At 43.4% G+C, this 72,089-nt stretch overlaps 1 protein-coding gene across 1 annotated transcript; it reads right to left on the bottom strand.

Annotated features, from left to right (window-relative positions):
* Window positions 1-6,794: 6,794 nt before the first annotated feature.
* gc2 (guanylyl cyclase 2) lies at window positions 6,795-44,158 on the bottom strand (the record flags this gene model as incomplete). The annotated part of the gene is made up of 24 exons (XM_083640038.1): window positions 43,958-44,158; window positions 42,550-42,678; window positions 42,190-42,369; window positions 32,961-33,075; window positions 31,372-31,673; window positions 29,573-29,704; window positions 27,748-27,851; window positions 27,123-27,241; window positions 24,595-24,891; window positions 23,829-23,913; window positions 23,297-23,393; window positions 21,923-22,036; window positions 21,211-21,291; window positions 16,091-16,267; window positions 15,281-15,437; window positions 14,701-14,859; window positions 13,937-14,085; window positions 12,491-12,654; window positions 12,077-12,269; window positions 9,931-10,105; window positions 9,509-9,607; window positions 8,258-8,352; window positions 7,759-7,844; window positions 6,795-6,879 (listed from the first exon to the last, which is right to left on the bottom strand). The coding sequence occupies exons 1-24, from the start codon at window positions 44,132-44,134 to the stop codon at window positions 6,795-6,797; spliced, it is 3,471 nt and encodes a 1,156-aa protein (XP_083496164.1). The 5' UTR covers window positions 44,135-44,158.
* Window positions 44,159-72,089: the final 27,931 nt, after the last annotated feature.

The following is a 72,089-nucleotide window of genomic DNA, read 5'->3' on the forward strand; positions in this document are numbered from 1 at the left end:
CCAGGAAATATGCATCAACACAATTTTCAACAAGCTGGGGAGGAAAATTAGTTTGGCTCTACCGGGATTCCACTCATTCACAGGCTGTGATACAACTTCGCAGTTCCAGGGAAAAGGCAAAAAGACAGCCTGGGCTGCATGGAAATCATTTCCAGAAGTGACAAATGCCTTCACTGCTATGATGGTTAATCCTTTTGAAGCACTTAGCCAGGAATCAAACAGTTTTGCAGTGCTAGAAAGATACAGTACACCTGTGTTCTGTATGACAAGACAACTGACATTGAAAATGTCATTGAGCTAAGGAAAAATGTCTCTCAATGGAAAACATTCCTCCCACACAGGCTGCGCTGCTACAACATTCAAATCGAGCAGTTTACCAATCTGGCATTTGGTCCAGAAGCCTGAAAGCTATGCAATGTCTACCATCTCCTGAAAGACATGGATGGATTAAAGTTGCTGATTCTTGGACACCTTTATGGACACTCTTGACAGAGGCTGCCAAAGTTTGTAGAGAACTCCTCAAGTGTGGCTGCAAAGCTGAGCCTCTCTGTTCGAGAAAGTGTAGATGCCGGGATGCTGGGTTACCTTGCACAGCATTATGCCAATGTGCTGGTAATTGCGAAATGGCACAGACATGAATAGTTACCAAACACTAATCACAAAAAACAGTAATAATCAAGAAGAAAATAAATAAGACAGAGTGCAAAACAAAAAAGAAAATGCAGAGGGTAAAATAAGAATATGCAGAGTAAGATAAGATGCAGAGTAAAATAAATAAGAATATGCATAGAGTTAGTAAAATGAAGAAGATTCAAAGAATAAAGTATATAAAAAAGAATGCAGAAAGTAAAAATAAGATGATGTAGACTAGAGTGTAGGTTAAATGTAAACTGAAGGCCACGAGACTCCTTAACATACACAAATAGTGTAGTAGCCGTACTGTACTGTAGCTGCTACCATTACGTATGTCTAATGTTTAATTGTATGTTTAATAAGGTATATGCTATAGTTATTTGATTTGACTTTGATTTGATTTTTGATTTGATATTTGATTTGATATTTGATTTGATATTTGATATTTGTACTATGTTGTAAACGGAGTCCACAGCACAAGAATTTCACACGTGATACTTGTACCATGGAGTGACAATAAAAATCTTGAATCTTGAATCTTGAAGGCAGACTGCAAAATAAGCCAGGAATGCATACAGCAGTTTTCAACTGTTTAAAAAGCCATTTAAATTTTCTTCAACATGGCCCCTTCCTAAAAAGTTGAATAAACAAGCAAACAAAGAAAAAAGAAAATAATAATAACCCCTTCTATGATATAAAAAGGAGCACTCAATGTACGTACCAAATAATACGCTTTATGACGTCCCTTTTACAGTATGTCATCTTTTGTGTCAACTGCGGCCATTTAGAATTTAGCCAAAAACTCACTTCCTGTTTAAAACTTTTTGGCCACCCCTTGTAGGATGTGTTAAGATCACCCACGAGACATTTGTATAACATTTTATGCCTTTATGAGATTCTTTAGGCTTTTTGAGTCAATCGCCAACACTGTAGGCGGACCATTTTCAATTGTGTCAATAATTTACTTCCTGTATAAGATTTGTTTGGGCACCCCTTCTAGGCTATCTCAAGATGACCCAAGGGACATGTGTTCCAAATTCTATGCTTTTTGGAGATTATTTTGGTGTCTTTTGAGTCAACGGTCAACAGTTTAGGTGGCCATTTTGAATTTTGTCAATAACTCACTTCCTGTTTAAGATTTTTTTGGGCACCCCTTCTAGGATGTTTTAGGATGACCCAAGGGACATATGTGTCAAATCTTATGCCTTTATGAGATTATTTAGCCTTTTTGAGTCAATCGCCAACACTGTAGGTGGCCATTTTCAATTTTGCCAATAATTCACTTCCTGTTTAATATTTTTCGGGCACCCCTTCTAGGATGTCTTAGGATGACCCAAAGGACATGTGTTCCAAATTTTATGCTTTTTGGAGATTATTTTGGTGTCTTTTGAGTCAACGGTCAACAGTTTAGGTGGCCATTTTGAATTTTGTACATAACTCACTTCCTGTTTAAGATTTTTTTGGGCACCCCTTCTAGGATGTTTTAGGATGACCTAAGGGACATATGTGCCAAATTTCATGCTTGTATCCACCGCGTAACGATTTTTCCCTTAATTCCCCCTACTACTAAGAACCAACATGGCGGCGAGATTTCCGGTTAAGCCTACAAAAATACGTCATCTGCAAGGGGCAGGGCCTCATGACCTGACTGGACTCTGGTGCAATTTATTTATTAATTCATTGCATTACATGCGTGGACTTTTTACTGTACTATCGGACTTTTTTTAATAATATAATTTTTATTGGCACTTTTTATCCGATGTCGTTTTTATGCTCTTATCCATTTTTAAGATAACACTGGTTTTAACCCCTGTGTGCACTTTATTCCTCTCTCCTAATGTGTCTTGTCTTTTTAATCTGTGTTTTTATATGTTTTTATCAGACTGTATGAGCTGTGTGGACACCCGAATTTCCCCAAGGGGATCCATGAAGTATCTATCTATCTATCTATCTATCTATCTATCTATCTATCTATCTATCTATCTATCTATCTATCTATCTATCTATCTATCTATCTATCTATCTATCCCTGATTTACTCTATAGTCGTCCTCTCTCTCTCTCAAAGGGAGAGAGAGGGGGAGAGAGATAGAAGGAGAGAGAGAGAGATAGAGAGAGAGAGAGAGAGAGAGAGCTGTCTGTAGAGATTAGCTGGGCTTCTCTGCTGCTGACTGGCAGTTCCTGTGGATCCCCGCAATGCTGACTCACCATTTCCCAGCCTCCATAGGTCCACACAGGACTTCATCTCATCCACCCAAGCCGTTAAGACGCACACACACACACACACACACACACACACACACACACACACACACACACACACACACACACACACACAAGCTCCTGGCCTCCACCTGTCATACGGAAGCTTAGCAGAGAACTTCATAAGCTCAGAAAATATTAGGATTAGGATATCATTATTGATTTCAGCCATATAAGGACAATACTGGTGTCCTTTACAATTCCAGCTCATCTACATAATATAGTTTACATTTCTGTAAAGCAGTGACTTGTCACATTCCCACGTGGAGACTCTGAGTTTGATCTTTGTCTCACTAAGTCCACAAGTCTTTCTCTGAGCGCAGGCCCCAAAGGAGAAAGTTTAGCTCTTGTCTTTGGCCTGAGCTTCATGTTTCTATGCTTCAGGCTTCTATGCTTCAGGTTTCTATTCCCACCGTGCAGACCAACCAGGAAGTCAGACTGCAGCCCACGTAGTGTAAGAATCCAGCACTTCCAGTGGGGTTCAAAGGTCACAGTTTAACAATGTGATCAATCTGTGATGGAGCTTGCCTCCAAATGTACGGGTTCCGTTCAGTGCCCCGCCTAGCTGAGAAAAACCTTTGTCGAACTTCCAAAGGTGCCCAGGCTCGTATCCGCAGCGCAAAACCCATTCAACTTCCTGATGGACAGGGTTCATAGGTCACACTCATCCTTGCGATGCGATAGGTGGGTCAGTGGTGTGACATCATCAGCCTGCCCCCGTCGTTGGCCGTGGTGATCTGAGTGAGCACGCGGAGGCGAGTGATTTTCTTCACCGACTTGTGAAGGATCTTCTTGAAGTCCTTCTGCTGCTCAGCTGGTGCGATGCTGGGACAGTGGCCACTGGAGGGAGTAAAGAAAGAGCGAGGAGGAGAACGGTTGGAGAAGGAGAAGAGAGATGATTAATGCAACATGGAAAAGCAAAACAGACACTGCCATAAAAAACAAAGGATTAAACTAACTAAGAAGGAAGTCAACACTTTAAACACATACGTTTACGTAATAAAGACAGTGCAATGCAACATAGAGACCCTAACTACACTAGCAACAACATCTGGGACTCACTCAAAATGTTATTATATTGGCGGGGTGATCAGGGACCATGTTGGAAATACATGTTTTACACTTTTACATGTCTATCCCTTGGATTTTGTCTGTTATATCCATAAAATCAATCAATCAATCAATCAATCAATCAATCAATCAATCAATCAATCAATCAATCACTCAAAGGTAAAGGTAAAGTCCCACTGATTGTCACACACCTGAATGTGCGAAATTTGTTCTCCGCATTTGACCCATCCCCTGGGGGAGCGGTGAGCGGCAGCAGTGCCGCGCTCGGGAATCATATGGTGATCTAACCCCCCAATTCCAACCCTTCCAATCAATCAATCAATCATCTATGTATCTATCATAATTAAAGATTCAAATCAAATCGGTTTCAGCCATGTGGCCTAAGTGGGACCAAAACAAAGATGGACATGTAATCAAAACCAAGATGACCCCTAACCACCATCGCTATAGAATTGACAGAGGAAACAGTGGACAGCAGTCTGGATACGTAACAGCCTAGATCTGGATACGTAACAGTCTGGATACGTAACAGCCTAGATCTGGATACGTAACAGTCTGGATACGTAACAGCCTAGATCTGGATACGTAACAGTCTGGATACGTAACAGCCTAGATTTGGATACGTAACAGTCTGGATACGTAACAGCCTAGATCTGGATACGTAACAGTCTGGATACGTAACAGCCTAGATTTGGATACGTAACAGTCTGGATACGTAACAGCCTAGATTTGGATACGTAACAGTCTGGATACGTAACAGCCTAGATCTGGATACGTAACAGTCTGGATACGTAACAGCCTAGATTTGGATACGTAACAGTCTGGATACGTAACAGCCTAGATCTGGATACGTAACAGTCTGGATACGTAACAGCCTAGATCTGGATACGTAACAGTCTGGATACGTAACAGTCTGGATACGTAACAGATCTGGTGGAATGGGAGCTGGTGATTTTGGTTAGCATTTGAGAGTAGAGGAATGATGGGAGCAACACACTCATCGTTTACTGTCATCACCTGTGTTCGTTCAGGTCTTCCTTTCTCCGTTTCATTAGTGGTACAGTAAATATGGCTGACGTTTCAAGTCAGGTCTGATCCATGTGACCAAAGCATCACTCTTTTGTAACCAACTCTACTGCGGAGTGTTGCACCTGTTCATCCCTATGGACCTGCTGCTACACATCATGTTCAGAACTTGCAAAGTAGAAGAACTGAGTTTTGCCAGTGAACAATTCAAAAGGGTGGATCAATGTGAATGATTGAAAAAGTAAGTCTCTCACATCCCTCGCCCGAGCGGCCTCAAGTACTTGAGTCCGAACGCGACCCGAATGCGATCCACTCAAAACATGGGAAGAAATCTTCACCTGGTACGCTGTAGTCTCGGCTCCCAGACGTTTGGTGAGCTACGCCACCAAACGGATTAAGACTGAGGGCTGAGTCTAGGTACGCTGTGGCAAGAAGTGGCTGGTCGAGGACGGGTCCTGTGATGGTTCCTGCTGTTTGAGCTTATACAAAACAGATATGTTAGATTTAGTTATTAAATTCTACTCTGAATGTCTCAGAAATGGAACGCGACTCAAATCAAATGAGTTTCCAGATGTTCAAAGTGAGTTTCAACAAAAAAAATGTTTTGAGTGTCTAATTCTCACACATATCTGTTTTGTTTATTTGTTTATTTGTTTATCGAATCCCCATTAGCTGACGCATAGATGACAGCTAGTCTTCCTGGGCTCCAAGACAACAATACTCATTACATGACAGACAAGCAATGAAATAAAATACAAAAACAAAACAAAAAACACTAACAAATAAGAATACAAGAAAATGAAAGAATAAAAAGCACATCTAAAACCAAGACAGACAATATAGCATGGTCAGCTAGCCCTCTAGCTGGCCAATGGACTTACATTTTTGTATTATAAGTTTTGTATTATAAGGGGGAAGCCATCACACCAGAACCTGTTCTCAACCATGCGGTCAGGTACCTGTGGTCAGGTACCACAAGGTACCTGACCGGGGTCCACCCGCTATGCCGACCACCCGCTATTCCGACCACCCGCAATGCCGACCTTAGGTTTAGGCGTGGGGGTGGGAGAGGTTAGGTTTTGGGTTAGGGTCTGGGGGAGGTTAGGTTTAGGCATGGCATGGGGGGAGGTTAGGTTTGGCGTGGGGGCTGGGAGAGGTTAGGTTTTGGGTTAGGGTCTGGGGGAGGTTAGGTTTAGGCATGGGGGGAGGTTAGGTTTGGCGTGGGGGCTGGGAGAGGTTAGCTCCACCGACACGCTGCACGCCGCCTCGCTCAGCTGGTTCTGCTTGTGGGCTATCGGCATTGCGACCTGTCGGCACTGCGGCCTGTCGGCACATAGACGCGGCACCACCTGACCAAGATTTCCTTCAAAACTTGGAATATATACATGTATAATATCCTGGTCGTTAAGGGCACCTGTTCGGAGGGAAGGGAACTCGTTGGAGTAGCGTGATCCTCCCACGTGCTAGGTCCTACCGGTGAAGCTTTCCCTGTCAGGTGAAAAGAAGCGGCTGGCTACTGCCTCGGAGGAAGCATGGAGCCAGTTTCGGCTCTTCCCAGATCGGCAGAGGGTGGAGCAGCAACCAGGATAAATAAATTAAAATTAGCACTAATGGGGGATAAAAAAAATGGGGGATAAAAAAACTTGGAATGGGTCGTGTTCAGGATGCAAGAAAAATTCAAATGAACAGCAGCGATATCTCGAGAGCGTTCAGGCTCCCCATGGTCCCCAAACGTTTGCCAAAGGATGAGCCACGTTTCCAAACAACCTATAATAAACATTTTTCATAATGCATAACATTACCTCAATTTTTCTTCTTTGCAAGTTGTTCGGCTTTCCGTTTCTTGTACTGGGCTATCTCGGCCATCTGCAGCCCGTGAGCCATTTCCCTGTTGGGACGAAGCGAACAGGATCAACACAGCAGACACATACCAGAGTCCTGCAAACAGGATCAACACAGCAGACACATACCAGAGTCCTGCAAAGGGTCGGCTAAAGGTGGACTAAAGGTTACAGATGCAGCTTTGTGAACCAATTATTTTTAAAGGAACAGCTCACTCTAAAATCCAAAATATATATATTCCCTCTCACCTGTAGTGCTATTTATCCATCTATATCGTTTTGTGTTAGTTGCCTGAGTTTTGGAGATATCAGAGTTTCTGCCATCTCTCCAATACAATGGAACTGGATGGCACTCGGCTTGTGGTACTCAAGGTGCCAAAGATATACATTTGATAAACTCAACAGCAATGTCTCTTTCCAGAAATCATGACCTCGTTACTCAAGATAATCCACCGACCTTGTTATAAGCAGTTTCATGAAGGAACTATTTTCTTTTGACCGAACTACGCCCGCTAGCTGCTAGCTAGCCTAGTTCCTACGTGAGACAGCAAAAGAAAATAGTTCCTACATGAAACTGCTCACAACAAAGTATGTGCATTATCTTGAGTAACCGGGTCATGATTTCTGGAAGGGAGATAATGCTGTTGAGTTTTTCAAATGTATTTTTTTGGTGCTTTGAGCACCACAAGCCGAGTGCCATCCAGTTCCATTGTGTTGAAGAGAAGGCAGACATCTCTGCGGCCGATATCTCCAAAACTCAGGCAACTAACACAAAACGACATAGATGGATAAATAGCACTACAGGTGAGAGGGAATATATGTATTTTGGATTTTAGAAGTTAGACAGGTGCAGGGTGCAAAATGTTCTGACAAGAGGAGACAGGGGGGAAGAGGACACAGAAGGAGAGGTGAACAGTCACTCCTACCTCGACTTGACTTCTGGGGGTTTGGGCAGCGGTTTGGTAAATCCATCTCTCCCGACAAGCCAGTAGGTCTCTTCTGTTCCTTTACCCTGGAGACAGAAAGACAGGAAGAGAGGGACAGAAGAAAAGAGGGAGAGAATGGCAAGAAAGGCACAGATGAGAGAGGCAAGAGAGGCGTATAGAGACAACGTTACTATGTATTCATTTATTATTTATTGTCTATCGCTAATTCACACAGGTGAACAGAAAAAACAACAGAAAACATCAGAATACTGGGAAAAAATGAAGAGAAAATTATATAAAAAACAACAACAACAACAACAAAATGACAGACAGAGAAACTCCGCTTTTGAAATATTGATAGGATTAACGTTTCAAAAGTTATTTTACAAGTTAAGTTACATTTGAGAACAATAGCTATTCTTCAGCGGGTGCAGTCTCAGTATGACGATGCGACCGCTAACTAATTAAAGTGAACAGTATGAAGCTAAGGTGGCCATACCTTGACTTCTGTCCTGCCTCTCAACTCCAGCTTGTATCCCAGCTTCAGATCCCTCAGGACCTTCACTGTACTCTCATGGACATGGATCCTGTAGGCTGCAACAAACAAAATAATCACCTAGAACCAAGAAATAAGAATAATACAGCCAAGTATCCACAGAGTCAAATCTGTGTAATATTTCAAAGTATGAGATTGTGGGCCTCCCCCCAGACAAAGCGTGCAAAAAGCAACCCGTTTCTGAGTGGGAAAGTGGGGGAAACTGTCAAATTCCCCCAAACTACTGTATCTCTGAACTATCTCTGTAACCAAATCACACACATTTAGGATATTCTATGAGATCTCCTTTTAATAACTAATGTCATTTTTTTCTCCACTTCCATTCATTGAGCCTCCCCTGAAACTGCTTGGATCCCCCCTGGGGAGGCCCGCCTCCCACTGTGAAAAGCTCTGATCTAGTACTTGCATAGAGACTGACCTCCAAGTGGATACGACCCAAGTGATCTAGACATCGTTTTTACAAGCAGCTGAATACGACCTGAAATCACGTTTCAACGTTCAGCGACCTCTAGCGTTCGTGTGAATAACAGCCCTGTCTCGGAGTTGGGTTAAAATTATAACCTGGTGTGGGATTTGAACCTGGGCCCCCTGGCTTAAAAATCACCTGTCGTAAACACGGCTATCCGTTCGTTGCTATCCCTACCCTGAACCCAATAATACCTAACCCTAACCAGCCCACCACCCCTACCCACCATTCCCCTCACCTTTCCCGTCTCCAACACCTCCAGCTAAGACCCCCCTCCAGAACCTCGCGCACCAGTCGGACCTGCGCACCCCAATCTTAATTCTTTGTCAGTTCGTTTTTTGGAATAAAAGTCGCTTTTTCAACTTGCTTTCAACCTGCTTTTGTGCGAAAGTAGCATAATACTTTTTCTCTGCCACTGAGGGGCGCTAGTCTAGCATACGTAATACGTGGGTCGTATTGCACTGCTGTGATATATGGTCGTATAAGTTGGAGGACATGTTGCTTTCATAACAGGTATTGGAAAGGCCTGTACATGTTTCCTCTGGCACAATTAGACGAGATTCGTTTTTACAGTTTGTTTGTAAGTTTGTTTGTAATAAGTAAGTAATAAGCAGAAAAAGCACTGGGTAGTTAGCATTAGCAGCGATAAGCCACCATGGCTGAGAACACAATCTCCGCCACCAAACTGTCTTATTGACAGGTGATGTATTTGTGATTCTGTAACTTACGCAACCCAGAGGACTCCATACGAGAGGCGGTGACCACTGTGTCTCCAAATAAACAGTAGCGGGGCATGGTGAGACCCACTACTCCTGCTACACATGGACCTACACACACACACGCACGCACGCACGCGCACACACACACACACACACACACACACACACACACACACACACACACACACACACACACACACACGAACACACACACACACACGAACACACACACACACACACACACACACACACACACACACACACGCACACACACACACACACACACACACACACACACACACACAGGGTTAGGGTTAAGTAATACACTCTACTATACTAGTGAAGTCTACTATAACTATACTTGTCCACTACATGAAAATGTCCTCCCACAGTAAAACACTGGTGCGTTCCTTGGTTCCTTGGCCCCTCACCTGTGTGCAGTCCTATGCGGATCCTGACAGGAACGTCAGGCATGTGTCTCATTTTGAAGGTTCCCACGGCGCTCAGGATGTCCAGCGCCATGTTGGCGATCTCTGCAGCGTGACGGTTGCCATTTTTGACGGGGATGCCCGACGCCACCATATACGCATCACCGATGGTCTCCACCTGGAGCAGAACATGATATAGAGGAAGAGGATACAAGAGGATACAATGGCAAGGAATGGACACCCAAATTCAATGGAAAGCAATTGCATACATTTCTTTCTTTCTTTCTTAATACATGTGATATATCTTTCTTAACATGGTTGCAAAGTAATGTACTTTGACAGTGGCATGTATGTATGTATGTATGTATGTATGTATGTATGTATGTATGTATGTATGTATGTATGTATGTATGATTTTTGATTGATTGATTTCTTTATTAACACACCTATGGTGCCCAGCCCGTATGGGCTTATGAGACACAACAAAAACAGATACAAAACTGAGGTTTACACTATTTCAGCTTCCATATTCCAGAATGCAAGATAACAAACAAAAGGACACAAGTACCGTAAATTCCGGACTATAAGGCGCACCGGTCTATAAGCCGCACCTTCAAAGGTGACTATTTTTTTCTTATATAAGCCGCACCGGTCTATAAGCCGCGGGTGTTTTGATGTTTAATTACCATATGTAAGGCTTCGTGCACAGAGGGGATTGTCGGGAAAGAGATGGCTGTTTGGGGAAGCTCCCATTTATTAACATTTCAACAAAACAAAAGTCAGGTCACTAATCCCAAGACCGCGGGTGTTTTAATGGTATTTTTTGTTTTTTTTTACAGTGCACACAGTGTCCGCGGTGTGGTGAAAAGAGGGCAAGAGAGGAAATTAAAACAGAAGTGGATTTATAGTTAGAAAGAGTGCTAAAGAAGAGAGAATTCCGTTTTTTATTTTTTTATTTTAGTTACTCACAGTACTATTGACCAGTCCAACTCAAAAGATATTCGGCAGTTTCACTTTGAGCTCTTGTTCCGCCGCTGTCCATCAATGGTTATGACGAGTCTCGCTGGGTACAGTACGCCAAAGCGATATCCATTGACTTTAACCTTTTCGATGATGCTGTTGTATGTTGCGCGTTTCTGTTGCACCAACGCGGAGAGGTCCTGCCGGACGAAAAAGCGCGTACCCTCCCAGGTGAGGGGCTTCTTCCCCGCAGCCTGGAGGATGAGTTGACGGTCGGGCCAGCGGAGTAGGCAGATGAAGATGGCCCTCGGTGGCAGGCTGGGGTCTGGACGTGGCCGAGGCGCCCGGTGTGCCCTGTCCACCTCTGGTGGTTTCTCGCCTTCCTTCAGGTCCAGGATGTAACACAGGATTTTGCCACGAAAGCGTCCATGTCACCAATCTCAGCTCCCTCTTTTACATTGATCAGGCGAATGTTATTTCTTTTACTCCTGCTGATTAAGTCATCAACCTGCGTGTGCAGCGTTTCGATGTTTTTGCATTTTATCCACTTTCGGACTCACTGTGTTGTTTTTGTCCTCCAGTGCGCTGATGCGCTTTTTTTAGAAACTCTGTTCACGGTTGCATTATTTTCTTTAGTGAGTGAGTGGATGGACTTCTGCACGTTTTCAAACTTGTTTTCAAGCGGCTCAAACCTCTGAGCGATGTCGGACTTAATCGATAGTGTTTCACGGAGTAAAAGTTTAGCCCAAGCCGTGTATCTCCAGCCTCCAGCAGGTGAGTCATTTCCTCATTCATGGCGGTGATTGCTTCTTTCTTTCTTTCTTTCGTCTTTTTCTTTCTGCTTACCTGTGTTGTGTTATGTTATGTTATGTTATGTTATGTTGTTAAAATAGGGCAAGAGAGGAAATTAAAACAGAAGTGGATTTATAGTTAGAAAGAGTGCTAAAAAAGAGAGATTTTTTTTTTTTTTGGGAAAAAATCCATAGATAAGACGCACCGTTATATAAGCCGCAGGGGCCAAAAAAGGCCAAAAAACGGGAAAAAAGCCGCGGCTTATAGTCCGGAATTTACGGTATATATATATATATAATATTTTTTAAATACGATTGAATAGCACACACACACACACACACACACACACACACACACACACACACACACACACACACACACACACACACACACAGACCTTGTAGACGTCGTGGTCTCCTATGATGGCGTCAAACACAGTGTAGAGGTCGTTGAGCAGGGCGACCACCTGGATGGGCTCGCTGTGGGCAGAGATGGTGGTGAAGCCCACGATGTCGCTGAAGTAGAGCGACACGCAGTCAAAGTGCTCAGGCTGCACAGTCACGCCCGCCATCAACGCCTCCGCCACCGAGCTGGGAGAGAGAGGAGGAGACACCTGCTGGATCAGTGTGGATGCTCCATGGGACAGGCAGTAATCAGGATTATTTATTTTATTTTATTTTATTTTATTTTATTTTATTTTATTTTATTTTATTTTATTTTATTTTATTTTACTTTACTTTACTTTATTTTATTTTTTTATACAATACACTGGAGGGGGGCTTTACTGTAATGTGTTCACAGGGGAACTCACGGAGGAAGCATCTGAGTCAGCAGTTTCTCGGTCTTCTCTTTCTCGACATCCAGCTCCTCGGTCCGCTCTCTGATCAGCTCCTCCAGGTTGGAGGAGTACTGCTCCAACATCCGCAGCATGGAGTCAATGATGTTCGTCTTCTTCCCCTTGTTGATGTCCTTAAACTGGGAGGACAGGAGAGGAGATGAGTGGAGGAGAGGAGAGGAGAGGAGGGGAGGAGAGGAGGAGAGGAAAAGGAGTTGGGGAGAGGAGAGGAGAGGAGAGGAGAGGAGAGGAGAGGAGAGGAGAGGAGAGGAGAGGAGAGGAGAGGAGAGGAGAGGAGAGGAGAGGAGAGGAGAGGAGACCAATATCCACATACACTGATATATCAGTTTTACAGTTATGCTATATACATAAAGTTTGCCATGCCTGTGTGATTTTGTTACATTTACAGGCAGAGTTTTTGTGACATGAAATCAAAACCTGCGTCATGACTCCCCCCCCCCTCCCCCCATCCTACATGAGTCAAGACTCGTTGGTGGCGGACTGGGCAGGTGGGTGGGGCAAAACGACGCTTCAGAGGAGAGCTTCAGGGGAGATGGCTGCTGCTATGATCGGCCAGAGAGAGAGAGGTGACGTACGGTAGAACCCTTGCTATATATACTAGAATGAACTGACGTCATTGCGGACGTCATACTTGGACTTGACTGACCACAACATAGCTGACGTCATACTAGAACTTGACTGACGTCGCGGGGTGATCAGGTTATGCATGTGTGGCCTTCTGCTTGCAATTTGGTCTGGAGACCTCACTTCAATCATGAGAGGCCAGTTGGTAGGATTTAATAAACTTTATTTAGCAATCGGCATGCATGGCAAATACTTTGGCGCATTACTCCATTGGACAGTGGTGCTCCTCTTGAGGCGAGAGGAGGGCATCTGCATAGGCTAGGATAGGGGATCCCCCATGACCTTCCACCTTCAAAATGTAGAGTAGAAGAGCTCTCCTTCAAACACACTGGTACACATGTAGTACAGATCCTTTCCAAAAAATTTGAATATCATGGAAATAACATGGATAACCGCGGACTTCAGCGGATTGTCAAGCAAAGACGATTAAAAAATTTGGCGGAGATTCAGAGGGAGTGGACTGAGGCTGGAGTCATAACTGAGAAGTAACTGCTGATTTTCTTCACACTATTCTAATTTCTTGAAATACTGTTTTGGGGGTTTTCTGGAGCTGTAGGCCAAAGTTATGACACACTTTGTGTGTAATGAATCTATAATCTATGAAAGTTTCACTTTTTAAAAGGAATTATGGAAAAAAACTAACTTTCCGTGATATTCTAATTTATTTGAAAGGATCTACATGAGGGGCAGGCTGAACTTGCTCAGCTGTTCTTCAGCACTACTGGATCAGTAACGGGGGGTGGAACCAGCACCCGACCGACCCTCCATGCGAGCTACCTGGTCGAAGATCTCCTCGAAGCTGGGTCTCCTCTCCGGCTGCTCGTTCCAGCACTCCTTGATCAGCCGGATGCAGTCCAGAGGAGCGTAGTTGGGACTGATGACCGGGCGGCACAGAGGAGGCGGCTTACGGATCTTCTCAATTAAATCTGTAATACACAATACATATAATAAGAGTCACAATTATAATGGCTTGAGACTTGGCTTTACAGTATGCATGAAGAGAAGACTTGAGACTTGACTTTATGCATGAAGAGAAGACTTGAGACTTGACTTGGGTTCTGGTGACTTGGGACTTAGCCTACTTGACTTACTTTGATGACTTGAAAAGGTTTCTAAAGTGCTGACTTGAGATCCTATTGGGTTTGTCTAAATGGCAAAAAAAAATATCACCTTTTGGGACTTTAGGGGCTCAGTATTAAACTCCTTAATTGCAATCAATTATTAGTTTTGCCCTATGGTTTTGCCTTAGTTTTATCGACTTTTGCCTTTTCACATCATTCAATTTGATTAAATCATAATAATTCATAGGACTTATATAGCCCTTTTCTAAGTACTCAAAAACATTTTCATTCTTTCTTCTTATCTTATTTTGCTCTATTTAGGTTTACAAAAACACGTTTGCTTGTAAAATGCACTTGTGTGTTCTGTAGAGTGGCAAAAGGTCAATAACAAACACCTATGAAAACAAACAAACAAACAAACAGAGACGTATGCTTATCTATCAGCCTCCAGGCACAGGTGTCTTGGAGTTTGGTGCTTGCCTGCAGCAGTGAGGTCCAGCATGCAGAAGGGAGGCCCTTTGACCAGCACCTCCTGGCTGATGATGGAGAAGCTGTACACGTCTCCAGGCAGCGTGCTGCGCAGGCTGTACTGACCACTGTGGCCGCTCCGCAGCACCTCCGGGGCCGTCCACAGCAGCTCTGGAGACGCACGCACGCACGCACGCACGCACGCACGCACGCACGCACGCACGCACACACACACACACACACACACACGCACACACACACACACACACACACACACACACACACACACACACACACACACACACACACACACACACACACAGTTAAATCCCATGCACACACACGGCGTTGCATTCACTCACGCATGAGAACACACATGCAGACAGTGTACAAACACACACACACAACATCATGATGCCATGGTCATGAACGAATGAAAAAGTCAATGCCATTTATTTATTTAGGCTAGATGATTCTATTCTATCCCATTCTATTCTATTGTGTTGCGTTGCGTTGCGTTGCGTTGCGTTGCGTTGCGTTGCGTTGCGTTGCGTTGCGTTGCGTTGCGTTGCGTTGTGTTGCGTTGTCTCACCTTCTGCAGGTGGCTCCATGTAAGGAAACCTCTGTGCGTCTAGAATCTGGTGGTATCCGTAGTCGGTGACCTTCAGGACGAAGCGGCCGTCCACCACACAGTTACGGGACGTCAGGTGACCGTGACACACGCCGCGGTGGTGCAGGTACTTCATACCCTGAGGTGGAAACACACACATTTGACTGATTTCTGAAAGTTGGCAAATAGCCTAATCGTTTCCCTCAATCCAGAGGGGTAGTAAACAAACACGCTATTTCACACGGCAGAAAATATTGAAGCACTTTGACTTAAAAGCAGGTAAAACAAAATGCTTCTCCCAATGAAGCACAGTGTGGAAGATACATCTTCTGGATGCGTTGCATCATCAGTGATGTGACCTGGGGTCCTCGGGTATTTTGGGGTCTCACCCAGGCAACCGAGCGGAGGTTGATTCAGTAAAAACACACCAGCAATTAGTGCTGCATATTATTATTAGTATTATTATGCTTATTACTAGTGTAACATTGCTCCACCCCCTCTGCCGATCTGGGAAGAGCCCTAGACTAGCACATGCTTCCTCCGATACATGTGCAGTCGCCAGCCGCTTCTTTTCACCTGACAGTGAGGGGTTTCACCGGCAGGACGTAGCGTGTGGGAGGATCACACTATTTCCCCAAGTTCCCCTTCCCCCCCAAACAGGTGCCCTCCGACCGACCAGAGGTGGGCAATGTGTACCGCTACCGGGAGTTGAACCCGGGTCTCCATCTACACTACATCCACACTACCCAGACGCCCCGATCTGTTCCTTTCCTCCCATCCCTCCATCTCCACCTTGATGAGGTCCAGCAGCAGCGAGGACTTGAACATCCAGTCGAGCTTGACGTCCTCGTTCAGCAGCAGGTCCTCCATGCTGCCTCTGGTGCAGAACTCCGTCACGATGGCGAACATGCCACAGTCCTGGAAGAAGCCCAGGAACGGGTTGATGTTCTCGTGCCGGAGGTCCTTCATCTGTGGACGGGAGATGCTTAATCCAACAGCTTCATCAAAGATATCATAAGGTGCTCCTTAACTAACTTAGAGGACATATATTTGGGACTCATTTTGTTGGATGATTTTTTTTTACACTTTTTAAATGTTTAAAATAAATGTTTAAATGCCTGTTCTTGTGTCTCTTTATGGTGCTGGTTGGTGTTTCTGTTATTTTCTTCTTTGTGACCTTAAACCGTTTCTAATCACAAATCACAAGGTTACTTGTTTTCCTCCACACACTCAGTTTTCCATACTTTTATTAAAGTAAGGTAAAGGTAAAGTCCCACTGATTGTCACACTGTGTGAAATTTGTTCTCAGCATTTAACCCATCCCCTGGGGGAGCGGTGAGCGGGAGCGTGGGCCGCGCTCGGGATTCACATGGTGATTTAACCCCCCAATTCCAACCCTTTGATGCTGAGTGCCAAGCAGGGAGGCAAATGGGTCCCATTTTTATAGTCTTTGGTATGACTCAGCCGGGGATCGAACTCACGACCCCCCAGTCTCAGGGCGGACACTCAGACCACAAGGCCACTGAGCTGGTTATTATTACACTCGTCTTAACACATTCACTGCCAGCTGTTTTTCAATACTGTAGTTAGCTTCTGCCAGAGGGTTTTTTTGAGGATTCTGGCTCATTTTACAAGAGCCGAGGATTCTTTTCTGCTTGGATTTTGTGAACACAAAGTTCACAAAAGTACTAATAGAATGTGTGCTTTCTCTGTCTAAAAGAGTTAGTTTGTAGAGTTAGTAGTTATGTAGATATTAGCCGTTGAGTACAGCATGGTTTCAGAGATTTTCAGAGAGTTTTGAGATAAATGGATTTTTAGAACCACCTCACGTGCCTGTGATTATGGGTGCCCTTGGGCAAGTCTGTATACTGTATTGTGTGTGTGTGTGTGTGTGTGTGTGTGTGTGTGTGTGTGTGTGTGTGTGTGTTGGTCTCCAAACTCCTCCCTCCGTAGGTCTGGTGGCTTTGCAGTGTTTTGTCACAGGCGAGTTTCTGTTGCCTCACAGATCCCAAAAAAAGACAGGGGAATCGCAGGAGCGGAGGAGAGGAGAGGCGAGGGGGGGGGGTTAGACACGGGAGAGAAATTCCTTCGCGATCCCCTTCTTCCAATCTTGAGGCGCGCTCTCGGTGTGCTGCTCGTCTGTGCTGCTGCTGCTCGTCTGTGCTGCTGCTGCTGGCTCCGCGGCCGGTCTCACATAGCATTCCATTCTGACAACCACACAATCCTACAAGGGGCTTTGGTGTCAATAGCCTTCTCTTTGCTTTGTTCAGATCCTGGATGATCGCCATACACTCAGAGTAAAGGTTGAAGGGAACCAAGACATTCAGGAGGAGGTTGGAGTCAAAAGTATTGCTGGAATTTCCTTGATCCGCAGTGTTAACTGTTGGGTGGTATCCAAGGATCAAATCCCACCAGAACCTTCTCTCCTGAACCTTCCCCACTCTTTGAAGATAATTAAATAGACCTAAAATGACCATGAATAGTTTTCCTCCTAAAAATGATATAAAATCCCCTTTGCTTAGCACTGATGTAACTCACCAGCTCAAACACGTCACTCATGTAACTCATCCGCTCAAACACATCACTGATGTAACTCACCAGCTCAAACACTTCACTGATGGAACTCACCAGCTCAAACACATCACTGATGTAACTCACCAGCTCAAACACTTCACTGATGTAACTCACCAGCTCAGACACCTCACTGATGTAACTCACCAGCTCAAACACATCACTGATGTAACTCACCAGCTCAAACACATCACTGATGTAACTCACCAGCTCAAACACATCACTGATGTAACTCACCAGCTCAAACACATCACTGATGTAACTCACCAGCTCAAACACATCACTGATGTAACTCACCAGCTCAAACACATCACTGATGTAAAAACTCACCAGCTCAAACACATCACTGATGTAACTCACCAGCTCAAACACTCACCAGCTCAAACACGTCACTGATGTAACTCACCAGCTCAAACACGTCACTGATGTAACTCACCAGCTCAAACACGTCACTGATGTAACTCACCAGCTCAAACACATCACTGATGTAACTCACCAGCTCAAACACATCACTGATGTAACTCACCAGCTCAAACACATCACTGATGTAACTCACCAGCTCAAACACGTCACTGATGTAACTCACCAGCTCAAACACATCACTGATGTAACTCACCAGCTCAAACACGTCACTGATGTAACTCACCAGCTCAAACACATCACTGATGTAACTCATCAGCTCAAACACATCACTGCCCAGCAAGCAAAATTACGTCATGATAACGTTGTGATGACGTGTTCCAGTGACGTTCAGGACTAGGCCAGATCACAGGGTGATTTGGGGATGATTTAGACGTCTACGCGGGAACGTCAAGCTGACGTCGAAATATGACCGTTACCATGAATGGGCATGTTCAGTTATTCTGCTATGTACACAGTGTATATTCAGCAACTTTATACATAAAGCTATAATTATGTCCAGATTAACAATTTTATGCTACGTTTTCAAAAAATATAATACCACCCCGTGTGGGATCTACAACTTACAGGCCGACCGCTACACTAACTGTTCGCTGAAATGTTCTGCTGTAGGTTGGAGTAATATAGCCTACTGTTTCAAAACATGGAACCCTTGTTATTTTTATACCGGTATAACATCCATGGAGTCGGGACAGTTTTATTAAAAACGATAGCTAATTTAATTCAAAACTGAATCTGGAAGAATCAGAATCATTGAGGGTCCCCTCAAAATTTACAAGTGTCACCAGCCTATAATGTTTGTTTGCCAGTGCTCCTGCACACACAAACAGGCTATGAGACACGGATAATACATAGCCTACCGTATACAATAGGATTATGGCAGAAACTTGTTTTTTATTTAAAACATTGGCGTCAAGTCTGACGGGCCCTAAGCACTCGCCTCACCGCCCGCAGCACATAGAGACCAATGTTATTTGTCCAGCTCGGAGGATCGCTCATTTAGGTGAAAATGAGGTTGTAGCTCGTTGTCTACCTTACTAAGATGGGGAGGCGTCGTGTGTGCAGTACACGCTTCGTTTATGAGCTATTGATCCGGGAAGTGCAAATCTGTCAATATATTTCCAACTTTACCGAACTTTTGTGGATCGCACATCACAGTGTAACAGTTTACAATCTGTAGCAAGCAGAACCCCGAAACACATGCTACAGCATGCAACTCCCAACTCAAATATTTACGCCTCGCAGTGTATTTTCTCTCTTTCAAAACAATCTGGCAACACGATATGCAAGTGAGACAATTGCAGGATTCCCCCGCAATTCATCTCCTCGTAGTCCCACCTCCACGAATAAACAGTTTGTTAATCAGCAGATGTCCACAAGTGCTGATCACTCGGATTTTGGATAAAAAATAGCCCAGGCTGAGAAATACGTGATTGATTGCAACCATTTAGTTATCCTCATGGATATTTCAGTGAGTGAAATTAGTTGGATAGTGATACTTGGGCCAGATCTGACTCGTCATGATATGACTTGAGCTGGCCCCGATTGGGCTCTCTCGATTCGTCCGGGTCCGTCCGTGCTTGCTGGGTGATGTAACTCACCAGCTCAAACACATCACTGATGTAACTCACCAGCTCAAACACATCACTGATGTAACTCACCAGCTCAAACACGTCACTGATGTAACTCACCAGCTCAAACACGTCACTGATGTAACTCACCAGCTCAAACACATCACTGATGTAACTCACCAGCTCAAACACGTCACTGATGTAACTCACCAGCTCAAACACGTCACTGATGTAACTCACCAGCTCAAACACATCACTGATGTAACTCACCAGCTCAAACACGTCACTGATGTAACTCACCAGCTCAAACACGTCACTGATGTAACTCACCAGCTCAAACACGTCACTGATGTAACTCACCAGCTCAAACACATCACTGATGTAACTCACCAGCTCAAACACATCACTGATGTAACTCACCAGCTCAAACACATCACTGATGTAACTCACCAGCTCAAACACGTCACTGATGTAACTCACCAGCTCAAACACGTCACTGATGTAACTCACCAGCTCAAACACATCACTGATGTAACTCACCAGCTCAAACACATCACTGATGTAACTCACCAGCTCAAACACATCACTGATGTAACTCATCAGCTCAAACACATCACTGATGTAACTCACCAGCTCAAACACCTCACTGATGTAACTCACCAGCTCAAACACATCACTGATGTAACTCACCAGCTCAAACACATCACTGATGTAACTCACCAGCTCAAACACATCACTGATGTAACTCATCAGCTCAAACACGTCACTGATGTAACTCACCAGCTCAAACACATCACTGATGTAACTCACCAGCTCAAACACGTCACTGATGTAACTCACCAGCTCAAACACATCACTGATGTAACTCACCAGCTCAAACACATCACTGATGTAACTCACCAGCTCAAACACATCACTGATGTAACTCATCAGCTCAAACACATCACTGATGTAACTCACCAGCTCAAACACCTCACTGATGTAACTCACCAGCTCAAACACATCACTGATGTAACTCACCAGCTCAAACACATCACTGATATAACTCACCAGCTCAAACACATCACTGATGTAACTCACCAGCTCAAACACATCACTGATGTAACTCACCAGCTCAAGCACATCACTGATGTAACTCACCAGCTCAAACACATCACTGATGTAACTCACCAGCTCAAGCACATCACTGATGTAACTCACCAGCTCAAACACGTCACTGATGTAACTCACCAGCTCAAACACGTCACTGATGTAACTCACCAGCTCAAACACATCACTGATGTAACTCACCAGCTCAAACACATCACTGATGTAACTCACCAGCTCAAACACATCACTGATGTAACTCACCAGCTCAAACACATCGCTGGTTTTGGTGTTGAGGCCCCTGAAGCTCCCAGAGGGAAGTCTCTTCAGCCACGCCCAGTCGCCCTGCAGGAGAGAAATACACAAATTAACTATTTTGGTTATTTTCATATTCAAAAGTGCATGGTAGCAGACGGTGATGATATCTATTAAGGTATTGGATAAGAGAAATGGTTTGGATTTGGAGATGAAGGAATGTGTCATTTGCTAACCAGAATGGAAACGGCTAACTTAACCCCACTCTAATTAAAAGCAAGGATAAATGACCAAAAAAGCGTTATAAGCGGTATAACCGTGTCATAATTACACCGTGACAAAGGCTTATTCGAGATGAGACGCATTGACCAATTTTACTTTCGAGATTGTAAAATAAAGATGTTTATGTTGCTATGCGATTGGACCCTCTTCAGTTTTTAATAAATTCTTGCCGTACCTATTCCAAAGGGTACCTGTTTATTGCTTTCTGGTACCAAGTAGCACTCCGAAATCTTTGGTCTTTTCAAAAGGATGTTAACGTTTAACGAAAATCAACAAGTGGTGTTTTTGTGCTTGATGCCAGAGAAGAAGATGCTCCAGAACTGCATTCGATTTGTGACGTTATGCTGTTTTTAGCCTTGGCATATCATTAGCAGACCGATTTCTGTTTGTCGTCTGCTACGTTTGATTACATATGAACCAATCAGATTGTCTGCCTCACCTGGTAAACGACGACGTTGGTGTTCTCATAGGTGGCCGGGGACAGGGTGGAGACTGGGGAAGCGACACTGGTCCTGCTGAAGTCGCTGGTCCTGCTGACGTCCATACTACTTTTCTGGGGGGGGGGGGGGGGGGGGGGTAAAAAATAATAAAATAAAATAAATAATAAATAATAATCATCATCATGGCGGTCATTAATAGTAGAGCATCAATCCCCTGTTCAAACATGTGCAAATGAAATGCTGTTAGTTATTATTGATATAGTTTGTATAGCAAGATAGTTGGCTACCGGTACTTGTACCAGGCAGCTAAAGTTAGCATTGTAATGTTAGCCATCCCTCAATCATGTTGTTTACATGTCATGTAGAGCTGCTGTGGCAGTGAGCTGTTAGTTTTTATCACCACTATCACAGGTTATACGAGAAATCAGCGTGACGTCACCACAACAACAAATCACTGCAAAACACCCAGAACCATGGCAGTTAACTAGTATGAGTTGTGCCAAACAAATGTTAATATCTCAAAAACTATACATCACATCGCTTATATTTTGACATTATGAGTGAGAGCAGAAGTAGCTCAAGAGTTTGACGTATAATATATGCATGTCATGTTAAAGTTGTATGAACTGTCGCAGTTTCTAAAATGTACCCTGCACAGCTGGGGCTAGAGTGAGCACTCAAAGCTAGCTCCATAGGTTCCCATTGCAGTTTCCACCCGAAAGAGTGGTTTGTTGACCAAAATGCTGCTCGGCTGATCCCTCGAATAGCCTACTGTATTTAGCAAAACACTGAATTCCATTTGATGTCTGCATGTCGGGATGTAGTTCTCTAAAATAATTAGCATTGTGGATATAGTCTTTTTATGTGAATAACAATTTGGGTGAAGCAAGATGTAGCTATATTTCAAGAAAAGTGGCAGCAGTGTAGAAGCTAGTGTAGCAGTGAGTGACTAAGCTCATAACCATAACATAATGTTTGACAAAAATCTCTAAATAAATATACAGTATTTAACCTAATGAGAAAAGGAGCAGATATTGATGGTAAAAATGTAATAATGACATCACAACAGTATAATCCTAATGTTAATTTAAAGTTCAACAGGACTTTCCCCCCTGAACTTCCATACAATTTAAATTCAATTCAATCATCAATTCACAGCAAAGCCAGATGACCAAATGACCAAAACCAATGACCAATAAATGACGTGTATGGTCGATATCACATTAAAATGGAGTGTGAGCCCATTCACTATGCACTGACAATCTATCACCGAAATGTTCAATTGTCTTGCTCTGGATTAGTTGATTCCAGTGTGCAGGAGTCAACTCAAACACCCCATAACCCTCCACTATAATACCATATCAAAGTCTGACCTTGTTGCTAAGCGACGGGATGATGAATGTGACGTCGGTCAGAGTCAACAGGATCTTGCTGGGACCCATGAGCATTTGGATCTGATGGATGCGTCGCCTGGGCAACAAGAGACAAGGGGAAGACAATGGGAGTGAATGATGGATTGTTGACAAACGGCCCCACAATGCACCGTAGCAAATTTACTGACTAGGTGGTGTAGCAAGAGAGAAAGAATGCAAACGTTTCTGCAATCCATGGATTCATAGAATATCACGTTTCTGAACCAAAAACAGGTTGCGTAATATGACATTTCTAGATATGTCTAGGCTATATACACATCATGGAGTCTGCTACTGAAATAGCATGGTGCCCAGTAAGGGTGCCGGGCGGTAGTCACAGGAAAATATGACTTTCAGATATAACATATCACTTTATATCAGGAAAGCTCCATACTGTCTCTGAACTCCTCATGTATTTCCTAAACTTTTCAAAACCTGGACATCAGCAAATGATTGTTTTCATATTTTTCCAGTGTTTCCATGCCGACCGTACCTGATGCAGTAAGTCAGCGGTACAGCAAAAACAGAAAAGATGAGTGGAGCGAGTAACATGAGGAGGGCCGAGTACAGATCCACACCTGCAACAGAAAACCAGGGGTTTCAACCCAAAACACTACATAATCATTATGGAAATAAATACATAAATACATGAATAAATAAATAAGCCTGACATTCATTATGGCACCAAATACGATATTCAGCGGCCCTAGTATGCCAGTAAACCCCTACTACTGTATACTGTATATCTACAGAGACAGGCGGGTAGTAGGCTAATGCCGTTCTGGGCAGTGAAGGAAGCAACACCCCCCCTCTGTGTTGTGAAATGGGAGGCTTGTTTTCAAGCTACTCCTGCCGCTCGCTCCTTCATGCGTGTGGCAGTCAGAGAGTCCCTCCCGTGTTGCTGACATCTAGTGGGCTAAAAAAATATTGATAGATTATGGCCTTATTTAGTGAGCATTTTCACAGGTCTTTCTATACCTCTTAAATAGTAATGATCCCTAGAGGGCAGCAACTCTCAAACAACTATTTAACAGATATCTTTACTTAAAATGTCTCTTTTTGTTGGTCCGTAGCATCGACATAAATAAATATGGACAGAGCGTGGCTATCTCCGCCCAGCAGGGTCGAGTGAAGCCGAAATCCTGCCAGATCAGCAGACGAGCAGTTGTGTGTGTATGCGTTGTAGAAGAAGGGGCTGAGCAGCACGCAGCCCTGGGGAGCGCCGGTGTTTAGGAACAGAATGGAAGATGAGTGCTTGCCGAGTTTGACAAACTGTGAGCGGTTGGATAAAAAGTCCAGAACCCAGTTGCAGAGCGAGGTGCTGAGCCCCAGCGCCTGGAGTATGGGGATGAGCTTGCTGGGTCGGATTGTATTGAAAGCCGAGCTGTAGTCGATGAAGAGCAGTCTTACATACAAGTTCTTGTGCTCCAGATGTTCTAGGGCAGTGTGAAGAACGATGGCTATGGCGTCGTCAGTCGATCGGTTCTCCCTGTAGGCGAACTGGTGTTGGTCACAGGAGGCTGGCATGATGGCCTTGATGTGTTTTGTGACAAGTACTGGTATAGTGTGGGTAGGGCAGCCAAACCTAACGTTAGCCCAGTGCGTTAGCCAGGCTGCCTGGTTCTCTGACTCTGTAGGCTATATCCCACTGAGCTACCGTATATCTTATTGGGAGCGTATGTTCCCCGGGTCCTATATTCCCCGGGTCCTATGTTCCCCGTTTTTGTGGGACCGGGGAACATAGAACCCTTCCTAACCTCCCCCAGACCCTAACCCAAAACCTAACCTCTCCCACCCCTCACGCCTAAACCTAAGGTCGGCATTGCGGGTGGTCGGCATAGCGGAGCAAATGTTACGGAGAGTGTTAAAAACGGGGAACATAGGACCCGGGGAACATAGGACCCGGGGAACATAGGGATGACCCCATCTTATTTATGTCAATGGTATATCATTACAGCTGAGAGAGGAGCTTGTGAAGAACGAACATCCCCACAGTCAAAGCATTTCCCTGAGATATCCATATAAAAACGTTTGTTGCTTTAATACCAAAAATAAAACCTCTGTTTGTATGTGACGCTAACCCGTTAGCGATGAGCTAATGGCTAGTGGTTGTGTACTAGGCCCCAGTTATACCCGCGACGGGAGTTAATGTTATAAAACACATTTCCTGGCAGTTGGACAACCTGGTAAGTTCTGAAAATATGTGTCTATTATTGTGTTATTCCAGCTATCGTTATCGGTTGTTAAGTTATAGTAATATTAAGCCGATAAATAATGAAAAACAGCCGACTAGCGCAAGCAGCTCACGCTAATGCTAGCCTGCATGTTAAAAACCATTGTGTACCGATAACGTAGCTGGAGTAACTAATAAAACACATATTTTCTGAACTTACTTCAGTCCCCAACCAACGTTACTTCCTTGCGCACCTTTCTCAAAACAATGTCCTTTTTATTGTGCTCCATCGATATGTCTGGTAGATAACATGAAAGCAGCACTGTGTCCTGTCTATGTAAAACTAACGCTAGCTCTATAATATGAAGAGCCTATCCAGCCAATGACGCTTGAGACTGGCTGCCACAGCTGTCAATCATCCCTTTTTATATGTCAAATAACTACTTAAAAACAAACTGATCAGAAAAATGATCACTTGCACAGGCATTAGCATGATAATAACTATCTAAAATGATACAAACCACCTTTGGAAAAAAATTATTTGACGTGTAGCCTACTGTGATTATTTCGGTTGTCCATTTCCCCATCCACTAACATGGGGAGGCGGGCCTTGTGACCTATACTGGCACCTGCCGCCAGAGCGGCGATCTAACATACAACGGCTTCACTAAAGGGGACCAGGCCTACACGCCTGGTCCGTACACATCGGGAGCGTTTTTTTCTGTGCGATAAATTTGCACGTCAATAGTATTTTCCGAACCTATATCAGTCAATGCAACCGTGCATACCAACGGCAAAGTTTCAGAAATTCGCTTCCGACGTGTACACATCTGTGGCTGTGATTGACAGGTGGGTCAAAGTTTGCATCGGAATTTCATGCTGTATATTCGCATCGCTCTTGGTGTGTACTGTAACAACAGCCTTAAAGGTCTTTGCACACACAGTTCGCTTGTTCTACGCAGAAAACCTTTTAACCGTCTATTCAGACCTTAGGTTGCTGCCGAAGATTTTCAGCCAGCGACATTTGGTCACCGCTGAATGTTGCCCCCTCAGAGTTCTGGCTTGCATGACGCTCCTGTCTGTGCCTTTGTACGTTAGTGCCAATTGTTTGTTTGTTTTTGTCAAAGTACATGTTACACAGGCCGTCTCCTTTTTACTTCTATCTAACTGAACAGAACTGACAGAAGAGTTTTCTTCATTTCAATAATCCATAAATAGTCTAATCACAGCGTCCCTTGTAGGAAAGTGCGTGTCACATTTCTAAAATGGTGTACCAACATCTAATTTCAGAATGGAAATATATAAATACTAAAACTTAAACAGCTTTAGTAGCTATACAGTTTGTAATACAGTGAAAATATCTGGACAAAATGCATTAGATAATTGTGTAACTAACAAACATTTCTATATAAACAAGTTTCTACCAGTCTGTGTGTAGGAAGAGTCAAGTTAGGTCGAGTTTTTTTATATTGCCTTTTTACAGTCCCATAACAACCAGAGTGCGTGGGTGTGTGTGTGTGTGTGTGTGTGTGTGTGCGTGTGTGTGTGTGTGTGTGTGTGTGTGCGTGTGCGTGCGTGCGTGTGTGCGTGCGTGTGTGTGTGTGCGATCCTCACCCCCAGAGCAGATGACTCCACTGGTGAACCAGCAGGAAGCGTCAGTCCTTGGTCCAGAGCCGCGAGGGAAGTGGATTTCTCTGCCCAGGAAGTGAACCACGTTGGTCTCCATATTGATGCTGTCATCAATCAATACAGTCAATATTAAAAGATCATATTAAAGCTGCTGTAGGCGATTTGTTTTGTTTTGTTGTTAAAATAAGTGTTAAATAGCTCTATATTCTGACAGCAGTCACAAATATAGAGTGTTTGGTAACATGGGTCTCCCAGTCCCTCTGCTTTGCGGTAAACAGAAGAGAAACGTTTCTGCGAACCCATGCCACTTTATCCAATCAGGAGAGAGAACACATCCCACTTTATCCAATCAGGAGAGAGAACACATCCCACTTTAGCCAATCAGGAGAGATAACTCCACAAAGAGGATGGAGTCAACAGGGTTCAATATTGCGATATTCTCAAAATATTGTTCTATTCAATATTATCAAATATCGGCGGCCCAAGTCAGCTTTGAGTTTTCTTACCTATAACCTCTTTCTTACCTATTTTACAAGTCTATGTATTTATGTCTAATTGTTCTAATTGTGCAAATGAGGAAATACAAAATGCTAAACCTGGCTCCTCATACCTGTATGTGGGCTTCAGCTCCGAGGAGAATCCATCTGTGTCCAGTATGAGATAGTCCAGCAGAGCCGCTCCAGAGCCGTCGGTCCTCATTGGGTGGCTAAAGCCCTGCAGAGCAAATAATCCACTGTTACATCAGTCGTTTCAATGGGACTTTATCATGTGATCACACCAGGACACATCGACGAGTCTGGATCCTAAAATGTTGGGTGCAGTCTAGTCATAGAATGTGAGAAATATAAAGCAGCAGCAGCAGAGATAACACATTTGTGTTTTGTGTCTGTTATGCATGTGAACATTACTTGCACATCATATAACTCCTTCCTGATATTTTTTTTATATAAAAGTTAGCAAGTGGGCTTTGTCTGTCTGCTTACATTTTTGTTCCACTGATGATGTCACAATGTGTATGACATCATCAGTGACATCATTATTGACCAAAATCATCTCATGACATCACTGATGATGTAATAGGCACTGATGGTGTCATAGGCATTGTGACATCGTCGGTGAGGTCATAGGCACTGTGGCATCATCAGTGACAGTGATGTCATCAGTGATGTGTAGTTGGGAAATTGTGCGCTGCGCATGCCAATTAGAGCAGGCGATTGTGTGCTGCTGTGCATGCCAATAGAGCAGGCGAGGCCACGCTGCAGCCGAGCTGTGGGCAGCGAGCCCGCGCAGCGGGCAAGCCTAGGGTTTCGGGCAGATACCCTATAGTGCTGTCAATTTGCATATTGTTTCTTCACATTTTCATATCCTTCAGTCAGTCAGACTTCTCATTTGCTATATATTCCATATTGATGAGGTTTTCACTTATTTTATACTGGATATGTTGAATATTTTTGGTATATTTTTATATTGTACAGTATATTCTGTTTTTATTTTTTCATTGTCTCAATAAGTTGTACTTCTTAATGATAATTATCCATTTGTTTTCCAATCATTTCTAATACATTCTCCATAATAGCATCTTCTACCACTGAAATTGTCGGTGGTGTATGATTATAACCCCATTTGCTATTTTCTGATTTATTAAGTTTCATCCTACTAGGGCTGTGAATCTTCACTGGCCTCACGATTCAATTATGATTCAGACTGCTACGATTCGATTGCGATTATCGATGCATCTCGATGCATCTTCAATCGATTCATCACTTTTTTTCCCAATACATGATTTATTTTTCTCACTTTTTTTTTCTCACTGTGTGGCTACTTATAAAATAAAAGTGCATTTGGAATTGCATTGTATTATGATCCAAATAAACAACTGCATGTACTTCCATTATATTTTATTCGATTATTAAAAAAAAATAATCGATCATCATCATCATTTGTGAATCGATGCAGAATCGTGCACGTCCGCATCGCGATGCATCTTATAATCGATTATTTTTGACACCCCTACATCCTACCTTACTGTAAATGGACAACATGACAGCACGCTTTTTTACTCAAATTTCTTGAACTATAATTAATAATAATAATAATAATAATGGTCTACTATAAAGGCTCATGGCCTATGTCCACCGGCTGTGTTATGGCTCCATGCAGCTGCCTGAACAGACCCACACTCATGTAATCTGTCAGACGCATGCTGGATCTGACAAAAATGGAACAGGTATGCGCATGTATTGCCCATCTATTAACATGGACGAGATTCTGTTCCGGCAGTTTTACCGGATCTGCACAGAGCCGTAACACATCTGGTGTAGGCTACATTGGGATTTAATCTTCTGATATTCTCAGATTCTCATGAAGTGCTTTTCCAGTTCTGAATATTTTCAGTGTAACTGACTGACTGTGTATCCATCCTCCCTCCTCAGTACCTGGAAGTCCAGGTTGCGTGTGTGTCGGACCAGGTTTCCCCCAGACAGCCACTCCCCAGACCCCCGAACAGCATTGACCGCATGGGCCATGAACAGGACAGAGTTGTAGATGGTGCCGAACAGAGGAGACACCTGCAACACACACATACACACACACACGAGCGCACACCCACACGAGCGCACACCCACACGCACGCACGCACGCACACCCACACCCACACATGATTAGATCATGTGAAAATACTGGGGGCCAGCTGCATCTCGCATCATATGGGTTATTAAAAAAAATCACATACAATTGTACTCTAAGGACTTTGTTTACATCCGAAAACATTCGTTCCACCCAGGCCCGGCTCCAGGATGAAGTGACTGAGGGTGCAGTTCAAAACGGTGAAGGGGGAATTTTAAAATGGCCATGTCAGTTCTTCCCTCGCCAAAAATTAACCTACATTTGGAGTGTTATTGGACCCCCTTCCCCACATGGCTGATAACAATGGAATCCTTAGGTTTTCTAGTTTCATATGAGCCCGGGATCTTCACTCTAGCTTTAACAATGAGCCTTTGAAACACAGCAATGTCGCCCGGCGAGAAGTAGAAGAAGAGGAGTTCAACTGGAGGGCAGAGAATGCAACTGAGGGGGCAAAGCCCCTACTAGCCCCTCCACGGTGCCGGGCCTGGTTCCGCCTGCATTGTTCCTATTGGTGCTTGTCTACAAACTGTATGATGGTGCTGTCACCATTAGATGAATGGGAAAAATGCAAAGTGAACTTGCTTGATTAAGCAATAAGCGCTACATATACTATATTTTGAGACAAGCCGTGGGCCGCTTAAAATCAATCCGTGGGCCGCTTAAAATCAATCCGTGGCCCGCGATTGGCCCCCAGGCCGGACTTTAGACATGCCTGCTGTTACGGGAATCCGTTTGGAAGTTACTGTAGCTGCCTTTTTGTGATTGACCACAAAAAGGATTTTTTTTTTTTGGATTTTCCACCATTTTCTCCCCAATTGTACTTGGCCAATTTCCCCCCTGCTGCCCCGGTCGCTGCTCCACCCTCTGCCGATCTGGGGAGAGCCGTAGACTAGCACCATGCATCCTCCGACACATGCGGAGTTGCCAGCCGCTGCTTTTCACCGGACAGCGGGGAGCTTCACCGGCAAGATGTAGCACGTGGGAGGATCACACTATTCCCACCAGTTCCATTCCACCACGACCAGGTGTAACGGCGTTGTGTAGGTGGGTACTTGCAGCAACCCATGTTAAGGGCTTGTCCAGGGGTGGGATACGAACCGCCGACGTTCGGCTTGGGAGTCCGACGTGTTAACCGCAACGCCAAGAGAGCTAGCTCCATTGGCGGAGCTGATCAACATGCCTTTATACTGGGGAGTGAGTTTAACCAATCCACTCGCCACCACTCGGGACTCACGAGGAATCCGCGCTGATTCACCTCGGTTACACAGGCTCCTCCGCAAGTGACCAGTGGAGGCGCTAGTGCACATTTTCTAAGTTGGCCCATAACCTTCTTTTCTACAAAGTTTCATGCAGATCCGTTCATCACTTTTGAGATATCCTACAGACAAACAGACAAACAAGCAGACAAACGGGGGCGAAAACATGACCTTCTCCATTCAAATAATAATAATAATAATAAATTGTATTTGTACTGCACTTTTCATTTTGGACAAAATCCCAAAGTGCTACAGAGTAAAAAAATAAGATAAAATAATTAAAAGAATAAAAAATTAAAGGAGAATAAAAAGAAATAAAAAGATTAAAAGAACATTAAAATTCAGAACATTACCTGCTGCGGCTTCAGGTTCCTCGGCACCTCGCCCCGGTCCATGGCCTCTCTGTAGGCCTCATAGAAGGACATGTCGGGGGAGTGGATGGTGACGGTGAGCACGGCGTCGTAGGCCCGCGCCAGCTTGCTGTTGCTCATCAGCGCAGGGTAGCTGACGTTGCGGTAGGGCAGGCTGTACAGCAGCGTGTCGTACGGCACGAACGCCAGAGAGCCGTCAGTCATCCGCATGTCGTAGGCCGTCTCCAGCAGCAGCTTCTGCGGGACCCCGCCCATCAGCGCAGAGTGCATGCACAGGATCACCACTAGGGGGGGGGGGGGGGGGCAGGACAGAGGATCTATTTAAAGGTCCCATTCTGTGCAAAAGCTGTTTTTACTTGTAAATGCATATATACTGCTGTCATCCCTCCCTGTAATGAGTGGTCACAACCTCAGAACTGCCAGAGTTGGATTTGTCCCTATCCAGCTTCCCCCTGCAGTCTCCTTCAAGCCACGCCCCTTACACTCTGTTCCCCCAGACGGGTTAATGTGATGTCACTCGGGTCCTTAAGCATACTGCGCGCGGTCTCTCTCACACAAGCTACCTGCACCATTTTGTCTATAGCCACAAAATTAACACTTCTAGCTGGAGCGACGCCAACTGTACGTGATCCAGCAACTGCGGAGGTGCATTCGGTAAGTCTAGGCATTTTGAGATGTCCTCTTTAGCGTAGCAACCGTTAAGTTAGCGATAGCTCGTTACTAACGTTAGTTGTGGACACAACCTAGCGTGTTGGTCCACAGACGCTAATCTGATTGGCCGCTGGGAGCCTGGGGCGGGCTCTCCCTCAGCGGCCAATGGGAACTGTTACTTCTGAATATATTATAGAAACAGACCATTCTTGGGACGCAACGAGATGAGGAAGTGACAACTCCATCAGAACAAACGGGGTTGCTATATTTTCGACAAATTAATCCAGAATCATGTTTTATGGACCAGAGACACACGTTTTTAAGAGGTTACAGCTGCACGAATTGGGACCTTTAACACTTACTAATACAGTAATTATTGTCCCTCACCGAAGGGGGGACTATGGATATGGAGGCATGGATGCTAGGAGGCAGCATTGCCAATGAGTGGGACTGACCCCAATGGTGGATCGACATCAATGGTGTTTATAATATCACACGTGTTCATTTGCTCGTAGCTTTATTTTCCAAAGTAGAAGTTTACAAAAGTCTTCGGAATAAAGCAATGGAGGGTAAAATAATACAAACACTGTAACAGAATATTCCATTTTGTTAAGACAATACATCATAATAAAAAAAGTCTTGCTCTGTCCTCTGATTGTCAGTGTGCTGTCATTTATTCATGTGAATGAATGACTGCCGATGTGTAAAATAACAAATCCTTAAATAGTTGCACTAGCATTAGTAGTATTGTTAGTAGGCTACTAGTAGCCTACTGTAGCAGCATGTAGTAGTGGAATGAGTAGTGGTAATATTAGATAATATACGGCATGATACAAATGTGCTAATTGATACAATAGACAGAAAGAGTCAGTATAACTAACAGAAGATAAAGAAAGACTCTGACAGTATTTGGTACTCACTCCGTACACTCTGCTTGCGGACCTTGGCCAGAGTTCTTCTGATTCCATGAGGCGTGTTCTCCATGACACTGATCAGTCTGACCGGCATGCCATGGCTCCTCAGGGAGTTTGCTACCTGCACAGACAGCACACTCACACACTGTACCAAATGACAGGTTGATAGATAGATAGATAGATAGATATATAGATAAATAGATATGTGCTTTGATTTAAAAAAAATGTGTTAGGCTACTTGACAAAGTAACTGGTAGTATAATATTACTGAAATCCTATTGGTAAATATTACTGTTACTAAAATTAGTACATATTGTAGCAACCCCCGTCAGGATCAAGGAGGCAGGAGACGTTGGTACAGGCTTATTTATTGCAGGTTCACAGCAACTCTCAGTCATACACACAGCTTTTTAGGTCTGCCACTTATCAGGAACAGGCATGGTCTCTAGAGCACTAAGAGCAGGCAGCATTACTCAGTTCATACTCATCGTAACGTCTCGGAAGCTGTGGCCGTCTCCCCGGCTGTGTTACCCCCTGCGATTCTGCCTGCCTGTCGATTTTTGCAGCAATTGTTTATTCTATGACTTTTCATAATCAGAGTGCTCCAGACAGGTCCCGCATTTCACGTTATGCAAAGCTCAGCTCTATTAATGCCTTAATCTGCTGCTGTGAAATAAATGTTTTATTTGATTTTGAATAGTAGTCTTTCCTGTGTTGTTATTGCGCTTTTCAGAGGTTATTATGGTTAAAAAGTCCAGAAATAGGCATAGCGGGTATATAACCTATGTTTTACGATATAAAAATATCATATTAAAAAAAAAAAAAAAAAATCGGGGGGGGGGGGGGGGGGGAAATCTGCCCCCTCCCCAGTTATAACCGCCCCCTAAGTAATTTCATCCTGGCGCTGGCCCTGCTCTATATACACGCAGATTTTTAGGTCTGCCGCTTATCAGGAACAGGCATGTGATGTCACTCGAGCAATTGTGATGTCACTAGTGATGTCACTTGAGCAATTGTGATGTCATCAGTGATGTCACTCAAGCAATTGTGATGTCATCAGTGATGTCACTAAGGAGTTACACGCCCTGAATGACGAGGGGCATGTAGGCCTACGCATGGGCTGCTCTAAACTATGCTGTGTAGAGGTTAGTCTTCCATGATTGAAATACAGTCAAAGAAATTCTTTTGGGGGATTTTCTGACGCGCCCCCTCTCTCATAACAAGAGGAGCGTCACATCATGGGGCCATACGCCATGCTTAAACTGTTTATTTTGATTCAATAAAGCTTGTTAAAATTTCTTACCTCTCATGATTGAAGTGTAGTCTTAGACTGAATTTCAATCATGGAAGACTAAAACTCTTCAGCATAGTTACAGCACCCCATGCTGTCATGCCCCTTTAGGGTTGTACACCCCCTGCCCAAGTGATGTCACTAAATGACGTCACCATCACACCTGTGCAGTCATCACTCACAACGTGTCAGCATCCCGCAAGCCATCCATCATCTCCAGAGCAAAGTTTCGCCCCTCCCCCTCCCCGGATCACCACTGTCATGGCTCCTGTAAAAGCAAATCCCCATAGGGGGGATTTTCTATCTCATAATACAGCACTGACGCCCCCTCTCATAGCAAGAGGAGTCACATCATGGAATATGTTACTTTTGTAATGAGTTACCCCAACACGTTTTAACCATAGATAGCCTACAGGCTATTATGGTTAATACCATGCTAGAAGCTACCCACGTGTATAATCTATGGTTTTAACAAGATAGGTAGCTTCACACCCAGGCCCGGCTCCAGACCCAAGTTACAGAGGGGGCCTGTCCCTAGCTTGGGGGGGCCAAGCTACCCAAGGGGGGTCCGGGGAGATTCTCCCCCGGAAGAAGATTTTGTACATTTTAAAGTAAAATTTGTCAACCTGGTGCATTTGAGAGCAAAATGAAGAGGCTAAATCTGTGAAGAACTACACACATCTCTAATGTGTTGTGACTTTACAAATAATTAGGCCTAAACAATTAATATTAAGTGTATTTACACATTGTGCACAAATTGCATTCATTGTGACAAATTTACAATAGTTAATATCCAGCCAGAATCATTGCAAATGGATGTTCAAAGTAACAGTTAGCAATAGCATTTAGTTAATCAATGCCTAATGACAGCCAGATTCCATGTTAAACTTTAAAACAGAAAAACGGAAAAACGTTTTTAGCAAAAAAAAAAAAAAAAAAAAAAAAAAATTGAATGGGGGGGGGGGGGGGGGGGGGGGGAGGGGCAGTTTGTTGAATGGGGGGGCCCGGCCCGGTCAGGCCCGCCCCTAACGCCGGGCCCGCTGCTGTTTTGCACCTCTATGGTTTCCAGTCGGACGGCATTTATGGGATTTGTAATAACAGCTATGCACTCCAGTGAACAGCATTTATCCATTTAGATAATGAGAATAACGTTCTCAATTTGTCATACAGAAACTTCATCTGTATTGTAATGTATAGCTTCATTTAAATGCTTAGTTTATTGGTTGAATGTGGAAAATAATCATTTTCTTCAATCGCCTGTCTGCTCTAGAATTGTACAGAATCGTTCTTTTATTTTGAAAAACCCCATCGGAACTTCTTATCGCTAGCTACACATGTCGTTGTTCTCGGTTGTGCTGGGTACCTTACGGATTCCCCCACTTCTAGTTTACAGCTGTATGGACCAACAGAAGACTCTGTATGTATGGATGATATAATCACGAATATATAAACTGGAAACGAGGCTCCGTTTAGCTGAGATAAGACGAAGAAGCTCCTCTTATGGACTCAGATGAGTGGTTTAGCTAGCTAGTTAGCTGTGAAGCTAATGGAGCTAATGCTAACGTTGGAGCTTTGAAGAACAGTAAAACGTTCAGGAGGAAAAGTTGCTGTGTCACTGTATGGAAATGTCTCATGTCCAAAACCTGACAGGGTGGTGAACTAGCGTCTAACTGCGGTTGAAGAGATATTTGGGCTGTTTGAAAGAAGATAGCAGAGTACAAGGAGGAAGCTCCTTTGTCTGAGTCCAGACCTTCAGATCTTCACTCCACTGAGTTGACTGCTTCTGGAGAAGGAAATGGAGTGTGACGAGTTAAACATTCAGTCTGATATCAGGCTACAATCTTCTTCCAAAAAGATCGAGCAACACTGTTGGACACTGCTGGACACTGATTTAAATCCTGTGGTGTGGTTACATAGAGTAGCCATACCTCCAGACTTCCAGCAGCTGTTGGTCATTAAAGAAGAAGTGTCCCCTAAGCTGCAGGAGTGGAGCCTCAGTCTGGATCAGGAGGACCCAGAGCCCCCATATATTAAAGAGGAACAGGAGGAAGTCTGGATCAGTCAGGAGGGAGAGCAGCTTCAGGAGGACCCAGAGCCCCCACACATTAAAGAGGAACAAGAGGAACTCAGGATCAGTCCGGAGGGAGAGCAGCTTCAAGGGCTGGAGGAGGCTCATGTCACCAAGTTCCAATTCACTCATGTTCCTGTGAAGAGTGAAGATGAGGAAGATAAACCTCAGTCCTCAAAGCTTCATCAAAGCCAAACTGAGGAGAACAGAGAGGCAGAGCCTCTAGCCAGCACCTCAACTGAACAGATTAAAACAGACGCTGATGGAGAGGACTGTGGATCACCAGAACCATCTAGTGCTGGCAAGACTGCAGACTCTTCAGAGACTGAAGACAGTGATCATTGGACGGGAACTAGTGAACCTCAGTCTGTCTTAGACTCACAGAAAAACGGTCAAGTTCTTGAGAATAAACACTTTAGTTGTTCAGTTTGTGGTAAAATATTTGGTGATAACAGAGACATGACCAGACACATGAGAGTCCACCCAGGAGATAAGTCATTTAATTGCTCAGTCTGTAGTAACAGTTTTGGTGAGGAAAGAAAATTGAGAAGACACATGAGAGTCCACACAGGAGAGAAGCATTTTAAATGCTCAGTCTGTGGTAAATGTTTTGGTCAGAAACAACACTTGAAAAAACACATGAGAGTCCACACAGGAGAGAAGCATTTAAAATGCTCAGTCTGTGGCAACAGTTTTGGCGAGGAAAACAACTTGAGAAGACACATGAGAGTCCACACAGGAGAGAAGCCTTTTAAATGCTCAGTCTGTGGTAACAGTTTTGGTCAGAAAGAACACTTGAAACAACACATGAGACTCCACACAGGTGAGAAGCCATTTACAGGAGAGAAGCATTTTAAATGCTCAGTCTGTGGTAAATGTTTTGGTCAGAAACAACACTTGAAAAAACACATGAGAGTCCACACAGGAGAGAAGCATTTAAAATGCTCAGTCTGTGGCAACAGTTTTGGCGAGGAAAACAACTTGAGAAGACACATGAGAGTCCACACAGGAGAGAAGCCTTTTAAATGCTCAGTCTGTGGTAACAGTTTTGGTCAGAAAGAACACTTGAAACAACACATGAGACTCCACACAGGTGAGAAGCCATTTAAATGCTTAGTCTGTGGTAACAGTTATAGTCAGAAAGCAAGCTTGACAACACACATGAGAATCCACACAAGAGAGAAGCCAGTTAAATGCTCAGTCTGTGGTAACAGTTTTGGTGAGAAAAAAAACTTGAGAAGACACATGCGAGTCCACACAGGAGAGAAGCCTTTTAAATGCTCAGTCTGTGGCAACAGTTTTGGTGAGGAAAAAAACTTGAGAAGACACATGAGAGTCCACACAGGAGAGAAGCCTTTTAAATGCTCAGTCTGTGGTAACAGTTTTGGACAGAATGAACACTTGAAAAAACACATGATAGTCCACACAGGAGAGAAGCCATTTAAATGATCAGTCTGTGGGAAATGTTTTCGTCTTAAACAAACCCTGAAGAGACACATGATATTCCACACAGCAGAGCTCACTTAATATTGGGCTGGACAATAATTCAAAGTTATCATTGTCTATCAGTGGAAACATTGTCAGACCATTGATCGAGTGATTCTGTTCTAAATGAATGAAACCATTAATTCATTAAGCATTAATGTCTCAAATCATTAGTGTCTCAAAATTAGATGAAAATAAAAGTTTGTTTATATTATCCTGCAGTTCACTTGTTTAATTGAGGTGAACATCAGTATTGTCATACTGTATGTTGCTATTGAAAAGTTGCATCTAGCATCGGTGCCTCATGAAGCTCTGTGAGATTTAGGAAAAGTGGAGGCTGTTCAGGATGGTTGGAAGATGGAGATCATCAGTTTACATAAAATAAACCGAGTTAAAATCTCACATCAGTCAAGACATTCACTGATAAAAAGGAAAAGTTATGACTAGCAGGATAAAGCCAGCAACAGTTTTAGCCATCAACACTTTTATGGTGCGGTTGTTTCAGGTTGTTTTATGCTTAGGGTTAGGTTTAGGGTTAAAAATCGCTAAACCGGAAGTCAAATTGTGGGAGATTGTTGCTCACTTCATGGAGATGTTATGACTCAACAGATCAATTGGCTAATCTGTCACAAAAGCTTTGCTGTACTTTTTGTATATTTTTTTCATTACTTAGTTGTCCACGCAATGGACAACTGATTTTATATTTGAAATTGAATTCCTGTCTGGTTTAATTCAATATTCATTAATTGTGAAATTTACACTAAATTGCTGAGTTATAGATTTGTTAGTACTCTTCCAAGACAGTTTTTTTTAAATGTCCTTTTTCTTAAAGCAGGTAGAACAATTGCAATTAGAGATGAAACGATATGAAATTTTCATATCACGATAGTGACCAATATTATCACAGTTATCACTATATCACGGTATTGTTAAAATGCTCAAAACGTACTGATACACTCACTGAAATCATTTCACCAAGGCTGCGCGCCTGCGTCTGAGAGACTGTCGCTAACTTTGGTTGATGACGGGCAGTATTTACTGTTTTTCAAAGCGCTGTAATCGATTTAAATAATTGTATTGATAGTTGTGGAAAGTAAATATAGTTTTACAACACAGTATTGAAAAGCTGCACAACATCAAGGTTCTTCGGCTTAACCTGGTGATAAACATTTTTGTGTGTGTCAAGGAAATGTTTTCAACTTTCTATGTTTTATTTTTAAACTTTGAATAGTATTATTATCATTATTATTAGTCCCAGCTTGGGCAGAGAGAATAATGAATTTGCATCAAATAGCCCATCATACGTAGCCTAAAATTTGAGACTCCAAAACTCCAAACCCTTTTTTGTGGTCTCAATAATTATTGCTGCAAAAAGATTATAGGTGTTTCTGTATCATGTCAAAGAAATTAAAAAGAATTTAGGCTCACAGCTGTTTTCTGCTTTCCAAGACAGACAGTATCCATCTTATTTTGCGCTCGTACTCAGCGCAGTTCTTGGTCAAACTCGAAAAAAAGTTGCTTGTCAGAAAGAAATAATACTAGTTTGACGGCTTACATATTTGAGGGAATGTAATGTTATCTATTACATCCGCTAACCTGTTGATCTTTGAACAACTCAGGACATTTATCGTGAGATGTTTGGCCAAGCTGGATGTGATTGGCTCCCTTCGCCTGCAGCTTTGAAACAAATTAGTTTACAGATGTGCTTGTGTCCGTGTCAGCAACGTAACAGGGGGAGGGGTCTGGGAGGATAACACCGGAAGAAGCGTCCATATTTCACGTAAGGCATCATGGCAGTTAGAAATAAAGTGGATAGGCCAGTAGAAAGAACAAATAATAATACAAAAATTACTGGGCACACAAAGTTAAATCAAGTATATTATATAGATTAATCATTTTTATTTCACAGCTGAGAAACGAATGCAGTTTCAAAGATGCTGAAACTGGGTCCCATAATACAACAACTACTTAAAGTAGGGGTCAATTTAAAATGGGCTTCAAATCAAATTGTCATGAGGGAAGCCAGCTGTGCTCGGACATGATGACGCATCGGCCGAAAGTCTTCAAGCTCCTTCATTTTATATCCAGATACCAAATAGTACTTCAAGGACCTGGAACAAGACGGTTTTATTTTTATTTTATTTTATTTTTTATTTTACCTTTATTTATACAGGGAAAGGCCCTTGAGAGCGAACTCTCATTTACAAGAGCGCCCTGTTACAAAGAACACATACAGAAATGTACAGACAGAGATGATAAAACAGTTTAGATAAAACAAGTGCACTCTTCACATACAGTGCTTTCGAGCAGTACTTTAAATGATTCCAGGGAGATCAGTTGCTCCAATTTTAAAGTGTCCTGGAGCCGATTCCATCCATCTGGTGCATAAAAAGAAAATGCAGTCTTACCTTGCTCAGATCTCACTCGCGGGACTGACAGTCTAATGTGAGATCGTGAGCGTGTCTGATAATTTGTATTAACCTGGTTTAGAAGTGAACACAAATACAAAGGAAGTTGTCCAATCATAGCCTTGTAAATAAACAAGAGACAATGTTGCTTTCGTCTAGATGACAGGGAGGGCCAGTTCACCTTATCATACAAAATACAATGATGCGTTAAATAACCGTCACCTGTTATAAAGCGCAGAGCGCTGTGGTACACAGCATCAAGGGGTTTCAAGATGGTAGGTGGGGCATGCATATACACAACATCCCCATAATCCAGGACAGACAATAATAGAGACTGTACAATTGCTCTTCTGGTACAGAGAGAAAAACAAGATCTGTTTCTGTATAGAAAACCAATTTTCCTCCTTAATTTCTTTGTTAGATGGTCAATGTGAACGCGAAAAGAAAGTTTCGCATCCAACCAAATACCAAGATATTTATAGGAAGAAACACAATCAATTGGCTCGTTCTGCACTGTGCGGATACTCAGATTTTCATTACTAGTAGAGGTTCTAGAGAACATCAGCCATTTTGTTTTCTTGGCATTTAAGACCAATTTCATGTCAGACAGGGCCTGCTGAAGACGGTCAAAGGCAGTCTGAAGCCTTGTGACTGCCTGTGCAGGTGTCGCTCCAGTACAGTACACAACTGTGTCGTCAGCATAAAAATGTACATTACAGTGCTCAGAAGGAAAGAAAATATTATTAATATAAATAGTGAATAATGTGGGACCGTAAATTGATCCTTGGGGGACCCCCTTACCTATACTCAAAGACCCAGATCGTGTGTCACCAACACCAACTGTTTGTCTCCTCCCAGACAGGTAACTGGAAAACCACCTGACTGAGAGGTTGTCCAGCCCGATGGAGCACAGTTTTTTCAGTAAAATGTTGTGATCCACTGTATCGAATGCCTTTGAGAGGTCTATGAAAAGAGCCGCACAGTGCTGACGGTCATCAAGGCTTTTCAATACATTATTTACAACAAGGGATGTGGCGGTAACAGTGCTGTGTCTGGGTCTGGGTGTCTGGGTTATAAGGACGCGCTAGGAACGCTGCTCTTCCCAGCACCGCATGCACCTGGCATTTAAGTCATGGGCGGTTTTAGGATGACACCTTTTGGTGGGCTCAGCCCCCAAATAATGTATATGGTGGCCCGCAGACCCCCTAGGGGGGTCCGGGGGCATGCCCCCCCCCCCCCCCCCGGGAGAAGATTTTGTACATTTCAAAGTAAAAATTGATCAATCTGGTGCACTTTGAGATCAAAATGAAGAGACTAGATCTATGAAGAAAGCTTAATCAATTTATCAGATTCACTCTTCTTCTTTTTCTTCTTCTGTGTGTGTGTGTACTTTTTAGCAGATACAGCTTCTTCTCAGAGGGCCAGCTATTCTTATTTTTGAAAAAAAAAAAAAAAAAAAAACTATCTTCCAGGGTGGGCTGAGACTATCTCAGGGTGGGCTTCAGCCCACCCAAAAAGGGTCTAAAACCGCCCCTGATCTACAGACTACAGTATGCCTATAGGCTGGCCTGGTCTGCTTCCAAGTTCAGCCACTGGGGGCAAAAAAAGAAGCCTGCAGGCCATTTAGAAGGCCAGGCCACCGGGAAAACTCCCTGTGCTCCCTATGGCCAGTCTGGGCCTGACAGTCGTGAAAGGCGCTAACTGATTTGCTAAAGCCTAAAAACAGCAAATCAGTGGTTTGAGGGAGAAAAAAACAGTGAAGAATATTGAGCCATAACTGTTAGTATGTACTTTTGAGCCTTTTTCTCTGTTTGTTTGTGAAGAACTCGTTGAATCTCAGGTCCCTAAATTCCTTTTGTTGGGTCTTTTTAAGATGCACATTTGTGCAAATAAACCAACAACAGTTCCAGCAAAAAAGCAGCAAACTCTCTCATTCAGCACTCAACATGCTATTAGAACGTAAGAAATAAAGATAGTGCAGACCTTGGTGGCGGTCTCGACCCAGATGTCGTCTGAGGAGGAGATGATGGCGGCGTGCGCCCACCTGAAGTGCTGCATGAGGCGGAGCAGCACCCAGGTGGGCCTGGGCATGGAGCGGGTGAAGGTAGGGTGACGCCCAACGTCGTCCAACTCATGGCCGACACAACCCCAAGGAAACAGAGCCTGGCAGAGGAGAGGGGAGGGGAGGAGATAAGCAAGACTTGTTGAAAATGACAAGAGGTACCCACACGCACATGCACATGCACATGCACACGCACGCACACACACACACACACACACACACACACGCACGCACACGCAAGCACACACACACACACACACACACACACACACATCACCTACTTTGTTCCAGCCTTTGCTCAGCAGGGATGCAGCATCACAGTAGCCGGGGTTAGCCGGCCCGATGTAGCCTGAGGCCTTGGTGTAGTAACCCAGGAACGCCTCCAGGGCCCGTGATGTCTCACACGGCTCCTGGAGAGGATGGGTGACGTCAATCAATTAACCGACCAATCAACTAAACAAAATGTCAGTCAGCCAGCCAGCACCTAGACTAAAGGCCAGGGACAATGCAGAGGTAAGGAGAAGGTAACTAATTATTAAACTGCTTGTATAGTGGGGGGCACGGTGGTGCAGTGGTAGTATTGTCGATTCCCGCCTGGGACGCTGAGGGTGTGTCCCCCCCCCATGTCTTCAGTGCCCAGGTGGGCTATCTTGTCGAAAGGGCCTTTCTGTGTGGAGTTTTGCATGTTCTCCCAGTGCTCCCTGCACTTCACTGCAGCTGCCCACCGCTCCTGGTCTGAACCATGGAGGAAGACGAGCCAGGATGGCCAGGTGGACAAATTTCACGGCGCCTCCAAAGCGTGTGCGTGTGTGTGTGTGTGTGTGTGGTTACTGGTGGCCGTGCACGTGTGTGCATGCCAAATGGTGTTTGTGACAAATAAAGACAGGGTTTGTCTGTCCGGTTTAATCTTAATCTTAATCTTAACTGTCTGCAACACCAATCTGCAGCTAAACAAATAACAATACAATATCAGCATTGATTGGTGCCCCCTCAGTGGTTTAATAAACATCATTGTCTCATCATTGTCTCAAAGTGGGGACTGGGGACCTCCAGGGGTCCTTGAGGGAATTCCAGAAAAAACAAATGACAAATAGTTTAATTACACTCAATAGAAGTTAGCACAATGAGAGTATGTCCAAGGATGATTGTTTTGTTATCCTTGGGGGTATCACCCCCCCTACATAAGGGCTTTTCACACTGCATTCTCTTAGCCTGGGGCTATTAGCTCCAGGCTAATAATAGGGCTAAACTAACGTATGCCCTTTTCACACACCCAACCCAGGTTAACCTAAACCCAGGGCTATACGATTCACACTGCAGTTCTACTAGCCCTGGGTTAGTGGCTGTTGGAACACATGTCGATTGGCCACGTTTCACTGGCAACTTTTAGCCCCGTGTTTAGACGAAAAGTCGGGGTTGACCCTGGTCCAGAGCAGGGTCAGCTAGCCCGGGGATAAAGTCAGGGTTAGCCCACTTTAGAATGTTCCAGGATTGTGCAAGTGTTAGGGCTAGGGCTAACAGCTCCCTTAGCCCCAGGCTAAGATAATTTGTGAAAAGCCCTATACTTATTTCTATACCAAGTCCCAATATTAAATCTTATTAAATGTGGTCCTGGTTCCAATGCAGATCCATTTGAAGGGTCCATGATGTGAAAAGGTTTGGGAACCCATGTTGAATCAAACCACCCACCTGGAGCACAGCATAGTCGAAAGTGGCGGCGTAGGCCAGTGACGGGTCTCTGTTGAGGCGGTTGACGGCCAGCTGTGCCGCCACACTGGGCAGGGCCTTGGCGAAGAGTGGGTCACACCCCCAGGGCCCCACCACCCCCACCCGAAACCGAGCCGCCTGCACCGGGCAGGGCAGCATGCACAGGGAGGCCAGGAGAACCAGGAGGAACCACAGGAGTCCACGGAGAGGGGGGAGGAAAGGAGGAGAGGAGGAGCAGGGCGCAGAGGGGTATTGTGTGGAGACGTCGGGACATTTGTGCATCCTGCGCTTCCATGTCTGAGGCGAGGCGAGGAAGGCACGGTGCTGACGATGCATCCCCAGTCTCACCACCTCCAGCTCACGAGATCCTGGAGGACAGACTGACAGAGAAGGTCCAGGCTCCCTGAAACAAAGGAGTAAGACAGGAGATCATGGAGGACAGAGTGACAGAGAAGGTACAGGCTCCCTGAAACAAAGGGAGGAGGACAGGAGCACGATTATTTTATTTTAAAACAGGCGATCCTTGTGAGGCAGCACACATCACATGACCACACAATATGATCACATGACAAATCCATCTTGCCACGCTCCAATCTATTGGCTTGAGACATGATAGACAGATTGTTGATCCAATCACCTGCCAGGTATTCTTTTGAAAGTGCCCGCCCTTTGGAACGGTTTCCAGAGCGACTCGTTCCCAGATGGTTATGTGAAAACAAACCATCTGGCAGTGTCAGGTTAGCATTAAGTAGCAGCCATCACAAAATGGGGATTTGATGATAGCCAACTGCTGTAAATACCAGTGACTCGATTAACACTGATGATTACTTCACCAAATTATGAGATGCCTATCTTTCCAAAATTCATGATCCATGACTGTTTAAATTTCCCTTCTTCCAGTGTGTGAATAATAGAGAGCCAAAGTGAACGTCACTTCCTGCTCTGTACCAGAGATTTTCATCGGCCATTTATTTTCCCATAGACATTTTGTAAAAAATGCTTATAAAAATAGTTTTACTTGGTCAAACCAAACGGTTCAGCTATATTTAGAATCAGGAGAGACCATAGAACATTTCACTCAGACCAAAACTTTCAAAAACAACATCGATCTTTAAGTGCGCAAAAAAAAAAAAAAACATCTGAGTGGAATGTTATGTGGTCTCTCCTGTTTCTAAATATATCTGTACCGTTTGGTTTGAACAAGTAAAACTATTTGTATAAGCATTTTACGAAATGTCTATGGGAAAATAAAAGGTGGCTGAAAATCTCTGGTACAGTACTGAAGCAGGAAGTGACGTTCACTTTAGCTCTCTAAAGTGTACAATTACTGCTTTGTTTTGCTTGTATGTGAAGCACATTGAGTTTCTGTGTGTGAAATGTGCTGTAGCCTAAATTCAATTTTACTCACTGTTTTAGAACAAAAACTCCTCGCTAATTAGATATTTCAAGGCAACTGAACTTAAATCACTTAAATCTATTTATAGATTAACTATAGAAGAAGAACAATCGCCTCTTCCATTTTTTTAAACAAATGTAAATTTGGTCGACTTCAGTCCTTGTTTAATGACAAGGTATTATATTGAACCATTTGCATTAAACAATAGATCTCTTCTTAATAAGTTGGAGATGACAGTCCTCTCATGACAACATATTTTGATAAACGTTCACTGTATTTGTTGACTGTAAACCAACCCTGGTTTGTAGTGACAACAAAAAGTCATGTAATGAGGTCAAAGGTCAGGCTCACCCACTGGACAGGAGCTTGAACCTGGATCATGTGATTGAGGACGGTTTGTCTCCTAAGAGCACCGCCCTGCTGCACAAATTAAACCATTATTACCATTAATCCAAATAAAAAAATCAATCAATCAAAAAAAATCGAATTACGGTAGTTAAAAAATGGAAAGAGTTAGTTGTTTTTTGGCAGACTTTGGCATGTGTCAGTCACTTTAGGTCCCTGTCCTCTTGGATTAGTCTTGGCTCGTGCAGGGCATTGGTGACACACTGACATGAGGATTAGGATACAGGTGGTGTGGGGTTACGCCAAATAATCCTGTTGTCGCTCTGAGCCGTGCAGGTACAAGCTCCCAGTCGAAGTGAAATATAAACCCTAAAAGGTTACAGTTGTTAAAAATAAGATATAGCTGTATTCGTATTAGTAGGCTATTTGTATTATTATAAGGGTTATTATAGAATGCTGACTATTAATATGAATATTTATATTACCATGCATTGATGAGATGGACACGTCTTGCTTCTATCCAAAGCGAATTCAGGTAGTTTCTTTCGGCCTACACATACATAAAAAAGTGATAAAAGCTACAGCAATCTGCCTAAAATCCTCCTGTTAACCCTTCACATTCAGGATCCAACGCCGCCTCATCAGTCATCACCTTATGAAGACATATAACTTCAGCTCGCACGTCTGCAGGTTTGCAGGCGTCGGTGTGGCCTCATCGTATCATAGCCCTCGTAGTCTGAGGTGAAGGTGTGTGTGTGCACTGTGCACGCATGTGTGAGATGACCTACAACAAGTCTGTCTGACTATCCTACCCTATCAGATTATTTCGAATCCAATCTAGAGTAGCTGCAGCTGTATAAGCTGTGCTGGGTGAATAGGATCAGGCCTATGAGGATGATGAGGATCGTTATTAGGCTGCAACATAAAACCTTTTAGCAGCAGCACTGCTGTAGACCTATTATTCCAACTAGAAGTAGGCTAGCCTATTAGTAGTAGGACGATAGCAGCAGTCATAGTAGGCTAATAGCAAGTAGTAGGGGGTCATCCCTATATGTTCCCTCAGCCACTCCTTATGCACTTAGCACTCCTTATGCAGGACACAGATATAATCTAGGCTACTGGTATGGCTGTTTGTACAGACACAAACCTTTTAACCCATTGCATTGCATTTGCGTGTATATCCCTCATTTGTGTGTGTATCCCTTTAAGACCGCGGCCTTAAAGGATACACACACAAATTCTGCACCAGGTATCAATGGGTTAATTGCTGACTACCGGGTGGTATTATGTAGAAAAAGCTTGGGCTAGATAGAAGGAAGGCAGCACTAGATGAGCTGAACAAGACAAAATGTAACTCAAAATACAGCTCAGTTTTTAAGAAAAGAACCTGGCCAATTTTTAAGATTAAAAAACAAACTTTATTCCCCTCCTGGACAAATATCATAAACAGGGGCATCATGCAAGCCAACAATCTGAGGGGGCGAACCTCTGGGGTTTTGGAATCCAGATTTAGAGGAATATCTCATTTTAAATTAACAGACTGAGCAGGTGTAACCATAAGGCTATTTTCCAAACTTCTTTAGTCTGAAGAAGGGCAGGGTGCTGCCCGAAACGTTACCCACGGTGTTGCAATAAAAAAAAAAAAACGAATTGGAGCCCTTGCAGTGTGCAAACCTTTTACCATTTTATTTGCATTCATCACTGTAAGTTCTGCACCTGCCCTACCAGGCTGGGATGTGCGTGTCTCCCTTCTACCTTTATTTTCCAAACTGCTCAGCCTCCTGGAAAGATCCGTAATCACCAGACTAACTACATTGCCACTGCCCAGGCTCAATGGACTTGACAAAAAAGGGAGACCACACTATTCAAAGCAATGTAACACAATGTTTATTTTGGCTGTTATTGCCTTTTCAGAAGGTAGACATCTTTTCTCTTCCATTAGTCTCATCTAGTGTCCTCTAGAGCAGCGTTTCTCAACTGGTGGGTCACGACCGCGGGGCCGTTTTGATTGGGTCACGGACATTGGCCAATTTTTTTTTTTTTTTTTTTTTTTTTTTTTTCATATTTCATTTGAGTTAAATTCAGATTATTGAAACTGGATTAGCCTGACCAGTTTTACTTGTTTAACAAGCTGAAGCATATGCTCTGCCTGTAATTCAAGAGAAGTCTGCCTTTTCATTTCATATTTAATTTTAGTTCAATTCAGATGATTGAAACTGGATTAGCATGGACCCAGTTTAAATAAAAGTTATGACCAGTTTAACTAAAAAGCATATTATTATTATTATATGATGTTGCGAGACCCGAAACATCCTATGACCCCAGGGTACATCACTGAGGATACGTCCCAGTTATGCATCCATGCAATGTTTTTTTTCTTTATTAGTTAGCCTGGCCTAGCCAGTGACTCATAGGAATAGACTACGTGACAACCAGGAAAGACTAGTGACTACTGGAGAGTCAGTTGACAGCCGGAACAGGGACGGCACCCCGGTAGCAGTATGGGTTAGCTCCCCAGCCTGCGTCTTCCGTGAGGAAGAAGCCCAACAACCCACGAGAGGCCTTTTAGGAGGGCCATTCAAGCCGCAAGTGGAGACTGCAGTGCCACCAAGTACTGGTACTGCATGGTGTCCACTAAGATACCATCACCTCGGAATGAGATGTTTGGAGCGGGGGAGTCTGGTGCAGCGCACAGGTCATAGACCTGGTTAGACGAGGGAGGAACCCGGCCGGGTGGCAACCCACAGAGCCCGGTCCCTCTACGTACCAGAGCCCTCCCCCTCCCCCGGTCCCGGCAGAGTAGTTCCGGAGCAGCGGATTGAGTGGCCCTGACCGCATGACCACCTTCGACCCTCCCTATAGGGCTGACCGTGGGTAGCTACTGGGACGTAAGTTGGGGCTTGGCCAGCCCCGGCTGGGTCACCTGGGCGAGGGTGTATGATGTTGCGAGACCCGAAACATCCTATGACCCCAGGGTACATCACTGAGGATACGTCCCAGTTATGCATACATGCAATGTTTTTTTTTTCTTTATTATTATTAACTTGTTTAAAAACATATAGGCATGTAATTCAAGATAAGTCTGCCTTTTATTTCATATTTCATAGAGTTCAAATAAGACTTTCTGAGCATGACCAGTTTGACTTGTTTAAATTTAAAAACTGGCCTGTAATTCAAGTCTGCCTTATTTCAATTGGTTTTTAGCCATGTTGCACTTCTGTTGCACTTTTTTGTTCATTTGAGGTTTATAACAGTGCATGAAGGCATTGTGTATTAAATTAATGCGTTATTTTTTGTGCAATAAATTTGAGTGGTTTAAAAAAAAATCTGAAATTTGGGTCGCGACTTCATGACAAGGAAAATAGTGGGTCCTGAGGCTACACCAGTTGAGAACCACTGCTCTAGAGCAGGGGTTCGGGTTCCCAACCTTTTTTGTGCCAAGGACCGGTAGATACATCGAAAAAAAAGTCGCGGCCCGGTTGTCAATTTTAATGGTTTTAGTTACATATATATTTACTCACCAGGTGGCGACAAGGGGTAAATAACAGCCTTTTGTGTTGTACTGTATAGCCTATACAGTATTTATGTTTTTGTTTGAACTACAAACATAAATAAACCTCAACTTGAAACTATGTTTCAACTACCATACACAGCCTATAATATTATAGTCTATGTTTATGAAGAAAAAAAATCTACAGACAGTTTACTTTAAAATTCTGTTAAAGAAGAAACTACATTCTTTGAACCCAATGTGCATATTACCATGGGGAAATGTCAGGATTCCTCTTTAAACGTTGACAGAGAGTGGTAGGCTATAGCAAAACTCTTTAAAGTGTAACTTACCCCCAAAACATTTTTTTCAGCTTTTAACCAATATGACTTTGGGGGTGGTGTGTGAAGAATTCTGGTCAAATTTGAGACCAAACTGTTGCCATTGTACCATTTGTATCATTTTCAGCCGCATAACTGGCATAAGTGACCTCTATGGGTTGAACACTGCTTTTTTTTTGCCCTCAAATGAATGGGAGATTTGATACCTCGTGATGTCACGATGAACCAAAGACTATGGGATTTCAAGATAGTTACTCCCCTACTCCCCCTGTACCCTTTCCCGGCTCCTCACAACTCCAAGCCTATTCCCATGATGTCACAAGCATTTTTCTACCAATATGGTGCTACAATACACACAGCTCATTGGCTGTTTGTGTCACTTGACCTGTTAATCACCTGTTAATTGATTACAATCACCTGTTATTTTCCTACCAACTCCTATGTAACACAATACTATCAATAAACGCCACTATAATCATAAAAGGAAGGAAATGGCATTGTGTTGCTGTAAATCATTCCCAACCTTTTTCATACTAAGGAGCCCTAATTTAGTTCACATTGTGGCAATGGACCCCCATATGATGAGATTTGGTCTCTCAGATGCAAATCTGATTTATTTTTTATTTTTTATGTAGCCTACCTTTTTCCTACTAAGGAGCCCTAATTTAGTTCATATTGTGGCAATGGTCTCTCAGATGCAAATCTGATTTTTTTATTTTATTTTATGTAGCCTAGATATGATTTTGTCCAGAATTCCATATATATTAGTTTAGAGAATGCCGGAATCCTCCCAAGGACCACTGGTGGTTTTCTGTGCCCCTTTTCGCTGGGGACACACCGGTACACGGAGCTGCTGCTGCACTGACGCTCTGCCCGCCTGTCTGTGACCAGCTGCTTGCCCAGTCGTATGCAGCGGTTCACGCAAACAGATGCGGGATTCCCACAATCCTGTATCCAATTTCAGATACTGATTGTGCAGAAAAATCGCACACCAGCGATTTTTGTTTGTGTTTGTTTGTTGTTGTTTTGTGAGGGCTACAAAGGGAGGAGGCTGTTTCGTCTCTATGAGCAGCCGCCAGCCGGGCCTGAGGAGGAGGGAGGAGGGAGGGGGGAGGGGGGAGGGGGAGAATGTTCTAGTACCCCGCTGCAGCTCTGCTCTGTGCTCTGCGCTCTGCGCTCGAGAGGAAAAGCAGAGGTGCACTAACTTTTGACAATAATCAAGAAAAAGGGAGAAACGAAAATTAAAAAGGCAGTCCATGGCGCTGTATATGGCAAGTTGGACAAGGGAATAATGTGGAGAAATCTCGCATAGTGATTACATGAGCATGAGAGCGGGACGTTTGTCCTGACTATTGTGCTGTGCTGCGGTCTCGCGTCACTAGACTCTTTTAAGGATACTTAGAGAGCTACATACACACAAATGGGAGCCAATAAAGTGAATTTCTAGTTCGCCACTGAATGACAAAATTGATATAACTTTCAACCATTTTGAGCAACGCTGTTTCCATAAGCTCTCATAACTTTGTCTTGTGATGTTTTGGGGAAACTGCGGGGAAACTGTCATGGCGTCAATTTCCGGAAAAAAATCCTGAGCTGAGCACAGCCAAAGAGTATAGTATAGACAAGAGGAGACATCATTTCTTGGTTTTTCCCATAGGTTTTTTCAAATCAAGCAGCATGCTGTTTTGTTACATATCTGGGTGGTAAGTCCCCCTTTAAGCACACAGAGTGGTATAGCAAAACTCTTTAAGCGACAGAGAGTGTGAAAATATAGAATTGGTCTAGAACCCTGGGAAATTCAGTGAGGTCAAAATGACCGCCTTTGGTCTTAGGTAAAAATGGTAATACATATTTTCATTGCCTTTTGTGTAATTCATATAAAAACTTTTAAATGACAATACAAACACTTTTAGGAAAAGTCAGGTAACAGCAGCATTGTATTTTTTTAATCCAACAAAATGACCGCTGTGGTCTTTCTAGTGAAGCATTGACAGAGAGTGGTATAGCAAAAGTCTTTAAGCATTAACAGAGAGTGTGTAAGGAAGTTTGTTGAGTTTCGCTGGATCTTAGGTAAGAGCTCGCGATGAGTGATCGGTCAGAACCACAGAGATGTCTTTCAGGCTTTATTGGAATATCAGGCAGAAGTATCAGGCAGATAGCAACATACAGGGAGAGATAGCATAGTAGAACAGCGCTTTTATACCCTACACATTCGAGGTATGACATCATTGATGACCTCACAAGTCTGACATCACACAATCACAATCAAGACCGTCTGACATCACCGATGACCTCACAGGGGGAACTCTGACATCATTGCCAATGATGTCACGGCAGTGACGTCATCGTTGGGTCGTGGGCGCCCATCCGGTTCGTGGGCGCTTCCAGGCCTGGTCTCAGGGCCTTTCCTCCAGCCTTCCAGCCTTTTCTACACTAAGCAATTGGACTCTAATGTGTTTCTTCAAGTTTTCGATTAGAGTGAAACCTTTACCACAGACTGAGCAATAGCTCAGCTAATAAATAGCTTCTCCAATGTGGACTCTCATGTGTGTCTTCAGGTCTGTAAATCGGCTGAAACTTTTTTCACAGACAGAGCAACTAAATTGTTTTTCCCCTGTGTGGACTACCATGTGTTTCTTCAAATCTCCTTTTTGACTGCACCCGTTCCCTTTGTGGGCTACCATGGCTAGGGGCTCTTCCTCTCTGTTTTCCTCAGTTTGACTTTGATGAATCTGTGAGGACTGAGGTTTATCTTCATCATCTTCACTCTTCACATGGACAGGAGTGAATAGGAAGTCGGTGATATCAGCGGGACTCAAACTTCCCGCCGACTCTGTCCCAGATTCCGTCTCAGATTCATTTGAAGGTTTGGTTTGTTGATCGCCCACAAGAGGCCCTGAGGATGCTAGGGACTGTTTATCTTCTGATTCCATTGTAGATCCGTTTAGGGTGGAGTCGTGGGGTTCTGCTTTGATAGTGGGCATTCGCCCGGGGCTGTTGGTTAAAGCACTGGATGCATTGAAGGCCTCTGCAGACAGTGGATTGGGCTGTTGCTTGTTATGGTTGAACATTGTGTATCGCTGCGCCATTACAGCTTCGATCCTTCGGATCTCTCTACTAAGACTCTCTGTAGCTTGCTGTGCCTCAGTCAGGAGGTCATCTGCCCTCCTCTTATGTTCGAACTCAGCCCTTGTGTGGGCTACCTGAGCATGGAGGTGCTCTTCCTGCTGACGGAGGGTGGGCTCCCCCTCCCCTGGTATGGGCGTCTGGAAGTGCTGGGGGGCAAGCCCCTGACTCGCGGGTCCAGACGTCTCAAACTGCTGGGGGAAGGGCTGCTCCTCTGGTCCAGGCACTGCAGACTGCTGGCAGACGGACTGCTCCTCTGGTACCCTGGGCACCACGGACAGGGAGGCTTGCTCCTCACCTGACTCTCGTGACATCTCGGAGCGTCGTAAGTCCTCGGATCCGGCTCGAAGGACCAGTTTGTACGGAAGTTTGTTGAGTTTCGCTGGATCCTAGGTAAGAGCTTGCGATGAGTGATCGGTCAGAACCACAGAGATGTCTTTCAGGCTTTATTGGAATATCAGGCAGAAGTATCAGGCAGATAGCAACATACAGCAAGGGGTATCAGAGATAGATAGCAGAGAGATAGAGCTAGATAGATAGCAGGGAACATCGCTTTTATACCTCAACACATTCGCGGTATGACATCATTGATGACCTCACAAGGTCACGTGCGGTATGACATCATTGATGACCTCACAAGGTCACGTCTGACATCACACAGGCTAGAGACAGCCTAGACCGTCTGACATCACCGATGACCTCACAGAACTATGACATCATCGCCGATGATGTCATGGCAGTGACATCATCGTTGGGTCGCGGGCTCCTTTGGTTCGTGGGCGTTACCCCACAAGCAGGCCTGATGGTGGGGCCTTTTGGATCCTTTTCTACAGAGTGGTTTAGCAAAACTCTTTAAGCGACAGAGAGTGGTATAGCAAAACTCTTTACAGAGAGTGGTATAGCAAAACTGTTTAAGCGTGACAGAGAGTGGTACAGCAAAACTGTTTAAGCGTGACAGAGTGGTATAGCAAAACTCTTTAAGCATTGACAGAGTGGTATAGCAAAACTCTTTAAGCATTGACAGAGTGGTATAGCAAAACTCTTTAAGCACGACAGAGAGTGGTATAGCAAAACTCTTTAAGCATTGACAGAGTGGTACAGCAAAACTCTTTAAGCATTGACAGAGTGGTACAGCAAAACTCTTTAAGCATTGACAGAGTGGTACAGCAAAACTCTTTAAGCATTGACAGAGAGTGGTACAGCAAAACTCTTTAAGCATTGACAGAGAGTGGTACAGCAAAACTCTTTAAGCATTGACAGAGAGTGGTACAGCAAAACTCTTTAAGCATTGACAGAGAGTGGTACAGCAAAACTCTTTAAGCATTGACAGAGAGTGGTACAGCAAAACTCTTTAAGCATTGACAGAGAGTGGTACAGCAAAACTCTTTAAGCATTGACAGAGAGTGGTACAGCAAAACTCTTTAAGCATTGACAGAGTGGTACAGCAAAACTCTTTAAGCATTGACAGAGAGTGGTACAGCAAAACTCTTTAAGCATTGACAGAGTGGTACAGCAAAACTCTTTAAGCATTGACAGAGAGTGGTACAGCAAAACTCTTTAAGCATTGACAGAGAGTGGTACAGCAAAACTCTTTAACATTGACAGAGAGTGGTATAGCAAAACTCTTTAAGTATTGACAGAGTGGTATAGCAAAACTCTTTAAGCATTGACAGAGTGGTACAGCAAAACCTGAACTGACACTTGATGGCAGAAAGGCAAGGCACCTTCCAGCGCAGCATTCCTCCAGTCAAGTGTTCCCTGTCTGTGGAGACGGGACTCTGTTTTACAGCTCCATGCATCTCCATAGCAGATGGCTGTGAGGAATGCAGCAGCAGCTCCTGTGGTCCAACAGACTGGGGAGAAAGAAGCCAGCAACCTGCAGAACATCCTGTGCAGAACGCCTCTTTTTTTGTTTTTGTTCAAATAATATATATGTATAACAGGAATTTAACCATCCATGACATTTTATTGTAGGCAAGCGGTATAGCCATGAGCTCAGGAGTTCCATTTGAAAGCAGCATAGCACATTGGAGACACATTGGCACGGTAGTGAACATTCAATTCACGGGCAGCAGCTCTGGTGGACGTTCCTGCAGTCACCATGGCAACTGCACGCTCCCTCAAAACGTGTGACATCATTATGTTGTGTGATCAAACTGCACATTTTATTGTGAGCAGCCCGAGGCACACCTGTGCAATAATCCTGCTGTTTAACCAGCATCTGGATCTGACACACCTGTCAGGTGGATGGATTCTCTTGGTTAAGGAGAAGTGCTCACTAACAGATTTGTGAGCAAGATTTGAGAGAAATACGCTTTTTGTGTGGCACAGAAAAAGTCTTAGATCTTCTATTTCAACTCGCGGAAAAAATGGGAGCAAAATAAAAGTGTTGCATCTATATTTTTGTTCAGTGTACATTAAACTGAAGATGTTGACTCTTTTTGTAATGTTGGCAATATGCTTATTTGAGTATATTATTAACATAGTGGGCCGGGAATTGTGTGTGGGCTGCTTTGGTTTCGATGCTGCTTGGTGCTCAGTGGTGCATCAGGCACTGGAGCAGCGTGAGCTCTGATTGGCCTACTTTTGTGGGGACAGACAGACAGACAGACAGACAGACATGTAGACAGACAGACAGACATGCAGACAGACAGACAGACAGACAGACAGACAGACATGCAGACAGACAGACAGACAGACAGACAGACAGACAGACAGACATGCAGACAGACAGACAGACATGCAGACATACAGACAGACATGCAGACAGACAGACAGACATGCAGATAGACATGCAGGCAGGCAGACAGACAGACAGACAGACAGACAGACAGACAGACAGACAGACAGGCAGACAGACAGACAGACATGCAGACAGACAGACAGACAGACAGACAGACAGACAGACAGACAGACAGACAGACAGACAGAGCGGTATTCCATGAAAATAAACACAAACTTGGACAAAAAAACACATTATTACAACTCAATTTGTTTTGTTTCTTTACACTCCCATATTACTGAGTACAGTGCTCTTCTAATCTAGACACTAGAGGGCAGCATGATACAGACACATCAACCAGCCTGTAATGTAAAAACCCTGGTGTGTGCGTGCGTGCGTGCGTGTGTGTGGACCTCCTGCGTCTCGAGTCCAGACGGAGTGATACAAAGCAGATTAGGATTTTATTGGCTATCACCTCACTCAGAGTGCTGATGAAGTTCTGGTGTTATTGCACAATACGGCGCGCTGCAGAGCAAACAACACATTTCTCAGGGCCAAACGTCATCATGGTTTTGGGGCTTGGCAGGCAGGCAGGCAGGCAGGAGGCTGTTGGGTTCAGTTGATGATCTGCTTCGTCATTCCTCTCTTGCTGCTTGAAGTCGCCCTCTGCTTTGGGCCGTTTGCTCTGTTGCTTTTTGCCTTGTTTGCTGTGTTTGTTTTCCAACTTTTCCTCCCAGCGACAAAACCAGCATGTAAGATTCATATGGAAGACTAGATTAGGAGAGTGTGGAGGCACCCAATGATGATGTCTTTTCTTTTGGGATCTACATGAAAACTACTGTTATTGCTCAATTACCTACTTATTGGTGTATCCTCCCATTTGACATCTCACTCGATCTCTTGTTTAATCTGAGACTCTGCATAGTGATCTCGAGTTTGATGAATTATGTTGTTCATGTCTGTGTGACGTGTGTTTATTTGACTAGAGGTGAAGCCAAAGGCAATTTTGCGACCAGTTTGGACATTAATGTTGCATCCAATTTAATTCCATTCTATTGTGCTGAATTCTCTCTCCCTCCCTCCCTCCCTCCCTCCCTCCCTCCCTCCCTCCCTCTCTCTGTCTCTCTCTCTCCCTCCCCCTCTCTCTCTCTGTCTCTCCCTCTCTCTCCCTCCCCCTCTCCATGTCCCTCTCTCCCTCCCTCTCTCTCTCTGTCTCCATGTCTCTCTCTCTCCCTCTCTCTCTCCCTCTCTCCCCCCCCTCTCTCCCTCCCCCTCTCTCTCCATGGCCTGGATCTACCAAACCTAGGTGGAAGCCAAGAGAAAGAGGTCCACATGTGAAGTGGTGACCTCCCAGACCTGTGTCCCCCTCAGCACACCATCCATCTGCCTCACATCAGCCTTCAAGAACGTCGTCACAAAATGATTGATAGCACATAAGGGCCCCTATCGTTGCATCGGCGCAGTTTCTAGGCCGAGCGGCAGGCGCAGATCAAAGCAGTGGGCGTGGACAGGCGCACTTGATATCGTCGTGCTGGCGCTAGATGCAGCCCAAAGCATTACAACCACGCCTTTTAGGCGTAAAATTATGCACCGTCATGCTCATTGGATAAGTGCAATAAACGAATGGCACGCTTGCCTTTTTAGCTCCAATTCCACTGATCCCGCAAAACCAGACGAAACCCAAGCCTCTGATCCCCCCCCCCCCCCAGTGTTGGGCAGTAGCTTGCTACAAGTAGTGAAGCTACATAGCTTAACTACATTTCTCAGTAGCTTGGTGGTAGCTTCACTACTCTTGAACCAAGTAGCTTTTTCAGTAGCTAAGCTATTTATAGACCCAAGTAGCTTGTAGCTTCCCGCAAAAGCTACAAGCTACTCGCCAGAGAAAATCCATGAGCAAAGCACGCAGTGGAGATTTCTGCTGTGGTTTGGATTAAACAGGAGGAGACATTGCATATGTCAAGTGTGCCTGTGTAGCCAATAAAGCACTTCCAGTTCCATTATGACAAACAACAAGTGTTGTTGTCTCATCCTTGCTTTTTAGCATCCTTGCCTCTCTTGCAGCAAGACCCGGCACTACTCTGCCTCTGATTGGGTTGGGTTTAGGCAATGAAGACTGGGTAGGGCAAAATATGTCATGTGCTGGCGAAGTCACATCAGCAACAAACTTTGAAAGATGGCAGAGCCAGAAGGAGCCACTGGCAGTGATGAAGAAGAAGTTCAGGTTTTATTGTCTGTTTTTGAATATTGTGCCAGTGAGAGTTTCAGTGTGTTTTATAATATAATAAACAATCAAAATTAGATTTTTTTTAGCCTGCCTATTTGTTTGGTGGAAAGTTGTTCTTTGACATGAAGTTGATTCAATGTGAGAAAAAAAGTAGCTTTGATGTAGCAAGCTGCTTTTGCCATTTTGCTCGTAGCTTAGCTTGCTACATTTCTCTGGGGATAGCTTCAATGTAGTTTAGCTATATTTAATCGAGAGTAACTAATAGCTTAGCTTACTACATTTTCCAAGTAGCTTGCCCATCACTGCCCCCCCCCCCCCCCCCCCACCTCCCTTCATCCCGTCTGTCTCCATATATCGGCTATTATTCCATATTATGATGCTTCTCAAACCAATCTAACTGCAGTTTAAATAGCCTACTGCAAGCATGTAAATACGCTACACTATAGCAAGATCAAAGTGAAAATAATGTTCTATGCATCAGCTAGAAAAATATAGCCTATTAGATTGGTGAAAGTTTGTCCAGAAAGATATCATTTTCTCTCGCCTGCTGCAGGAAGGATGATGCACATAAATATACCCTACATTATGTCAAGTCATTGCATAAATGTGTTTTTATTGTAAAACTAAATGTGAAATAGGGCCAAGTTATTGGAGGGACATCACAGTATAGCAGATGCCATTAGAAGCGCGTTCCGAAGCGCGTTCCGCTGTTACTTCTCTAAATCACGTTAACTCGACAAGGGGTATATATAGGCCCAGGAGGACATATATGTTTCACATAGGGTGGTGTTTTCATTTCGATGTTTTATTTGGTCCAATATTGAAATGTTGACAATGGCAGGCTGTGTTACCATTACACATTAATTTAGAACTACCTTTTATATCTATTTTGGCTCATTTGGTGGCTATTTAGTAGCGAAATGAAGAAACACAATGCATGCTGGGAACTCAGAGAGAGAGAGAGAGAAGGGTGACAGAGAAGAAGCAGTGAAGGCACAGAATAGCGCCTGCTTTTCAAAAGCGCAAAGCGCTAAATGTAGGCCAGGTCCCAAGATATCACTAGGCTGGTATTTAGCGCCGACACGCCCACTTTGGGACTGCGCCACGCCCATTCGGCCTAAAGCGCATTTGGCAGCCTAAAGCCTATTGCTATCTTGCCGAAACAGGCGCAAGGCACGTTTTTTTGCGGTTAAGGCCCGTAATAGCGCCGATGGCCTGTGGGAGAATAGAGCCCAAGAAGCCTAGCCTAGCTTAGTCCCATGGATGATTCACACTGTAGAAATATTACATGAAAATCTTCAGGTAGTGATTTTTTTTGTTCTCCAATAGAGATGTAAAGCCTAATAGTATTTTGGAATGCTCTTATTCTTCTTTTTTTTTTTTTACAGTGACAGCCTAGAAAAAGACACATTGGTTGCATAAGCTGCCACATACCTATTCATGTTATCCTTGCACATGCCACTTTGTAGGAGGAGCCTAGTAACAACTTTACCATCATTTTAAAAATGCTCACACAATTGAACATTATACATGGACATTATCCCATGGACACTATACCCCCTCCCCCTCATTATATATCACTTTAAAGGACATTTATGCACTTTGCACTTTATAATTGGATTTTTTTCTTCTTTGCTTCATCTTGTGCTTGATGTGATCACTGCGCTGCATACTGCACAAAGTCAAATTCATCATTTGTAATATGATTGATTACTCACTATGGCTATTAAAATCAATCCTGCACTTAACAGTTATCTGCTATTAACTTGCATGCAAGACTTTTATAAAAAGAAGGCAATGAAGTCTGTTCTCTCTGTTGACAATCTGAGTGTCTGCAGAAAGTGACAGTGATGGTGTGAGAGAAAAAAACAAGTACTTCAGCTTCTACTCTGGACTACCGAGTGTAGTTGTTTTCCTTTAGATTTATAATTTGATTCCGTCATTACCAGGGATCTAGGGATGCCAATGGACTTGATTTACCGCTATTACATGCTTACACCATAGACCCCGCCGACTTTCACCAATGATGACAAAACTTCTGATTTTGACTAGGACATCCTCCTTGATATATCTGCCAAGTTTCGCGATCATTGGTCAAACAAGTGCGGCGTTACAGCCTTTTTTGTGTTTGGCCTCGCCCATTTATGGCGTTTATGGCGCCCCCTTTTTGTCGAATTGCACCGAATTTGACAGACATGGTCTGTGATGATCTCCGAACATCTCCAGCAAGTTTCGTGAAGATTCGTTAATCGGTCATGAAGTTATGACAATTTACCTGAGAGGCCACGCCCTCTCACAACTTTAACATTTAATATCTTCGAAACGAAAGTAGATTTCAAAAGTTTCAAAAAGACAATTTGTAGAGCTTGGTCCATAGAGGCTTCCTGGCGATTTTGGTGGAAATCGGTCAAAAATGCTTGAAAATCGGACAAACGGTGTGGAAGTTATGGCCTTTAACGTAAAACCTTTAATTATAGCGCCACCTTCAGGCCGCTTCAAAAAACATTTCTTGAGCAGAAACTAGCCACCAATATCTGTCATTGTGCCAAATTTTAGGTCTCTACCATTTACCAACTCATGCGAATTTGCATCGAGGCAGATGAACAAGAATAAATATAGCCGCAAGCGGCAATAGCAGGGGTTCAGGCCTTGTCCAAATTGAACACCTAATAGTCCTGGAGGCCAATTTGTAGAGCACGTTCAGGTGAACATGTGGAAAAAAGTAGCTTGAAAATTGAAGAAACAGCCTGGGAGTTACAAACGGGTGTGAAGTTACGGCCTATTTTGTTACGCCACGCCCACTTTTTAAGTCTGCGGCGCCCCCTTTTGGTCAAATTGTGAAATAGCATGTCAGAAATGCCATTTCAGATGAGGCTGAGAAGTTTGCAACCGATTATTACATATCGGCAGGCCCGTAGCTACCATTGAGGACACCGAGGTCATGACCTCGGTATTTTCCACACCAATTTTTTTTTTTTTTTTTTTTTTTTAAATAGCCCCGGTCCCCAGATCTATTAATCTGTCATTGATGTTTTAATACGACAGTTGATCGGAAATGCAACAATTTGCTTCCTCTCTGTGTGCTATAGAAGGAAGAAAGATAACTCACAACATTCAGATTTTGCATTGAGGCTAGTTTGGGGTTAGACTTTGGGGACAGTTCTATTGAAGTGAATGGGTAAGTAACTCCCCTGTAAGTGATGTTTGTGTACATGGGCCATTGTATTTAATTGAGCAGTATTCTGCCATGTGACCTGTATGCAGAATATAAATTATATCATATGGGGAGACATTTATTTTTTGGATCATTTTAAAGCAACAGCACAGTAAAGAGGATATTAATCAAACATGATGTCTGTAGTTCTTTATTGATCTAGCCTCTTCATTTTGCTCTCAAAGTGCACCAGATTGAAGCATTTTACTTTAAAATTGACAAAATTTTCTATCCGGGGGGGAACTGCCCCCCCTGGGCCCCCCACGCCGCGCAAAAATGAACTCGGTATTTCTCGAACCCTGGCTACGGGCCTGCATATCGGCTATTACATACTTACACCACTTTCACCAATGATGACAAAACTTCTGATTTTGACTAGATCCTTAATATATCTGCCACGTTTTGCGATCATTGTACAAACAGGTGCGGAGTTACGGCCTTCTTTGTGTTAGGCCACGCCCATTTCTGGGGTTTATGGTGCCCCCTTTTGGTCGGATTGCACAGAATTTGACACACATGGTCTGTGATGATCCTCGAACATCCACAGCAAGTTTTGTGAAGATTCCTTAATGCATGAAGTTATGACAATTTAGCTGAGAGACAACGCCCTCTCACAACTTTAAGAGTAATTGGTCCCTATCGTTGCATCGGCGCTGTTTCTAGGCCGAACGCCTGGCGCAGCTCAAATCAGTGGGCGTGGACAAGCGCACTTGATATCGTCGTGCTGGCGCTAGACGCAGCCTCAACCATTACAACCACGCCTTTTAAGCGTAAAATTATGCACCGTCATGCTCATTGGATAACTGCAATAAACGAATTGCACGCTTGCCTTTTTAGCTCCAATTCCAGTGATCCCGCAAAACCAGACGAAAGCCAAACGCTCTGCCCCCCCCCCCCCCCTCCCTTCATCCAGTCTGTCTGTCTGCATTATAGGCTATTATTCCATATTATTATGCTTCTCAAACCAATCTAACTGCAGTTTCAATACTGCAAGCATGTAAATACGCTACACTATAGCAAGATCAAAGTGAAAATAATGTTCTAAAGGCATCAGCTACAAAAATATAGCCTATCCCTATATGATGAGATTAATTTTATATTGGTGAAAGTTTGTTCAGAACGATATCGTTTTCTCTCCCCTGCTGCAGGTAGAATGATGCACATAAATATACCCTACATTATGTAAAGTCATTGCATAAATGTGTTTTTATTGTAAAACTAAATGTGAAGTTGGGCCAAGTTATTGGAGCGGACATCACAGCGTTCCGCTGACACTTAACTAAACGACGTTAAATCGACAAAGGATATATATAGGCCCAGGAGGACATATATGTTTCACTTAGGGTGGTGTTTTAATTTCGATGATTTATTTGGTCCAATATTGAAATGTTCTACAATTGCAGGCTGTGTTACCATTACACATTATTTTAGATCGACCTTTTATATCTATTTCGCCTCATTTGGTTGCTATTTAGTAGCGAAATTGAGTACCCAATTGCATGCTGGGGCATTCACAGGCAGTCAGAGAGAGACAGTCGTATTGTGCCTGTCAGACTGCCTGCAGCCTCAAAGCGGTACGGACGGAGTTGTTTTACCCAGGCTGGACGCGTTGTCACACAGGCTTGTGACAGTAACTCAACGCGGAAGGATTTATTTCACAATAAACTGGTAAACGCACACCAATGCCTGCTCCTGTCAGTAGGAGAGAGGGAGAGAGTGACACAGAGAAGGGTGACAGAGGAGAGAGGGGAGGGACTGGCCCACTGAATAGGCCTGCTTTTCAAAGGCGCAAGGCGCTAAATTAACGGCAGGTCGGAAGATAGCAGTACGCCGGTATTTAGGCCGACACGCCCACTTTGGCCCATTCTGGGACTGCGCCACGCCCATTCGGCCTAAAGCGCATTTGGCAGCGTAAAGCCATATTGATATCGTCCCAAAACAGGCGCAAGGCACGTTTTTTTGCGTTTAAGGCCCGTTTTAGCGCCGAAGGCCTGTGGGAGAATAGGGCCCATTATCTTCAAAACGAAAGTAGATTTCAAAAGTTTCAAAAAGCCCATTTCTAGAGCTTGGTGGTTGATGGTTCCTGGCGATTTTGGTGGAAATCGGTCAAAAATGCTTTAAAAGTTTATTACCTTGGCCACGTTTGTCTCAGGAGCAGTGTTGGGCAAGTTACATTCAAAATGTAATATACTACATATTACTACTTACTTTCATTTGAAAGTAATAAGTTACTTTACAATATTACCGTCTGTGTATTACACTACTTTTCTATTACTTTCACATAACAGCAGCAGCAGAATGACATCGCTGCCCCGGAACCATCCCGAAAAATTATGTAAACTGTCTTGAAGTCAGTGTAAACAATCCAAGATTCTAAATGTTATTCTTTCCCTTTGTTATAGTCATCTGTAGTGGTTATTTGCATAAAAACATACAGTTTGATTAGAAAATTATTGTATCTTTATTTAATTATGTACTTTGATTTACAAAAATGTAACTCAATGTGTAACTTGAGTTACTTGACAAAGTAACTGGTATAATATTATTGAAAACTGCTAAAAGTAATATATTACATGTATACTTTTGTAATGAGTTACCCCCAACACTGCTCGGGAGTGCTGGTAGAAGGATTTGGTTGTTATGGTAGCCATCTTGTATTGACAGGAAGTAGATTTTTCTTCTTCTGCTACGACAAAATTGTAGATGCAGGTGTCCCCAATTGAGGACAAGAGGTCTGAGTTCGGCAGAATTAAGTATTATAGTGTAATGTAGCTCAGCCGCTGTGCGGCCTCACCCGCCCTGCAGCTCGCATACGCAGCTCGGCTGCTGCGTGGCCTCACCTGCAGTATTGGCATACGCAGCGCACAATTTGCTCAACTTCGCATGTCTATGACATCATCAGTGATGTCATAAGATGATTTTAGTCAATAATTATGTCACTGAAGGCATCAATGATGATGTCATAGCCATTGTGACATCATCAGTGGGGCAAAAATGTTAACAAACAAACAAACAAACAAACAAACAAAGTCCACTGGCTCCCTATGATGATGATGATGGTGGATGTGAAGTTGTTTAAAGGGGACCTACGATGTTTTTTCTAGATTTCAGTTATATATATGTGTATACTATTATGATGTCAGATATCTATGGCTGAACATGATCAACTTGAGGTTAACATGTACAAATGCGGCTATACTGTAAGTCAAAAGCCCTCACAGAAGGCCAGGGGCGTCATGCAAGCCAAAATGCTGAGGGGCCGACATTCGACAGCGACCAAAGGTCCCCGGCTAAATCATTTCGGGGGCGACCTAAGGTCTGAATAGATCTGCAATGATTCAATCAGTCTGCCCAGATAAAGTGTGCTGAATCCCCTCATGATTGATTGATGTCACATTTAAGATGCTGGAATAAGAGAATTAGGACATTCTTCCTTCAAGAAATGTCTCAAAATGATTAATAGATGATCAAAATAGGCAATTAATGTAATATTTGGTAATTAATCGATGAATTGACTAATCGTTACAGCTCTTTATCAGTTTTTATAAAATGTATTTTTATGTATTTTCAAAATACAAAATATGTATTTGTATTTCAAATACATTTTTCAGACCAGTATTTGATATTGTGATACATGTTTTGAGCAAGTATTTGTCGTTTGTATCAAAATACTTTTTGATGTATTTTTTGATATATCCCATCTCTGCATGCTGTGTTAAAGTTGTGTGAACTGTCGCAGTTTAGTTTAGTAGACGGCTAGATTGAGACACTCCCAAAGCTCAGGCTCCATAGGGTTCCATTGCCGGTGCCGCCCAGTGACGCTGTTTGTTTACCAAAATGTGCTCAGCTGATCCCTCGTAGGCTATATAAGGCATCAAGGTTTGAAGCATGTTAGGTGGAAACATGACGTGGACTCTCTTGATTCTCTGCAGTGTGATTGTCTCACATGGCGTGCAAGGTATGGCATAGTGATATCTTAGTGTTGTGTTTAATGACATGCCTTTCATTCTTAGACAGGAACTTCTCATTGACAGTGTTGGGGGTAACTAATTACAAAAGTAACATATTACATGTAATGTATTACTTTTAGCAGTAACTCAGTAATATAACTTATTACTTATAGGATTTCAGTATCGTTACTTTTTCAAGTAACTCAAGTTACAAATAGAGTTACATTTTTAAATCAAAGCACATATTTAAATCAAGATACAATCATTTCTTAATCAGTTTTTATGCAAATAACCACTACAGATAACAATGACAAAGGAAACGAATAACATTTGCTGGAAAAAGACATGTGCATCACCGCAGGTCAGACTGTGAGTTCTCCATGGCTGTTGTTGTTGAGTCTATTTCAAGACGTGAATTCCATCATTTCTGTTTGACAACCACGCGTGTCCAACTGCTATTATCTCTAGAAAAAGGTTTAAGGTTTACCTGGGCTTCTTATTTCGTAGTCTATATAAGTGCACTCCACATAGACGTCACAAAGGACACTGGAGCACTCTTTTCCGTCTGCACGTTTATTTAGGTAGACTGACGTTTTGACAGGTAGCCTCTGTCTTCTTCAACTTTTTTCTATGTACACCATGTATACACTGTTGAGAACCAGGACCATTTAATATACCAAAATTTGCTGAAGCGCACTGGACTTTATGTTGGACTTTGCTGTTGTTGTCCATCTCCATTTTTCTTTTTCTCCAAAACTCGTGCACTAGTTGTGGTCAGTGTGGTCATCTCTCTCCAAAGCGGAAACCTGACATGTCATCCCATGTTTTTTCATGGGTCCCTTTGCCATCAGTTGATAGCCTTTTGTTTTGCATGTTTGGATTTAAATTAATTCAAATTGTACTGCAGTAATCAATTATGATTTTAAAAGTAACAAAGTAGATTACATAGTGCAATCCATACTTAAGTAAGAGTAAAATTACAGACTTGAAAAAATTACTCTTAAAAGTACCCCAAAAAACGACCTAATTACAGTCATTTGAGTAGTTGTAATTAGTTACTTCCACCCCTGATCAGCTGTTATAGATGGTTTTCATCAGGTGTGTAGTGCTAGCTGGAGAACTGGGGGAGCACACCTATATGAGGAACAACCTCCCCCCTATTTTACTATTGTAAAACCAAACCGTTGGATAAAAAGTATGGGAGCTCCGCTCCCCTGCTGCGCTCCCAGAGATGGGCGAAAATACATCAAAAAGTATTTTGATACAAAGTACTTGCAAAAATAAATAAATCACAATACAAATACAAAATACTGGTCTGATGTATTTGAAATATAAATACATATTTTGTATTTTGAAAATACATAAAAATACATTTTATAAAAACTGATAAAGAGCTGCAACGATTAGTCAATTCATCGATTCATTGCCAAATATTACATTAATTGCCTATTTTGGTAATCTATTAATCATTTTGAGCCATTTCTTTAAGGAAAAATGTCCTAATTCTCTTATTCCAGCATCTCAAATGTGACATTTTCTTCTCTTTAGTCGTCTGTGACAGTATTTTCCTTTGTGTAATGTACCCTCTAGTCTAACACACTCTTCCATTTCAGTTTTAGTAGTTTTTCAGCACAACTAATTTCTCCCTCACTTCAACTGTTATTCGCCTTCTGCAGAAGTGTCATGCCCATTGAAACTGCAGTTGCCACCTCAGATTTTATGGGGGGGGGGGGGAGAGAAGAAAAAAAATCATGGCGGTCATTAGTAGTAGAGCATCAATCCCCTTTTCAAACATGTAAAAATGAAATGCTAGTTAGCTAGTTAGTTGGCTTACTTGTACCTACAATGCAGCTAAAGTTAGCATTGTAATGTTCGCCAGAGCTGTTATGGCAGTGAGCTGTTAGTTTCCACCACTATCACAGGTTATACTGTAGTTACTGTTGCAAAACACTGAATTCCATTTGATGTATCCAGGTCTGCATTTCTTGTGGATATAGTCTTTTTATGTGAATAACACTTTAGGTGAAGCAATATTTAGCTATTTCAAGAAAAGTGGCAGCAGTCTAGAAGCTATAGTGTAGAAGTGAGTGATTAAGCTAATAACCATAAAAGCACAAATAATTGACCAAAATCTCTAAATAAATATATAGTATTTACCCTAATGAGAAAAGGAGCAAAATATTGATGGTTAAAATGAATGACATCACAACAGTCTAATCCTAATGTTAATTTAAAATGAGATATTCCTCTAAATCTGGCTTCAAATGTCCAACATTTTAGAAATAGCTAAATGGACCGTTTGACAGATCAATCAATGACTCATGAGTGGATTCAGCACACTTAATCTGGGCAGACTGATTGAATCATTGCAGATCTATTCAGACCTTAGGTCGCCACCGGAAAAAAGTAGCCGGGGACCTTTGGTCGCCGCCGAATGTTTATCTCTAAATAAATATACAGTATTTACCCTAATAATGAGGAAAGGAGCAAACATATTGATGGTTAAAACTGAATAATGACGTCACAACAGTCTAAGACAAATTTCTCCTAAAGGAGACAATAAAGGCTAATCTAACCCTGTTAAGCACCTAAACACAGTTTACCCAGGGCGATTAGATATACACATTTATGACCTAAATTCATGATATAATAGTAAATGGTAAGTGATGTAAGTTATAGGCTACTGTACAGAGATATAGGGTATTTCAAGATCATCATCATCATGACTAGTTTACCAATACCTTCTTATTTTAGCCCTACCTCGTTGACGGTATAAAGTAGGGCTGTGGCGATTCACTTATCTCCCGATTCGATACTATCACGATTCTTGGGTGCCGATTCGATTTATATTGCGATTCTTAAGTATTGCGATTCTACGATTATTGCGATTCGATATTACGATTTATTGCGATTTTTGTTTATTTTTTTCTTTTCTTTTTTCAGTTTGTTTGCTTTTTACACTAGATTAGAACATGGGAAAAGTTTAATCATACACTAGAGACTGTATATTATATATCATGAGTAGGGCTGGGCGATATAGTTAAAAACAGGGGCGGACTGGGATCATAATTCAGGCCGGGCATTAGATACCAAGCAGGCCAGGCCGATATGGGCCGACGCGTGTGAAATTTGGGCCGTTTGAAGCCCAATTTGGGCCATTTGAAGCCAGATTTGGGCCGTTTGAAGTCCAATTTTACAATGAGATGCACCCACTTTAACCCTGCAGTGTAATTATTACTTCAGACTAACTAATAAAGTAATAAAACCACTAGTAAACCAGTAGGCGGCGCCTGGCCTGCTGTTCAGTGAGTGGCCTGCCGCCTGACTGCAAGCACCCCAAAAAAAAAAAAAAAAAAAAAAAAAAAAAAAATTGCGATTATCGATTCTGGAATAAAAGATCGATTCAAAAAATCGTGACATTAAAAATCGCGATACTTAGGTGAATCGATTTTTTTCCCCACCCCTAGTATAAAGACACACAAGACAAAGTGTCAGCACAAATGAAATGTTTCCCAAGTGTGCAAATACTATGGATCTGCCCTCCACCCTGCAGGTTTGCATGCCTCCTGTCCTATTGAGCTGAGCCCCCGCAGTGTTGTGGTGCCATATGGAGGCTCCGTGTCAGTCAACTGCAGCACATCAGCCCAACATGAGGGGATGGGCTGGGAGGCTTCTGTTGGAAGCGGCATAGGTCTAAAGGAGGATGTCAACCATGTGACCTGGACTGTGGAGAGCCTAACAGAGTGGGGCATCGCTCCCAAATGCTTCATCAACCTCCTGCTACCAAGTGGGGAGAGTGGGGATCAGTGTCTAAAGATCCTACCAGTGGTTCTTTACAGTAAGCCTTGTTTTGATCCTCTTTGTACAGAACAGAGCAACACGTTGGTTCTCCAGCTGTTTTTCTGATAACCTCTACTTTGTCTCTAGAGTTTCCAGATAGCGTCGGTGTCGTCTCCAGCGCTGGCTCTGCTGGTGTGATGAACGAGGGGGAAGTGTATGACCTCACATGTGACACCCAGCATATTGCCCCGGCTCAAAATCTCACTGTGAAGTGGTTCAAAGGGAATGAAACCATAAATGAAAGCAGGTTTCACAGAGGTCTTCCCGTAAATGTGCACAGCTATACAGCTAATAGGATTGATGATGGAGTCCGGTTCAGATGTGAGGCTCATTTGGACCTGGGGCCAGAAGGACCTTCTCTTTCTATCACTTCACCACAGTATCCTGTTACAGTTCACTGTAAGTATACAGTACCATACATATTACTAATTTTATTTTCCTGAAGGGAAGGTTTAGGTCAAATTGGCCTCGGAGAGAAAGGCATATGTGTTATAGCTCATTTGACCTTTAGAAAATGGAATAGAATCCTTGATAAGTTAGAGTTTGGAGTTTTTTTTACTATTCCATAATAAGCACTAAAGCACTATAAGAGATATTATGTCAGCAGAAAGCCATCCATGATAATTGCATCCCACAATGGGTTGCTGTTACTTTAATTTTGGTTGGACAACATAGCTTGCTTGGGTCCAGACCTTCGAATCTGCCCAGTCCACTGAGTTGAGTTTTGGCTGCTTCTGGAAATGGAGCGTCATGAGTTGACACTTCAGTCTGATATCCGGATAGCAAATGTAGTGTAAAATGTCTTTTGGGCCTCGAGAAGAGATGTTTGAAAGCAGGCGAGGCCTGCTGGAGCCTTCTGCAATTTCCCTTTTACATATGACACATATCATAGCTCAAGGTCACCTTAATCCCACGACAATTTCAGTAAGTTGAGCAACTCAGCCTGTCTCACTCTCCCTGATTATATGCCAATAACTTTAATCATACTTAGTAAAAAGACTAGTACTCAACCAATATCTGAGAAGCTCATAGTTCATAATCTTCCACACACACAGCTGTCATAAGAACAAATAGTCCCATACTGGTGGGGCACAAATCTAAAAGAGGAATGCAACAGTTCTTGTGCATTACTGTATAATTGGTTCTTAATTGGTTGCTTTTTGTCTGTTGAACTCTAGAAATAAATATAATATGGTGGCATAAGTTTTTGTTGTTTTTGCCCCCCTTTAGTTGGACCAGATATAAACTGTTCTACGATCGAGATATTGGAAGGGGAGAGCTTGGAGGGGCGATGCCGTGTAGCGGGGAATCCCTCCCCCTCCGTCACCTGGCTGAAAGATGGGAAGCCCACAGACCCCAATGACCCACTGGGGAGGCACAATGGTGGGCTATACACCATCAAAGCTGAAGGCAGAATCATCACCGACAGGAACATATGGGTCTCCGTGTTGTGTGAGTTTCACATTCAGTGTTTGCATCAACCAGGACCACATGGCCCACAAGCCCAACTCATTCAAATTAGTCTAAGCGAGCTTGAATTCCTTGACTCCACCATATAAGCAATTGTTTTGTTTCAGATGGACCCGAGTTAAGCTGTCCAACAGCCAATTACACTGCGGTGGAGGACGCTACTCACAACTTCACCTGCACTGTTGAGGGCTATCCTCAACCTAACGTCACCTTTTACAAAGACGGGGACAAGGTGGACCTCCCAGAGAAGCTAACCAGGAGTCATGCAGGGCGGTACATGATCGTTGCCTCGAACCAACTCTCAAGCGTCAGTCACACAGTGGATATTCATGTCTTGTGTAAGTTATACAGATTGTCACAACACCGCCGGCCCCGCCCCGGGCATCGTTATTATTAATATCGTTAGCCAATCGTTTGTCTAGGGACTTCCAGCGACCTGCAATGATCGTAGGATTAAGAAAGAAAGAAAATGGTTGCCACAGCTCAACACAGTCTCACAGAAAATTGTATAATACCAACGATATGGACCAACGTTGCTATTTTACAATTTCGGCTCGAAAATTGTAAAATAGTAACGTTCTGAGATTTTAGGGTTAGGATTAGAGTAGGGGGAGGGGTTAGAAACAGAAAATCTCCGTAAAACACGCCCAAACCACGCCCACCGCTGTAGACACATACGTTCCCATTTTACAATTTCTTAGCCGACATTGTAAAATACCAACGTTTGTCCACAAACGTTGCTATTTTACAATTTTTTTGGAGATCGGGTTGCACAGCTTAGTGAGTTTAAATGAGGCTTACTTACCTGTTGATGTAGCGCTACTAGCACCTAGCTCCGGTCCAGCTGCTTGTCTTTGGTGAATCCGTTCCTCCGGTGGATCACCAGCCCTCTGCCCATTTTTTCTGGGTATCATTCAAAGTCAAAAACAACTTGTTTAATTATCAAGTTTTACATTATGGGGTACATTTTTCCTCAGAAGCCAGCAAGAGACGTTTCTGGAACTCCCTTTCTTTCTATGGCTCTGGCCATTCGTTTATGTGGGGGAGGAGTGGCGGGAATACGTAAGCAGACATGTGCACATGACCTTGGGCCGCACATCACGGAAGTAAAACAAGGAAGAAAAACCCCTTCAAAATGCTTCATGAGCAGCTTACATTCGAATGAATGGGCGGCCATTTTCGATAACCTATCTAGTTTATTTTATACATCCATGGGAAATACACATGCATTTGTCTATCTCACGGCTTATGAGAATGCCATAGTTGATGCAGTCTGGGATGCTACTCGGCGAGAGCGTCCTAACCCGGAAATGCTATTTTAAGCCGTCCATACTGACGTAACCCCTGTAGGCTCCACCCAAACTTCACCATGGCAACCCGTTATAAACAACATGGCGGATCGGTGAACATAACACAGATCAATAGTGCGAGTGACTCTTAATACCGGAGATCTTTACTTTTGCTCTGACACTCACACTCATTCATATTGTCTCTAGACCCACCATCGAAGATCAACGAGCTGGAGGACGCTGAAATTGAGCTCGGCTCTACCGTGGGGCTGAAGTGTTCTTCCATGGGCAACCCGGGCAGTCAAGCCTTTTAACCCTAGAACACTAACGTGATTTAAAGTCACACCATCACTAACGTCGGGTGTATTTCACCCGATGCAATATACCCCATAAAACATACTTCTCATCAAAATATCTTAAAGTACAACAATACATGGCAAATTGAGGTACTGTTCTTTTGTTTTTAAATGTGAAATATCACAAAAAACACAAAAAAGTTTATTATGGGGGACACTATAAAAAATATGTCAAATTCGGGAAAAATGAGGTAATCGTTATAAAAAAATCCCCCCCCGCAAAAAAAAAGGAGCTCCCAACTTCTCCTTCGGTCCACCCATTCATGGGACTTGTGTGGTGAAAAAAAAAAAAAAGTCACCACAATACCATTGTAACTAACCCGAAGATATTTTACCCTCTATCACTAACGT

Source organism: Poromitra crassiceps, assembly GCF_964638095.1.
Source record: "Poromitra crassiceps genome assembly, chromosome: 7".
Taxonomy (NCBI): Eukaryota; Metazoa; Chordata; class Actinopteri; order Beryciformes; family Melamphaidae; genus Poromitra; species Poromitra crassiceps.